The 72089-nt window shown below is 32.6% G+C and overlaps 1 protein-coding gene across 1 annotated transcript; it reads right to left on the bottom strand.

The window, feature by feature from the left end:
* Nucleotides 1-47161: 47161 nt before the first annotated feature.
* LOC133192188 (uncharacterized) lies at nt 47162-70137 on the bottom strand. The gene is made up of 9 exons (XM_061328152.1): nt 70009-70137; nt 57467-57505; nt 57239-57306; nt 56861-56902; nt 56266-56425; nt 48846-49078; nt 48166-48471; nt 47654-47716; nt 47162-47506 (listed from the first exon to the last, which is right to left on the bottom strand). Exons 3-9 carry the CDS (start codon nt 57279-57281, stop codon nt 47202-47204), a joined length of 1152 nt encoding a protein of 383 aa, XP_061184136.1. The 5' UTR covers nt 57282-57306; nt 57467-57505; nt 70009-70137; the 3' UTR covers nt 47162-47201.
* Between the last annotated feature and the right edge of the window lie 1952 nt (nt 70138-72089).

Genomic DNA, 72089 nt, shown 5'->3' with positions numbered 1-72089 from the left:
ACATTTTATGAACGTTGAACTATCAGAAAATGAAGCAAGGTCCTCCATTTTAACAGTAGTTATGAGTTCATTACATATGTAAGTAGCCTAAATTATTTATTAGTATATGAGATTTATTCTTGTTAACTACATAATCCCTAATATGTCAATTATTTTGTTTTAGAATATCTTAAACTCACATTTAACATGTGTTGTTTCATATAAAATTTACATTTACGTTCTTTTCACTCGTGCTTACGTACATCAATGATGACGTCATAATTTTGACGTCGACTGCATCTCATAGATAATTTGAAGAAGTTTGTCAAAATAATTTCAAAATAGATAATTGAAAAGTGTCGAAATCCAGTTTCCGAATTTTTGCCAGTAATACATGTTGAACGTAATTTTTTCCCCAAATTTATTATATTAATAAAAATGCAAATGCCTAATTCAAAGGTTATTATCTAAAATACATACAATACGCAAAAATTATGCGCGTTTTAGATATACATGAAGCGGAAATAGTTTGACTTGTTCACACACTGATATTTTATATGAAGAAATTATACGGTATTTATGCATTCAACATCGGTTAATTGTGTTCTCGATCCAATTATCAATAATTTTATTTAGCTAACAGCTTACATATCATATACCCGTTTAAAAAATAAAACGACTTAAAATTTTTTGACGTACACAAAAAGGGAAAAAAGAAAAAAAAATTCCAATGCGCGGAATGGGGGGGGGGATGTTTTGACAATAAAAAAATTCCCTGAAAGGGGGTGCGGGTGTAAGACACTTCTCTTGAACAAGCCGCTAAATAGACTCTTCTTACCAATTTACAGGGGTCCGTGTTTCTTGTGTGCATGTGTGGAGGAGTGTTTTCAAGGACATCTATCGGTCATTTTATTATATAGATCTAATAACTCTGAAATTGAATATCTCCGGAACACCCCCCTCCTCTCCCCTATAGATCCGCGCATACGTATATGCATCATTTTATATCTAATGTCAAATGTGTCCGAAATTCTATTACATCTGAATGCATTTTGAGGTACAATACCGAGGTGATCCAAATAAACTGAAAAAAAAGGTGTCCGACTTACGATTTGCACACATATGATATATAAAATAGTAATGCCTTTCCAATACATATTTTGGACCCTCATTTACTATTAGATGGTTTGCCTACATGTACCGGCTTTTCAAATCACATCTAGGGTGATCAGACATAGCATGGATCGGACAGCTTTAACAAATTAGATCATTAGGGTAAAAAATTAGATTCAAAGGATTATTAGTTTAGAGGGAAATTCCTGCGGAAGTGATGTAAAAATGTTATTTAAGGGGGTGACAATTAAACAGAAAGAAAAAAGCTTTTGAAATATGAATAGTCCAGGATATACTTTATTTGTCAATCTATATTATATACTACCTATTTTAATACTACAATAAACCTGAAATTGGGACAATTATTTTGTTAGAAAAGGCCCTTCACTAAAGACTGGTAGTTTAGCTGGTTTAGCTTCAATTATTAAAATAAAATGTGGCAAGGTGGTAATTTATCGAGGAGTAGGAGGAGAAGAGCAGCGATGAAAAAGTTTATATTATCTAATAAAAAAGTAGAGGAAGGTCTTCAGACATAATCTGACCCTGCCCCTTTCCCGGGTACTACTCTTCTGAATGTGCATCTTTTCTTTGTGCGATTTTAAATGATGATATTTTTATAAACACATTAAACACATATTGGAGACAAGATACAATCATTTACTGATGTAAATACTTGAACTGTTTCACAATATAACAAAGAATGAACATACGCACTGTTTCTTATGCAGTACATTCTCATGTATTCGTTTCGAAATTAAAATGCATGTGTTACGTTGTTCCGTTACGATAGCACCCCCCCGACCAAAAAACAAACAAACACACAAATGGAAGCGATAGTACATAATAAATAAAAAAATAAACATGATTCTGCTTTTAGGGCAAGATACATGTCTGATAGGAAAAAAACTACATTCAAATACGTGTATCTAGGGGAGGGGGTCAAGAATTTTTTGTTGTCTAACATCGATAATTATTGTACATGAAACTTTATGTAAATGTTTATATGAATCAACAATTATAAGACATACCATTTATTTACAGTTTATGAATAATAGTACGCTATAATTAAATTTCATTCAACATTCATCATATTTACTTTTTTTGAAAGGGAGGTCATGTTGAAAACTATGTAAATTGGGTTTTATGTTATAAACACAGGCACTTGTTTCGGTAATAAATTTTTGACCTATAGTATAATATAATAGCACTTGTTTCGGTAATAATAACTTGTTTTGGCATGTGCTAATCCCGGGCAGAGATTTTGGTTGGCTAAAAATCTGCTTCTAAAATTACATCGGATAAACATCGTAATGTTTTTAGGGAAAATCAGACTTAAACAAATTCTTTTTATTCACTGCAATATTTAAACACTGGAATTGAATTATTAAACCCACTCATTTTTTAATTTTGTTCTCTGTCCGGGATTAGCACATACCATTTCATGGGCTAAATCGACTCTTTTCCACTCGGCGAGCAGAGATTTGACGCTGTTTACAGAGATAAAAAAAGTAAAGACAAGCATGTTATATATGGTTGTGTAGATAAATAATCGTAGAAGACATAGGTATAAACAGTTTGCCAGTGCGTTTCCTCTGAAAGTGTAAATGAGTGCGATTCTGGGGGAGGGGGGTACTCCATGTAATTCGGAGTTGGATACCTTGCGTTATTATTATACTATGGGTCAAAAATTTATTACCGAAACATGCCTGTGTTGTTATTATACTATGGGTCAAAAATTTATTACCGAAACATGCCTGTGTTATTATTATACTATGGGTCAAAAATTTATTACCGAAACAAGTGCCTGTAATTAGAAATTAAACTTTTGATCTCGTCACATATTTTGAATAACATAAAAAAAATATCGATATTATAATATCTAGCGGATTATAATATATTATTACTCTAGAAAACTCATATTTAGAGATAGAAAGTTTCTGAACCTTTTTTTTTTTTAATATATTGGTTAAATGATCATGATGCTGATTAGATACTTCTCTATTCCAATTTTAAGTTTTTAAATGTGTTCATATAATTGCAATCATGGATATTTTATGACGTTACGATGTGACATAATGACGTTACGTTACAAATAATGACGTTCCTCACGCAAATTTCAATGAAAACAATACCATAATGTAAAATCTCTTCTTGAAAAAGTATAATAGATATCTAAAAAGGAAAAACAGTAATGAAAAGCTAAAAGTCTCTACTATCTATATTGAAATCCTCATTCATTTTTGAGTTAAGGCACATTTTGATGGTTCGTGGCTCTAGCTCTTTTAGCATACCCATATTACATTATACCCTTTTCTAACAATTATGATTATTTACATTTGTGGCTGATCTTTTTTGTTTTTAATAATTCTGTTGTAAGATGAATAGAGTGAAAATGAAAAAATAAAAAATGAAAGTTTAACTTTGTTTCCAAAATCGAATACATGTGTATCTTTCCTTATAATGCTGATTTTTGATTTATTTATGAATACATGTATATCTTTTAAACCTAAGTGTTTCTACAAACACACCATTTTATTATATATTGGGTCGGTTAAAATGATTATATAAAAAAAATATTTTTCTGTATTAATTTTTTTCCTTAAAGAATATGGTTCTTATGGACGAGGAAGCCTTCCACATGGCAAAAGTTCCGCAACAATATATGAGTTTTAAATTTGTTTGATTTCTTTGATTTAATATTCATTACCAGTAATTATGATAGAAATTTGACCCCTGGTCAATATTCTACGTAGAAAAATGACCCCCTTTTTCGTAGAAATTCTGGCCTGGAGGTCATTTTTCTCCGTGTGGGTTGTAGAAAAATGACCCCGTAGAATAATGAACCCGTGTCTTTTTTTTTTATACAAAGAACTGGTTTTGGTAGAAATATTCTTGCTAGGCAAATACGTAGAGGTAAAATCAGCCTAAAAGCTTTAAAGTTTAAGTAACAAAAGGTTACACTATACCTTACATGTACATCAATAATACAAGATGTTTTATCCCATTAAAGGAAAACAAATAAGTATAGGCTATTATGCTGTTCGATGACTATAAGAGCAAAAATACACGTGTTCTTAGATTTGTTTTATCAAAGAGCTAGAGCCACGAACCATCAAAATGTGCCTTAGATTTTAGAAAAATTGAAGTTTGATATCACAAAGCCTGTCATGTGTTATATTATAGTACACAATGTCATGCTACTCTACATACAATTTTTTTCCACACAGGCCACCGTCTTTAGCACATGCGCAGCATCAAATGTACAAATGAAGTTAAAAAACTACTAAAAACGTTGATTTTACGGTACTTATTTCAAAATTTGAATGTGGCCACACTCAAGTACCAATTCCAAACTTTGCAGACAGAAAAGTATTACATAGATGCATCTTTACGCAAAATATCTTAGAGGTACTCGAGTGTGGCCAATATGAATTTTACATTTTATGAACGTTGAACTATCAGAAAATGAAGCAAGGTCCTCCATTTTAACAGTAATTATGAGTTCATTACATATGTAAGTAGCCTAAATTAGTTATTAGTATATCACATTTATTCTTGTTAACTACATAATCCCTAATATGTCAATTATTTTGTTTTAGAATATCTTAAACTCACATTTAACATGTGTTGTTTCATGTAAAATTTAAAATTACGTTCTTTTCATTCATGCTTACGTACATCAATGATGATGTCATAATTTGACGTCGACTACATCTGAGCACAGATAATTTGAGGAAGTTTGTTAAAATAATTTTATAATAATTGAAAAGTGTCGAGATCCACTTTCCGATTTATTGCCAGAACCAGATGTTGAATATAATATATTCCCCCAGATTCTTCTATTCCAAAATCTAAAATATAATACGCAAAAATTATGTGCGTTTTAGATATACGTTAACCAGAAAAGTTTGATTTGATCACGCACTGATATTTTAAATGTAGAAATATATGGTATTTATGTCTTCAAGATCGAATAATTGTGTTCTCAATTATTTAGTTAGCTACACTAAAACAGTAACTACTAAAACACTAAGCCCCCCCTCTCTCTCTCCACCTTTCCTAAGCTTTTTTTTTCCTTATTTATTAGCCTTTCACAATTCTTAGACTTCCTCTTAGAACTTTTTAAGGCTTCCTATTCTACGTAATCAGCTTACATTTTTTACGATGTCCTTTTTTACAAGTGTAAAAAGCAATACATTAATACTAAAAGTATTAAACATTTATGAAAAGAGGTTATTAAAGACAGTTTTACGTTTGTACAGATGGGGGGACCACGCCCGTTTAAAAAAGACTCATAATTTTATTTTATTTTTTTTGACGAACACAAAAAAGGGGGGGGGGGAGTCTCCAATTCGGGTGTGGGGATGGGGTGGGGGATGGGGGAACTACATGGAAATGTTTTGACAAGAAAAAAAAATCCTGAAAGAGGGTGCAGGTGTAAGACATTTCGATTCTCGTGAACAAACCGCTAAATTGACTCTTCTTACCATCTTAAGAGGTCCGTGTTTCTTGTGTGTGTGGAGGGGGCTTTCCAATGACATCTGTTGGTTATTTTATTATATAAATCTAATAACACTGCGTACCCACCCCCTCTATAGATTCGTGCGTACGTATGTGCATCATTTTTTTAGATGTAGAAAAGTTTCCGACCCAATGTCAAATGTGTCCGAAATTCTATTACAACTGAATGCATTTTGAGGTAAAATACCGAGGTGATTCAATTAAAATGAAAAAAAAGGTGTCCGACTCACGATTTGCACATATAGGATATATAAAATAAAGTATTATATATAAGACAGCGCACTGTGATGTCGGTCGTGCCTTTCCAATACTTGTATTTTGGACCCTCGTTTACTATTAGGTGGTTTGCCTATACTGGCTTTCTCAATCACATCTAGGATGATCAGACATAGCATAGATCGGACAGCTTTAACAAATTAAATCCGCAGTTTCACTTAATCGCAACAAGCTTAAACTATTTGCTTTTTCCGCGACTTATTTTAACATGTACCTCTTCCATCACCCATGTAAAACATGTTGACAATTGCCTACTTAGCAGTGGATAAAAACAAAGATTAAAAACAAGCACTGGTCTAGATATTAAAAGATGTACAGAACAAATATATATACATGATTTTACAGTTAGGCGTGAGGTCCATATGTAATACCTGTATATTTGTTACCACGATTTGTTTCTGTATGAAAAATTTCACTGACATGTAAAACATCATCACGGAAAAGCAGACAGGTTGTGAAAATAAAATCGCGGAAAAGCAGGTCGGCCATTAGATCATTAAGTGAAAAAAATATATATTCAAATGGTGAATAAGTGATGTAAAAAATGTTACTTGGAGATGACAATCAAAAAATAACGCTTTTGTAATATGAATATTCCAGGACATACTTTATTTGTCACTTCATATGATATACCCTATTTTAGTACGCGACATAACTTCGACATTGGGACATTTTGAGGTGGGTTGGGTTAGAAAAGGCTCTTCACTAAGACTGGTAGTTTAGATGTCTTCGCTTCAATTTTTAAAAAAAAATATGGCAAGGTGGTAATTTTAACGCGATCAAAAAGTTTATTTAATCGAATAAAAAAATGGAAGAAGGGGGTCCAAACATAGTTGACCCCGCCCCTTTCCCGGGTACTACTTTTCTGACACTGCATAACGATTTTAAGTGATTTTTTTAATAAACACATGAATGTAATATTGGAGACAAGCAACAATCATTCACTGATTTGAATACTTGAACTGTTCAACAATATATCAAAGAATAAACAAAGGCGCAGTTTCTTATGCAGTACACTCTAATGTATGTGTTTCGAAATTAAAACGCATGTGTTACGTTTTTCCGCTACGACCCCCCCCCCCCCCAAAAAAAAATAAATATAAATAAAAAATATATAAAATAAAACAAAAACATGAAAACTTGGAAGCGACAGTACATAATAAATTTTAAAAAAATAATTCTGCTTTAAGGCGAGATATATATCTGATTGGAAAAAAAAACTAAATTCATCTATAAGTTACAAAAATTTTTTTTTCTAGAGTTTTTGTTTAAAACTAAACGAAAATCGGCGAGACATTCAATTGTTTGAATATATTTAAATGTCAAAATGCACATATGAATCGGAAACAAGTCCTTTACACTCACAAAGTACTGTAAAGCCTTTTTAGTGAAGAACTAAGGTGCTTTTCATCTTTTATTGTTGACAATAACTAGTATATGTAGTAAGAAACTGAAAAATAAACAACACAGTCATAAGTACAATGTTACAAAAAACAAACAAGTAGAACAGCACAATAAATGCAATTCAGACAGACTAGTACATATCACTATGTGTATTTCACTCTATAGATGACTATAAAAATATCTCTTTTTACATACTTGATTACATGTGTATGATATTTTGTAAATAAAACGATATGCTAACTTTACATGTAATGAGACTTAATGTTTTGACTAGATAATTCAAGTTGATAGTAATGATAATGAGTCGTACATGTATTATTCGACTGAGTACGTGACATACGCAGACAATGCGAGTCCTGACCTTGACATAAACTACCGTTACTAAATTTAGACATAAGTACAAAATCATGTTACATAAAATTCTACACATTCTACAAATGCATACATCTTTATGTTGCACAAGGTTCATAATAAATCACAAAGAAATGTAACAAGCATGAAAAACTTACTCTATGCGGGACTAAAACAGCCAAATATGCCATAAGGCTTGCAGGTTTGATGAGGGCGCCATGCCGTACACAATACACAAAAGGAAAAGGTGTGTAAAAAACAAACAGATAACGGATTCAATCCGGAGTGAAATAACAAGGGGGACAACTCAAAGTCACGTAACAATACAAAGTACTCTCCTATGATAATTCAATTTCAATTTAATTTAGAATAAGATCTTTAATAGGCTCGGATTCTCGCTACGAAAAGGATTTGACAATCACCGCACTAGACGTCACTTTCTATTTAAAATATGTTTGCAATTATATTTATATCCAGTCAGATAAAGCTTTCCAGAATTTATTATATCAGAAAATAATATCGTATATTGCAGTAAGTCATACGTCTAAAGTATTAGATACTTAAATACATAACACTATACATAAGACTATTGCAACGCTCATATGTACAAAGATAAGCAGATACTGTAGAATCCCTTTGTTTGAAGCCTTGGGGACATAGATTATTCTTATATGTACTTAGGATATAATGCAATCTGTTATACTCGCACGCATGCAGTTATCGCATAAACTGCAATATGAAATCAACAACTATCTTCTTTTTATAATATATTGGTAAACTGATCATGATGCTGGTAGATACTTCTCTATTCCAGTTTCGTTTTTTAAATGTGTTCATAGTTCATACAATTGAAATACAAATGTACAATGTTTTACAATGTAACGTAATGACGTTACGTTACAAATATAATGACGTTCCTCACGCAAATTTCAATCAAAACAATGCCATACTGTAAAATCTCTTCTTGAAAAAGTATAATAGATATCTAAAAAAGAAAAACCGTAATAAAAAATAAAAGTCTACAGTATCTTTATTGAAATCCTCGTTAATTTTTGAGTTGAGGCACATTTCGATGGTTCGTGGCTCTAGCTCTTTTATATTTAAAAAAACGTTTCCACAGTCGTCATTTAAAAAAAAAAACAGGATTTTTTACTAAGCTGGTGTCAGAGAGAGAAACTTTTATATGAATAAAAATGCATGGTTTCTGTGTATAATTGTAATGATCCTCTTAAAATTTTACTCTGGATAAATAATGTAAAAAAAAAAAAAAAAGAAGAATGAAAATAAAGTCTCAAGCGTTTTTTTTCTTCTTCAGAAGTTACAAGAAAGATTAATGTTTTCGAATCCTACCCAAATAAATCTGCGTGAAAAAAATGGACTATTGTTAAAAAAAATTAGATCTCATATATATCTTTGATTTTCTGTAAAAAAAAAAAAGAAAAAGAAAAAAAAAGAAAGAAAGAAAAAACTTCTCATCAAAATATAAGGAAGTTTAAATTTTAAGTAAAAATAACAGACAGGACTAAATCAAAATTCCTCTGATATTCGATCTCAGGGACACAAAAAAAATTGTTAGCTCAAAATCTTTACCAATGTCTTTTGTCGTTTGCTAGTGTCAACAAAGCCTAAACAAAATGAGGGTTTTTACATAAAAAAGATTAATTAATAAAAGAGGTGTTTGATATACAAAGAATTGACACAAGTTTATACACAGTAGTACGTATTTCCCCTTTCTAGTTACATGCAATACTTTTTACCAATGGAAAAAACCGAATGTTGCCTTATGAAAAAGCTTCTCTGCGTAATTTACATATTATTTTTCCCTAAGTATGATTGGCAATATTAGCACAATTGAAGTTGCGTTTGCAAGACTACATAGAACTGTGCCAAAAATTATTGTAACACATATTTGTAAAAGGGGTATGGAATGACACAAAACTCTTGTCAGGGTTCTTGAATATATTTATTCCACAGTGGAGTGACATGTAACTATTTATAGCCCTGTAAATATCATAAAACAACAATAAATATAATGTAAATAATTCTCATGCACAATGTTCATTATTTTACATGAAGATAATAATTGCATTATCATCGTTTACATTTTGCACTTTATCATCAAAGGGAGATAACTCTCGAATATATAAATCTTCACATATTTCTCCCATAATAGTCATAAAAAATATTCAAGATTAAAAACATATAAATCTCAATCTCACCATTCTATGGGAATATATTTCATATTAATCTTGTAATCAATAATAAATATACATCATAGAAAAAACTTTCTCTCAAATTCATTCATTCACTTTAGTAAGTGCAAATGGAAATGTCTTTTGTACGGAAGCCGGTTGGTGCCAGGTAGAAAAAATATTTTATCTGGCGGCCGCCAGATAACTTTCTGGCGGCCTCCAAATAATTATCTTGCGGCCGCCACATAAATAACTGGCGGCCGCCAGAAACTTATCTGGCGGCCGCCAAATAATTTTCTGGCGGCCGCCAGATAAAAAGATCTGGCGGCCGCCAGATAACTTATCTGGCGGCCGCCAGAAAGTTATTTGGCGGCCGCCAGATAATTATTTGGCGGTCGCCAGAAAGTTATCTGGCGGCCGCCAGATAAAATATTTTTCTACCTGGCACCTACCGGCTTCCGTACTTTTGCATACTATAGGATAAACATTTAAAATATGAAATTAATATTAGTAACTTACCAGAGATGGAAACCTGTTTCAAGTCAAAATGTCTCTTGTGAATATAAAGTCTGGCCTGATCAACCACTGAACAAAGAATGGTCATAATAAAGCGGGAAAACTCCAACCCAGTCAATAAAACCAATCGAATCAGACCTTTCAAATCAATAACCAATAAAAACCAAAATAACAATGTCCACTTCAAAACACCTGACCAATGCCCTTAGGTATATATATATATATATATATATATATATATATATATATATATATATATATATATATATATATATATATATATATATATATATATATATATATATAAGTATGTACAGGTAAGGGAGAACTAAGGGGTGTATCTAGGTTTTGAACAACAAATGTACATAAAAGTTAAAATATATATTCTAAATTCTGTAACTTTATTTTGCACAAATCCAACACTACCGGTATTACATATTGTGTTCGAATCAAGTACGTGATTCGTGTCAGCGTATCTATAGTGGTAAGTTTTGAGGGAGTGGATAACGAGGATGTAACCCACTCTTTAAATTTTTCTAGCCTATGGAAAAAAAACCTGGCCATGTCTTTCCTATACACAAATTAAGCGATCTTGCTGTGTGATACGAGGTTTTAAAAATATAAGAGTTTTTCGGATAAAAGTAAACAAAAATCTTTTTTCTTACATCAAAAATCCTACTTATAAGGAGTTACATAATGCGTATGTGCATAATTTACTTTACTTTAGTAAACTATAGTTGACTATATAGTTTACTATTAATATTAACTACGAGGGTTGTCCAGAAAGTTCGTGGACAATGGCGTTTTTGTCAAAACGAATGGTTCAAGATATACTTATTGTATACCAAAATATTAGTTATGAAAATCCAAGTCGGAAAAGTTTGATTTTTATTGTTTGAACTTAATATTTTTGTAAAAATCGCGGTCATTAAAGGTCGCCGATAGTGCGCACGGACTAGGGTTAAAATGCCATAAACTTTTAAATAAAGTTTTCTGATTAAAATGATTATTTTCTTTATAAAACGAGTCAAAGCTTAACAAAAATTAAATGTGTCGCAAATAAAGCGGCTGTCGTCATTTTCTGATATCTTTAGTATCGCTTACTAAATAGACAATGAGAATATTATCAATCATAAAATTATGTTTTAATATGGTTGAAACGACGTCAGAGACAAAATATTTATTCAAACAACTTGAAATTATTGGAATATATTTAGTTCATTAATTTGTAATTGGTGTATACGATTTTTCAACTGTGTGTAAAATTTCGGGGACACTACAAGAAGAGGAAAACCACTGGTATTTGATGAAAATAGGATATCCCTCTTCATGACGTTGTAATAAATCTAGCGCCGTTGGACTTGGGCTGTGCAGCCTGTGTATACGAAGTGTTTATATTGATGACGCTCGTAAATTATCGTGTATTGTTTTGAATTTTAAAATTAAATCAATTATGGTCTATAAATAAATATCATTGCACACACTTGGCAGTGTGGTATAATAAAGAAAATTAGCATGTGTCCATGAACATGTGATAACAATTCAAAGTCCATCTTTTTGACGTTATCATGAAGTTAGCGTTACGTCAGACTGGTCCGTGCGGCATGCATATTCAAAGTATTTATACCTATAATGTTCATACAATAGTGTGCATTGTTTTAATTTTTTTAATACATTTACTAAATCATGGTCTATATTAAGATATTATCGTACACGTTTGCGATTGCGGACTTTATTAAGAAAATTAAGCATTTGTCCACGAACTTTTTGGACAACACTCGTATAGTAAATACTTTGATACTTTGATTAACTATGAAACTTTGTTTGGAACTTTTTTGAGATTTCAAAGCTGAACATTTCTTAAATTGAAATCAGTAATGTAAAATTTTGGGATGATATGTAAATGAACAAGAAATTCGAGGGGTAATCAAAAAGTCCGCGAACTAATTGAATTACTTCCATAAAAGAAATAAAATCAGATTTCGATGTTTATTATTTTTTAAAGTGGTCCTCTCCGATTTGAATGCACATCTGCCATCGTTCTGCCCATGCTACGAATCACGTGATCCAGGCGGTCACGTGACATGCTCCGTAGCGTTCTGTTCACAGAAAGAGCTGGGTACGTTAAGACCGATTTACAGCCCTGTAAAATCGGCAAAAATTAAACGCACGATTACATTCTATCAATTGTATCAATTAACTGTTAAGGTTTCCCTGTGTGTAAAATAGGAGTAAATTTTTCTCAACTCACGTGCCCTTTCATTTATATAACGTTCAAAACCGGTCTAATATTCCGGAATTCCCCCCATTTTGGACGTTTTCCCCCTCTTCAAGTCTTTATTTCGATATGGCCGCATCCGAGTATGTATGCGAAACTTTGTAGAAAGAACAAATACACTATGATTTTTAATATTACAGAGAAAAAATAACCTTACAAACCTGCGGCCACATCCGTTTTTACAAAAAATTGAAGTAAAAAATGCTGCATTTTTGGATAGACGTCACCTTTTCTCCACAATAAAATCTATATTCTTAAAGAAATTGTTTAATTCTATATCTGAAGGCTTAATTATTTTTATTGTCTTTTAAATTCAACTTTAAAAAAAAATTAATTTAATACAATTATTTATGCAAATTAAAACCATATAAACCTTTCTCAGTGAAATTTACTATGGGACATTACATTTAAATTAGTGACGCAATGCATTGAAAAAAATGACGTCATAAAGAGCAATCATGTTGAATATATGAACTTGAAAGAAATTCTTTAGTCTTCGCAACTATGATAAATATTCAATCAATATTTACAGCGTGAAAAAGTAATTTAACGACAGTAAGTTGGGATGATTCAGACAATCAATTTACATTTAACACTACATGTACCTCCAATTAAAACGCGCGTCTCCTTCATAGTGGACATTGACTTTATTTGACTTCAAGAAAAGATTATTTTTAACATAACATTTTTATTGAAAATCATCAGCTTTCTTAAGTATGTTTTATTCGTTTTCAATTTATATATGTCTGGGATTCATGAATGTCAAAAGACAATAGCTAATGATTGGGGCGGGGAAAGGGCGAGGTAGATGGGAAGTTCGGCGTATAGCAGTCACCATTTGAACATTTCTTTTCAAAACTTGTTCTCCTTGTCACTGTATTGTTGCAGATTTTTATTTGACAAAATTAATTATGTCAGAAAGGATTCTAGTATTTTATCGCAGAATCAGGAAGTGTTTTATATATTACTAAACACTTCTAAATCTGCCACTGCCGACCTACATCTAGTTATTGAAGGTCAGCAGCTGGGAATGGAAAAGTTCTTACATGTATTTACACTTATTAATTATATATACATTTATCATGCAGATCGGAATATTGACATCAGTGTTTTCAAGTAAAATCGAGTTTAATTTATAATTTACATGGAATTTTAGATAATTATGTTGACCAAGTTTATAAGGCTTAAAAAAGGTATACAGTGGTGTACTCTTTCGGCATTTTCTACGAAAATTTAAGTGAAACATGATACAATTAACCTTTTTTATCGTCTGTAAATAAAGATTATCTGTTCCCAGTTCTGTAAGAAAAACAAACACGATCCTGCATTGCTTGTGGACAAGACACCCCCCTTTCCGCTCCATAATCGATGATATAACTCGTTAAATTTTTTTTTTTTCATAAATTGTTTTCCTAATACATTTTTAACGCATTCCAAGTCTTGAAATGAAAAAAAGAAAAAAAATTACTCTGTATAGATATTTATCTGTATAAAAAACGAACGTACATATTCACTACATGTACACTATTGTTAATCTTGAAGTAAGCGAGTATTTTTAAAAGGATTTTATCCAGATTATCCATGAAATAATAGTAATTTATTTCAAATAGGAAAGATGTTTAGTATTCCAATAGTTGTTCATCGGGGCTGGAGGAGCGTCCTGTCCAATATCACCTCTGTGAAAACGGCCGTGCACATTGTCGCTAAATTTTAAAGATTCAAAGTCTGTCTATGATGATAATCCTTTCCAGAAAAAATCAAATTAAAAGTATTTTATCGTTACTACAAGAACAAATGCACAAAATTTTGAAGGAAATGCCCCAGAGAGTTAATGTATCTAAAGGAAGTGATAAAATTATCATTGTCACCGAAATATATCAAATATCTTTCCTACGGTTGTGTAACATGTAAACATAAGGAGGAGTTCTAAAGATGAAATATATGGAGATAACGAGCAGTATTCAAGCTCAAAAGTCCATTAAACAATACAAAATAGGAGCAGAGCAAACACGGACCTAGAAAATCTGTATCTATTTTAATGCAGTGTTTGTCTTAGTAGATGACTAGATGTATCGTCTCGCAATTCATGTCAGCAGTTTGTTAGGTATATTTTTAAAGATTTTTTTTATCAGACACTAACATGTAAATGAAACATAATCAAGCTAGTATTATAATCCGGGTATGGCAAGGATAACTCTATAAAGAAGCAATGTGACGTGTTTTGCGTATTGTTCCCACAAGTAACAAAATAACATCAGATTTCGTATAGGCTAATTTGATAACTGAACTAGAAATAAAATCTCTATGTAGCTTATAAAAAGGGACGTAAAAGTGAATTTTGATTCTTTTGTGTGAGTGTTCTGTTATTCTGCATTTGGATTATTTGTATTTTGTCTCTATGTAAATAGAAGTGTGTGTGTGGGGGGGGGGGGTTATTGATAATCAAGTTATACATGTACTGTAATGAGTACCAATAAAAAAAAATTATATCAAGAATTTGATTTAAAACTAAATACATCCCTTTCAAATTTCCTTTGGCTCCTCACTCGACGTTGACCGTTGATCGATCTTTTACTGATCGATATCAATGCAAGTGTCTGCCTTTTCATGCTGCATTGCTTTGAAGACGACATTCGCATATTTTCATAGCTGACGTGGATAAACTCTATATGTAAATCATACACATAATATTATATCCTTATTTTTATAACTTTTAGTTTTAGGGAATTATGCCCGTTAGAGTGTACAACAACCTTCTGAATTCCTTCCCGAGAATTCGTGTGCATTTCTTGTCACACAGATTTAGGCATATAATTTTCGATTTTATTAATCAAATAATGAGTATGTACATGCAAAGTACTGTGTTTGTTTCTAAAATTAAATTATTAGCATTGGCTATATAAAATATTTTGTTCATCGAAAAGTGGATCTAAACAAGTCGCACACCCCTTTTCTTAAGCCTTCGGAGATTCACGGTTTTTAACGCAAGTTATGATAAGGCCATTCCAAGTTGTTTTTTTTCTATGTGCAGTGTACGCGGACGAATTGGTTTTGGGGTTATGAAATTAAAAACAAACACAAATTAAAATTGATAAATACAAAGATTTGAAACACAAAGTTAACTCAAATTAAAATCAACACATACGAATCTCTGAAATGCATTTTACTCATTTGGGATTGACATCTCTCTTTTTTAAGTGGTGTTTTTTTTTTTTTTTTAATTTTTTGGTGTATTTTATTTCAATAAACTAGTAGTTTAACCAAGTTTTATGGCGAGGAGAGGTCTCAAATGATAATAAGAAATTCTAGGACTGTTCTGAAAATGCTGCGTTTTTCCCTCTTGGTTTGTGTGTTTTCTCGGATAGAAAGATAGGTTTTAGAATTTTGGATGGACGCTAAACACAGTTTAAGACACCTCGTAACCCCGTAATAGTGAGTAATTTATACGTTTATTCCCCCCTCCCCCTAAAAATAGAAAATAAGAAATTAATAGCGCTGCCATTTGTTGTTAAAAAGGGGAGTGGTGTCGATGGCTTTTTCATTGCCAAAAATCCAATTTTGAGTACTTTATATGGGACGTTCCAATTTTCTTTTTAATATTGATTCATGTATCTTTAAAAATTTTAATGTGACTTCATAGACAATGCGGAAAATGATTGAAGAAATCATTTTTACATAAAGAAATGATAAATTTGATACGAGCACAATTTTAAAAGAAGTAGTACTATGGCATGTCAAACGTTGCAATATTCGATCTTTTGCATTTGCATTGTATAATTTTCCATTTGCATTGTATAATTTTTATTTGTATTGTATAATTTTCTATTTGTATTGTAAAATTTTTCATTTGTATTGTATAATTTTTATTTGTATTCTATAATTTTCTATTTGTATTGTATAATTTTCATTTGTATTGTATAATTTTTATTTGTATTGTATAATTTTCCATTTGCATTGTATAATTTCTTATTTATATTGTAAAATTTCTTATTTGTATGCGATAATTTTTCATTTGTATTGTATCCGCGGACTGTTTATTTGTTTCGTTACGAAGGATTTCATTGGTCAAGTTTCAGCCTGTATCGGGTTGAAGATGTTCCGGATGCTCAAAGCAAACTGGGCTCATATGTATTTGCTTGCTTGCTTGATTGATTATTGTTTAACGCCGAGTCGGCAATATTTCAGCCATATTTCGTGCATGTAAGACGGTCATTGGATTCTAAAAAGGGAGCGCTGGTAGATGGCAAATAAATAATCTGTCCTTAGGAATGCTGACTGAGAAAATAAATAAATTGACCTTGAGTGGTGGTAACTACCCCCATCCCCAAAAAACTGAGTTTTCGGGTTTGGGCGGATTTTCTTCTTTTTGTTTTTCTCCTTGTCTCTGGTCATATTGGAAATAAATATTCTCTCCTGCGAGAGAATGAAAATAAATAATCGGATTCGACACCCCCCCCCACCCCCCCACCCCGAGAATCAAATGGTCGTCCCTTAGCATGCACCGCAAATAGAGGAGCCGAGTTTGTGTTTGTAGAGAGTGCGCGATCGGAATTGTGGGAAGGGTACCAGACTAAGTTTGTGATGGGCACCTGAGACCTTTATACAGACTAAATTTTATGACCAATGACATCCTTCGTAACGAAATAAATAAACAATCCTCGGATACAATACAAATGAAAAATTATCGCATACAAATAAGAAATTATACAATACAAATAAGAAATTATACAATGCAAATGGAAAATATAGAATACAAATGAAAAATTATACAATACAAATGATTTTTTTTACAACACAAATGGAAAATATAGAATACAAATAAACATTATACAATCCAAATGGAAAATTATAAAATCCAAATGGAAAATTATAGAATACAAATAAAAATTATACAATACAAATTGAAAATTATACAATACAAATGAAAAATTATACAATACAAATGAAAAATTATACAATACAAATAAAAATTATACAATACAAATGGAAAGTTATACAATACAAATGGAAAAGATCGAATATTGCAACGTTTGACATGCCATAGTAGTACCTTGTCTCGTCTGTATGGATGAATCAAGCTTCATTACTTGTCTCATGAAATCGTTTGTAATAAAATTATATTTTCCTTTAAATTATTATACTCCTTCCAGCTATGAAAGATACATTACGATGAATTGAAATAAAAGTTCAAAATTGTTTTCTGGAACATAAGACAGGTTAAAGTAAATAGTTTCCGGTTCAGAGAATTTACAGATTTCTTTTAACGTAACGTTAAAATCAGTAACGCCGTGATGACGTTATCACGTCAAAATTTGTAATTTCTAAAGAAAACTCCCCATTTTTCGAGACGTCTGACGGAAAAACGGTTTGTGATAATTAAAAAAAATAAAATGATTTTGAAAAGACACATCGTAGGCATGTTTGTAAAAAACTGAAATCAAATTTGGAGACAGGGCCGCCCTGTTATACGTAACGTACCCAGTTCTTAAAAGATTTTTCCGAGTCTTATATTTCTTACCATACAAGTTATTTTTTATAACAAGAATAGTCCATTTGTCACAAATAGGATTGGTGGATTAGGATATCTTTTCCCAGAATGAGCATAGAGACCATCACACCCGACTCTTAAGATATTCAACTATTTGTCTAACTGTAATTTGGTGATCTTTCGTTACAGGTTGCTCCACTAAGGACACATCTGTTCCCAAACTTGCTTTCACTCGGCACCAGAACAAACATCATTTTAACCACCTCCCTTCCTTCACTAAAACAATCAATCCAATTAATGATTGAACTTCTGCCATGTCTTTTTGTTTTCATAAATCACGTACAAAATATTATATGCTACTGAAAAGGAATTTCTAAGATAAACGTTAAACTTTAAAGCCGTTCGTTGCTCAAGTACGACTGAGTCAACCATTTTTTGTCACATCATCTACATATTGAGTCATTTTTATATTGTGACGTCCAAACGTTGAGCAAATAACTGCTATTTATAGAACATGTTTATGACTAAATGTGTGTGCCCTATTTCATTTTGATCTGAACTGTGGTTCTGTTAATAACGAGATAGTTCACGAACTTTTTGATCACCCCTCTTAGTTCCCTAAAATATAAAAAATGTGCACATATAAATTTAAGAACATAAAATATCACAATCATATATCCAAAACAATACTTTGATTTACTATAGTAAAAACTTTGATACTGCATTAAAATATAGTCAACTGAGGGATGAGCTTTGATGGAAGAAGAAAGGTCTTGTCACAAGGAATACACACGTGAAATTTGAAAGCCCTGCACAAACTGTTCAAAAGTTTTGGCCAAGGTAAAAGTTTTTCAAAAGTAGGTCAAACTCCAAGGTCAAAGTGAAAGGGTCACATTTGTTGGTTCCCAAGGTAATGTCTTGTCACAAGGAATACAGCTGTGAAATAAAAGCCCTAGCACCAATCGTTCAAAACTTCTGGCCACTAACCAAGGTTAATTTTTTTTTAAAAGTGGGTTCAACTCCAAGGTCAAGTCAAAGGCCAAAAAATATTTGTACCTAAGGAAATATTTTAGAAATATCACAAGGGATACACTTGTGAAGTATAAAAGCCCTAGCACAACCATTCAAAAGATATGGCCAAGATTAAAATTTGGTAAAATTTTGCAAAATCCAAGGTCAACGTCAAGAGGTCAGATATGGTAACCAAAGAAAGAAAGGTCTTGTCACAAGGAATACACATGTGAAATATGAAAGCCATAGCTCCAACCATAAAAATTTATGGGCAAAGTTAAAGTTTTTGTGGATAAACAGACAGACAGACGGACGGACGGACATAGCAAACACTATATGTCACCGAATCTTCGTTCATGGGGGCATAAAAATGGAATTAATTATACATTACGTTTATGCGTGTATTTTTCTATGAAACATTAAGTTATCCATGGTAGGGTTGAAAATACCTGCAATGAATACAATGTCCACAGATTATTTTAACACGTGTATTTATTGCCGTTATTTACGGTTTTAAAGTAGCAAACAGAAATCCATATAATGCTGAACTTCGAATATATTTCTGTATCATCGATATTCGAAAATAAACATTATTGTTTCATTCAAATTTTGTCCTCTTTTTTTTCGAAGCACAGATAGAAAAATCCAGAATCATGGAAAATATTTTATTAAGTAATTCATTTAGTTTGATGACAGCCATTGGATTCTGTTTTTCGCAGCCTCGCGAATTTTATGCGTATCTTCACAGTCAAGCACTTTAAGGAATGATTGAAGTGCCGCTTCGAATTCACCACATATTTCCTGGCAAATTCCCAAAATTTCGAATGATATGTCTCTAAGATGTTGAGGGAGGTTTTGTCTTTCAGAGGTAACAAATAAATAAAGTTGGTGTAAAGCTTTTTGTCTTCTCGCATGGTTAATCATATTGAAACAAAAAACTTCAAGCGCGTGTAACATTACAAGCGGTGGAATTCTTAAACACACTATACCATTTTGCAATGAAATGCTTTGTTCAATTCCAAGTTCTTCGATGACATAAACATTGTATATCAAAATATCCATGGCAACAACTTTTTTAAATTTTTGTTCTAAAGACATTCCCGCTAAAGTTTCATGGTACCTTGTTACATCAACATTATTATTATAAACGACAATGGGTTGATTCAATCGGAATTTCGCGATATCTACTGCTTTTAAGGCATCTTCATATTTGTTGCATAAGTACAAATAGAGTCCCACATAAAGAGTCACTGTTAACTCACTGAGACTAGTGACCTGCAACAATAACTTACAGGCCCGTCGGAATTTGAAGTAGTCTCGATTTCTGCAAGTTCTTGTTACAAGATGATGTGTAAAAACACGAAAAAGTAAAATTGCACTAACATACTTTCCTAATATTATTTTTTCTTTTGATGAACAAATCTCTTTCTTATTTTTCACCACAATTTTTCTAAAACGTAAATTTTCTCGAAGGAGTACTTCAATAAAAAAAAATGGAAAGAAGTCCAAATTTGAAAAGAAATCTAATTCAGAATACACTTCTGGCATTTCAGTATTTTGCATTCGCCTGTGCAAATGATCTGGTATGGTCTTGCTAAGATCTGATTGTAGAGTAATAGAACGAAAAACTGAAGAAATTCCTTCTTCATACAAGTCGTAGAGTCTTGTAAATAATTTTCCCTGGGACATGACAGTCATTTTTCCTTGTAACATATTATTCTCAGGAATAAAAAAGTTTGGAATTCTCCCATTGTATATCCACTGGATTATCTGCTTAAAACATGCCCAGAAACATGAAAGTATGTTGCATTGTGACCAGGTCAAATTCCCTTCTTGTATTTTCCAAAATATGACAGTTTTCATAAAATATGAGCAAAGTAAGGGATCTTCATCTCCATGATTTATCACTTCTTTTAAAAAAATTTTTAGTAGTCCATACGTTAGAAACTGAACATGATTTATCGATTCAATGATTCTATGTTCCGCTCCTGAAAACGAAATCCTCCATTCTTCATTTTGTTGAGATGATGTTCTGCTTCCAATGGGCATAAGATGACAACCTTCGTTGATTATTTCTTGAACAATCTCTGAGTTAGGCCATTTACACTGATTACATCTGGATATCCAAGAGAAGGCTGCAGGTGGCCAAAAATTGCATTTCAAACAAAATGCATAGTCTACATTAATATTCTTCAATATTGGAAGTAGTATACAGGGACCATGCATAGTCAAACTACTATCTAGAAAACATTTTACAACACTATTTTGTAGAAAAACAGACTGATCTTCCATGGTGACACCTTGATTTATATAAAATCTATTCAATATATGATCAGGAAAACAAGTTAGTATTCTTTGTAGAGCAAACGCGTATAAGATTTTTACCTTTACATATCCTGGTCTAGTCGAAATATACTTTAGAAATAAAGGAAATATTTCGTTAATTGGAGAATATGCACTATCGCATTCTTCTGCGAGTACTATAAACTCATCGCACCATAACATAATATCATAATCTGAAAATGGGAAATTAAAGGCTTCCCTTCTACTTCCACTTAGTCCAACATAACAACTGAGGTTAAATGATTGATCCGTGTCTGTAGAAAAGACATTTGTACTTTCCTCTATTTTCAAAGCCACCCGCTTTATTTTTATTATATTTTCTGTACCTATTATCCTTGATAATGCAGCAAAGGCAGCTTCCGAAAGATGAGCAAGGTATGCCATTTTATCTACAAATAGTAAACCAGAAATCATGGCTTTTATGATTATAAGCAAATAATGGTACTATATTCATAATTTATCTTTTTTCTATCATCAACCATTATATACATGGTCCGTCGTGTGGCTCAGTGGATATAGCAATCACCTCTTGTGTTGAAAGTCATCAGATCGACTTCAGTTGGTCCAACTAAGACTTGGCAGTCCGATTCATCAACGATCAGCTCTAGCAAGTAAAACAGTTACGATTTATTTAAACAATAATATACTTCGTTTGTTAGTACGGGAATTAACGTTTCAACTGTTGCAGAAAAAATACATGAAGGATATTCAATGTTTTGTAGTTGGAGATGGAATTTATTTCACGAATGGGACAGGATTTTTTAACCTTTTCACGAGTGCGAAGCACGAGTGAAAGTTGTTTTTTTTTTTTTGTTTTTTGTTTTTTTTTTTATTTAGAAAATCCTGTCTCACGAAAATTATTTTTTTACTTTTATATCCTTTCACACTGTGACAGAATATCACTCTGGTATCCTTTCACGCTGTGAGAGAATATCACTTTTATTCAATAAATAAAAATCACAGTACATGTATTTCCCTGTTGGAAATGAAATAAAAATTATTTCGCAATAGCTGCAACCGTTTGATATCCTTTTACACTGTGACAGAATATCACTTTGGTATCCTTTCACACTGTGAGAGAATATTTCTTTTATTCAATAAATAAATCACAGTACATGTATTTCATTGTTGAAAATGTAATAAAAATTATTATGCAATAGCTGCTACCGTTAATTCCAGTACTAACAAACAACGAAAGACATTTTATTGTTTATATTTATGTTTGTACAACTAATCATATAAAGTTGTTTAAGTATGTTAAATTTTGCAGTATTCATTTAATGTGTACGTCACTGAATGATTCATTGATTGAAAAGCACACTGCATACGAAATATATACATGTGGCTTGAAAAACAGGACCTCATTAGTTTATCGGCGTTTACTGATTGAAGAAAGAAGTGGTTTTCATAAAAGTAAAGGAGAAAATCCTCAGCGGATGTAAAAATTTTGACGTGACTAAAATTAGTCCGCTTATAACGGTAGATTTGGAGTAAAGTTCTTTGTCTTGTTCACATTGCCGTAGTACATAGAATACACTGCACTGCGTTACATGTAGATTTGCGACTTCATCGATAGCTAATGATGTCTTCATATAAGTAAAAAAAAAATAGCGATAATTGTAACAGATGTTCCCTAAACGCTCCCTTTTGCCCTATTGGTTTTCGAAAAACAGCGCCTGTATAGTCCTTTGAGTATAATCCAATCAGATTTCAGCGAACGTGCATACCCTAGATATTTCACATATCATCCGTGTAAAAAGACTCACAATAATACCTATGTGTAAAATATCTCAGATTTTCATTGATATCTATGAAAGATATAATAACCATGTCCCAATCAGATCTAGAATTCAGCCCACGGGCATGCATGTTCTTGCATTCAATTTTGATAGTAGCAAAAGGTAGGAACCCATTATATTTATCTTTATTGATTTCTAAATTTCATTCTGTTTTGTTGAAAACTAAGAAAGTCACAGCCATTTAAAGTTGAAGCCAATCAAATTGCAGTACACATGCGTGCGCGCGTTTTCACGATATCTTAAATATCATAATGTAGAACCTCCTCTTGTATGACTATGTTTAAAACTCAAAGTATTTCGTAAAAAAAAGAGGTTATTGAGATTTTTTTATTCAGCCAATCAGAGCAAAGCACACGTGCATGCGCGTGCTTTCTTGCTAATTCAACAACCTCATCTTGTCTATACAACTAATATATGTTTATATAATCAGGTTCAAAGCATATCATCAAAAAATAGAAAGGTTAAAGCAGTTTCAATTATTTCAGTCATTTCACTCCTCGCACGCACGTGCATGCAAGTGTGCGCGAAATGACCTTCGTTCCGCACATCTACACAGCATGCTTGTTAATCCTAAAAAGGTTTCAGCTCAAATAAATGGAAGAGTGGTTTCCGAGAACACTCGCGAAAACAAGAAAGTAACAAGAGGCCCAGGGGCCACATCACTCACCTGAGCACTTTGGCTAGGAAAAAGTAGAAATCAGTTCAGTATTGAAAAGTTTAAATATAAAAGTGGTTCGAAGGAGGGTGGGGGGTATGATTGGAACACTAGAATCTACAGTTCCTAAGGGTGCTTTTGAATTAATATGAAACATAATGGCTTTGCTGTTCTTAAAATGAAAAAGTTTATTGATATATCCTGTTCTCGAGAGGAAGATTTTTAAAGATTTTTCCTATGTATTCCTATGTAAAGCTTTCTTCGCCTATTGTGGCCCCATCCTACCCCCGGGGGTCATGATTTGAACAAAACTGAATCTACACTACCTGAGGATGCTTCTATATATACTTTACCAATCATGGCTTTGCTGTTCTTGAGAAGAAGATATTTAAAGAATTTTCTTATGTATTCCTACGTAAAAATTTGATCTCCCCATTTGTGGCCCCGCCCTACCCCCGGGGATCATGATTTGAACAAAACTGAATCTACACAACCTGAGTATGCTTCCATATAAATATGACCACTCAAAGCTTTGCTGTTATCGAGAAGATTTTTAAAGATTTTTCCTACGTATTCCTATGTAAAGCTTTATTCGCCTATTGTGGCCCCACCCTACCCCCGGGGGTCATGATTTGAACAAAACTGAATCTACACTACCTGAGGATGCTTCTCTGTAAACTTGACCAATCATGGCTTTGCTGTTCTTGAGAAGAAGATTTTTCTTATGTATTCCTACGTAAAACTTTGATCACCCATTGTGGCCCCGCCCTACCCCCGGCGTCATGATTTGAACATTTTGAATCTATACTACTTAACAATGACTCCACATAAGTTTCGTACTTTTAAGCACACTGGTTCTTGAGAAGAAGATTTTTAAATGATGCCATTAATTTTTCACGAAATCATAACTATCTCCCCTTGGAAGAAGGCATGGCCATTTATTTGTAAAAAAAACTAGATGAAATCCCGCGCAAGCGCGGGAAATAAAATTATACCACTACCGACATAAAATATTTGTAGTTTCTACTGACAGCCTACAGAATTATATCAGGAAAAAATCCCGCATAAGGTAGATGTACGTCTCCCCCCCCCCCCCTTTTTTTTGTAAAAACTCGAAAAATAACAATTTCATTAATTGACGTTTATTGTGAAACCTGTTATACTATGTTATTGATATTGTACTTCTGATGCTCTTATTTCATTTCCGTCAAGGATAAAGCAGCGAATATGTACTTTTTACTGATAAATTGATTTGGGGGGGGGGGGTTAATAATGAACCGGTACTTGGGTCTTGGTTGATAAATATGTATGTACTTTATTGGTAAGTGAATAATGTACTTTACTTTTACATATGAATAAGGTACATACATTTTTATAACCCAAGACCCAAGTACCTGTGTAAAAATTAGCTTTTAACACCCTATGAATAGGCCGTGTATTTTATACTAAAGACTGTATTCAGAAAAAAAACTGAAATATATTGATTAAAGCACAACATTTTACAGCTTTAATTGTATTTGAACAATACCTTATTCATTAATTTTCTCTTTTCATGTAAGCAAGTTTATTACGAAGTACAAATAGTACTTCGGGTTCGTTGTCACAATGCTCTCTGAGAATATACACAAATTTTACCGATAGATTTATTAGGAAAACCTACTACATACATGTATATGTAATAGTCTTTCGAATATATATATATATATATATATATATATATATATATATATATATATATATATATATATATATATATATTCACAACTTATAGTGTTATCAATGATTTACCATTATTTCAATGACCATTCACACAAAAGCTTTTTTAATGTTCACGCAGCGTTTTTCTTTATAACATCGGGCTCGATGCTTTATGATGTTCTAGAAGCTTCCCTCAATATCAAGATCGGTGAATGATGAAAATGATTTGCACATTTCCCTTTTAAATCAATTATCACAACTTATTTCTTTTATATCATTTAAATCAAGTTTTGATTGAATAATGCAGTGATGACTTTTTATGAAATAAATAAACGATTGCTTGTTGTTAGTTTCATTAAACATTGCCAGTAACTTAGATCCGCCAACCGGAAACGCCACCGTACTCACGTTTTTGCTATTTCATGGCTGTTTATAGAAAATGAAAGTAGACTTTTAATTTAATGTACGATACTTACTATGCGAGTGAAATCTAAATATAGTTTACGGACATCATCTCTTATCTAGTTTATTGTTAGAGGAGTAAGTAAGAACTCTGGTGCAGCCGTTTCGGAGTTTATTTGCAAAATTTATCAATTTATAAGTATAGATTTGAATCCCCTTTACCCAAGGATACTTTGTGGCAAGTTTGGTTGAAATTGGCCTAGTGGGTCTTGAGAAGAAGATGAAAATATGAAAAGTTTACGACGACAGACAACGGACAAATTTCGATCAGAAAAGCTCATTTGAGCCGTTCTCTCAGGTGAGCTAAAAACAGTATGTTCCCAAACTTCTTTTGGGGAACATAGATATCCAGGGATGTTTTCAAGTAAATGTACTATTTTTTGGCAATCAGAAGTTAGAAGGTTATTCCCTATTCACTATTGACTACTCGAATGGCGAACCGCATGCTGCGACCGGTTCCCTATTCAAATCAGCGTAAGTGTCCTAATAATTTTTTTTTCAAAAAAACTTGAATAACTCATTATAATACATGTTAAAGAAACAAATCAAGGACATCACTTAAAAAAGAAGAGTGAGGTGCCCAAACCAATGTAGCTAGCCTGATCAAAATGATGACAATGGATAGAAAAGGTAAACCTTGAACTAGGAGCTGATAAACACCATGGATCCAAAATTTAGACCTTCATCATTTTACAGAGGAAGGGTCTGGGAGGGACCCCTCGACCATCAAAACGAATTTAGTTTACAAGACTGGAAACCTTTTTAGCTAGCCCGGTCAAAATTGGAAAAATCCCGTATATGAATGTTGTAGGAGTACATAGTTCTAGAGGCTGGCTAACATCCTGGATCCCATATTTTGACCTTAATCTTTTTACAAGAGAGGGGTCTGGGAGAGACCCTTTGACTGTCAAAAGGAATTGAGGTTACAAGACCGGTAATCTTTTTAGCTAGCCCGGTCAAAATTGGAAAAAAAAACTATAATACAGCTATAAGAGTACATAGTTCTAGGGGCTGGCTAACATCCTGGATCCCATATTTCGACCTTAATCGTTTTACAGGAGAGGGGTCTGGGAGAGACCCTTTGACTGTCAAAAGGAATTGAGGTTACAAGAGCGGTAAGCTATTTAAATAGCCCGGTCAAAATTGGGGAAAAAACCCTATAATACAGTTATAAGTTTACATAGTTCTAGGGGCTGGCTAACATCCTGGATGGGGGTCTGGGAGAGACCCTTTGACTGTCAAAAGAAATTGAGGTTACAAGAGTGGTAACCTATTTAGCTAGCCCGGTCAAAATAAAGGAAAAAAATATATAATACAATTATAAGAGTACATAGTTCTAGGGGCTGGCTAACATCCTGGATCCCATTATTTGACCTTCATCTTTTTAATGAGAGAGGGGTCTGGGAGAGACCCTTTGACTTTCAAAAGGAATTGAGGTTACAAGAGCCGTAACCTATTTAGATAGCCCGGTCAAAATTGGGGAAAAAACCCTATAATACAGTTATAAGTTTACATAGTTCTAGTGTCTGGCTAACATCCTGAATAGGGGTCTGGGAGAGACCCTTTGACTGTCAATAGGTATTGAGGTTACAAGAGCGGTAACCTATTTAGCTAGCCCGGTCAAAATTGGGGAAAAACATATAATACAATTATAAGAGTACATAGGTTTAGGGGCTGGTTAACATCCTGGATCCCATTTTCTGATCTTCATCTTTTTACAGGAGAGGGGTCTGGGAGAGACCCTTTGGCTGTCAAAAGGAATTGAGGTTACAAGAGCGGTAACCTATTTAGCTAGCCCGGTCAAATTGGGAAAAACCCCTATAAATACAGTTATAAGTTTACATAGTTATAGGGGCTGGCTAACATCCTGGATCCCATCTATTTACAGGAGAGGGGTCTGGGAGAGACCCTTTGTCTGTCAAAAGAATTGAGGTTACAAGAGCGGTAACCTATTTAGCTAGCTCGGTCAAAATTGGGAAAAACCCTATAATGCGTTCTTTGTTTTAGTTATTGAATAAACATCGGGTTCGGAAAGACTGAAATCAATATACACATGGACATTTATAAACAGAAGCTTCTTTACATCCTTCTAATTACGCTTCATGAATTTTGAATTTGCGATAAATATGCAACCTGTAAATTGTTACAGACACATTTTCTTTCGTCTATGTTTTTAAAGAAACACTGCACAAACAAAGGCAATGATAGAAAACAGAAACTTCATTTTTGCGTAGCACTAACTGCAATGAATGAACTCCTGTGACCCCGTCTCAACCGAAAGAACTACGCACGCTAACCCTCGATTTTCGCCTATACTTTACATCCATTTAAAATAATATTAATGACAATTATGTCCTTATAAATATTTTTCAATGCCAAAAAAAAAAAATTCAATAGTAATTGATCAATAGATTTAATACCAGTGTCAAATAGTGTTAATCACTCTTAATGAGGGGGCTTTTTAGTTTTTTTTTCGGGGGGGGGGGAGGATAAACAATGATATGATATACATTGAGGCTCTAAAGCATCACCGGGCTTTTAAATACTCATGGATATGGATAAAAGTCATTTTAAATCTTTCCGTGTGTTATGTTTAACTCATGTAAAATTAAACATATAAGGTTGATAAAACACCATTTTTAGTTGTAAACTTTTTTGAAATTGGTGATAACATGAACAAATTTGCTGTAAACATATGTTCCCCCGTGAAACAATAAAGAATTTCGTACTTTTTTTAAAGGGAAAGGGGGAATATCCTTTCAAAATATTTTCCTTTTAATTTCCATTGATTTCTATTGTGAAAAAGTTTTACTAATATTATAGACTTCTTTCTCTATCAATTGCCGAAATAAATTATGAATTGTAAAAATTCATATAAATATTTACGTAAGTATGAAAAATCATTCACATATGTTTACTTCTGTAAATTGACTTGGAGGTAGGCGGTAGAACAATATTTTTGTTCGCAGTTCTTTGAATATTTCTGCAACTTTCCATTTTAAAATAAATTCAGAAGAAAAAAATCAGCATTGCCTTGAGGATCTATTTGATGTCAATTAAATGTACGTAATTGAAAATTTGGGTTGTATGGGTTTTTTAAAGTGAAGATTACCAATTCTGAGGCAAATCCTGCGATTTCGAAAAAAGGGAGGAGGGGGGCAAAAATATTTTTGAACCGTAGTAGATCATATCCAATATTTTTTATTAAAATCGACACGTGTATTATTCAATACTGTGTATTATTCAATACAAGATGTTCCTTTAATATCTAATATTTTAACTCGATAAAGCTTATAGAATTTTATAAATGCACGTTTTTTCTTATACGTGATGACAGGTATTTAACATGATCATATTCGAAAAAATGTACAGATGTCCAACTTCTGGGCCATTCCTTCCTAGAATTTTCTTACGTCATGCTCTCAGATCGTTGTGAAATATAATCAAAACATTAAACAAGCCTAATTATTTTCCAATTTATTTCCACTTATATTAAACAACAATGCCTTACTTTAGCTCATCATGTGCAGTTTTATTAATTGGGTGGTAAAAGTTATCATCATTTCTTTAAAAAATATTTATGATATACATGTATATCTATTTGTATCATTCAATCAAATAGTGTGTAACAAGTAATTAATTTCAATACTTTTATCAATCATTAGATTTCAGATAAAGAAAATCATTATCAATAAGTGAAGTCAGTGCATTTTGTTCAAAACCAAAAATCCCATTCCAGAAATGCACATTTCAAAAATTACTACAATAATTCACATAATTACCAAGTCTTGAGGATGGGATGGGGTAGCTTGAGGGGTGTGTGGTGATTTACTTTACAACGCAAAGTGTAAAATATGAATAAGGACATATTATACTTATTACTTACTTATATGTACTTAAGAACATATTATACTGATGAATGAAGTGTTAATTCTATAATCAATAACGTAGGACGTTATAGGTTGTAAAGGTAAAGAAGGCGTTGAGTTTTACGTGTTTGTGTTGGGGGGGGGGGGTCATAAATCTAGTTGACTTCATTTTGTAATAACTTCATCTTTTTCCAGAAATCGTTCTCTGTACGTTTTTTAATTGACTGATGTAATCTGATGGCTAGAATCTAACTTTACGTGAAAATTGTAGTCCCCGGGGTAGAGGACCTCAATATTTCTGAACCCGTTGTTAAAATATTCTCAAGTTTGAGTGGTGGATCTCACAAATCCAAATTCCAAATCATCAAGAATGTTGAGCCCGAAGTTTATTGACGCAATATACAAACAAGAGGCCCGTGGGCGAAATCGCTCACCTGAGTACTTTGGTTACTGAAAAACAGAAATCGGTTTAGCATTGAAAAGTTTAAATCTAAAAGCTGCCTCACCCTACCCCAAAGTGGAGAGTGGGATATGATCTGAACAAATCTACACTAACTGAAGATACTTCCATATTTATATGAATAATCATGGCTTTAAAAGATTTCTCTTATATTTTCCATCTAAAACATTCATCTTTTATTGTGGCCCCGTCCTACCCCTGTTGGTCAACATTTGAAGAAGCTTGAATCTAAACTACCTGAAGATGCTTAAATATTAATATGACCAATCATTCCTTTATTTGTTGTTCTTGAGGAGAAGATATTTAAAGATTTTTCCTGTATATTCCTATGTAAAACTTATATCGCCTAACATGGCCCCATCCTATAGCCCAAGGGCCATGATTTGAACAATCTTGAATCTACACTACGTGAGGATGCTTCCTTATCAATATTACTAATCATGGCTTTGCTTTTCTTGACAAAAGAATTTTAAAAGATTTTTCCTATATATTCCTTCATGTATGTTAAACTTTGATGACGCATTGTGGCCCCACCCTAGCCCCAGGTGTCATGATTTGAACAACCTTGAATCTACACTATGTAATGAGGCTTTCACATTATGTTTTTTTATTGGCCCAGTGGTTATTGAAAAAAACAATTTTTTCAATGATGCCATTAAATTTTCAATTTTTCTTAATTATCTCCCCTTGAAAGTGAATGTGACATTTCCTGTGAACAAAATTAAATCCCCTTTCAACAAAGGATGCTTTGTAGAAAGTTTGGTTGAAAATAGCTTGAGATGAATTCAAAAATGTGAAAAGTTTATAGCGACACATTAAGTCGGATGACGGACACTCTTCGATCAGAAAAACTCACTTGAGTCCTCGGCTCAGGTGAGCTTAAAAGTAAGGGGCAAATCTAAAAAAAGCTGCAAATGGTACACTAAACTTATTTCCACAGAGTTAGAAGTTGACCACAATCCTATATATTAGGAATGACAATTTGTATCAGGTTAACCGGTTACTCGGTCGGAACGATGGTTATCGGCTAGAAAATCAGTTAGTCAAAAAAGGGGAAATTTAAGCATAATTTCCTATATTCAATTAAAATTATTTAAATTTCTGAAATGTTAGCATGTTCACACATCTATTTAAGCTAATTCGGAGATAATTAAGGTTCTCCGAATTGACGTCGAGGTGTAATCGGCCAGTTTGTGAGATGCTAACTGTGAACTGATTACAATGTGTATCTTACCACTTCTTTCATTTGCAGTAACCTATCAAATTATATTGTATATTAAACATTTAGCACCGACTCAGTTCTGATTATGGTGAAAATAAATGCTGAATGAACTTGATTTACATTTAATTTTTTTCAATGTACATGTATCTGATTTTTTAAGTATGTTTCATTGTTTTCCTTTTTTGTCTGTTAAAATTGAAAAAAAATATATACTAACACCTTTTTAGTTTATTTGTTTATTTCAATGGATTCTACTTGATATAATAGAATTTTTTATACGATTAACCGATTAATCGGTCGGGAGTCCAACGGTTAACCGATTCATAGTTCTGTATTCCATTGTATGGTGTACAATGGAATATTGTACACCATACAATGGTGTACAATTGTCGACTTGTCAGATGTTATTGTTGTCTTGTCAGATTATTATGTCGACTTGTCAGATTTTTTTTTTGTGTACTTGTCACTTATTCACGAGTTCAAAAATTTAACAAAAAAATGTGTCTATGCACAGATTAGGCCATCAGTTGACAACATATTTTTCTGACAAGTCGACATAAGTCTCTCACAAGTCAACATAAAGATCTGACGAGTCAATATGAAGATCTGACAAGTCGATATATTATTGACAAGTCAACATAATTTTCTTACAAGTCGACATAATATTGTATGTCAACATCATTATCTGACAAGTCTACATAGCATCTGACAAGCCGACCTGTCAGAAAATTATGTCGACTTGTAGACTTATCAGATATTAGGTAGACTTGTCAGATGTTATGATGAAAAGAAGCATACTCCATACAGTGTCAATTCTCCGGGACCACTTTCCCTACGAATAATGCATATGGAGTTGTAGCGTAACGTAATACTGAGCTGTCTGGAGCTTGGAAAAGTATATGTCAGTTAGTGGCTTTAACATGCTGTAATAACAAGATACCGAGTTCCTGGTCGTGATGATTTTTCCCCTGCCCCCCTGGGGCTTGAGGGGTGGATCTAAAACCATCAACAATCTTTAAAGATCTTCTTCTTTACTCCTGGACATTAAGAAGTCAAACTGTTAGCATGATTGTAATAAGCATTGAGCCCTCTACCTAAATTGAGAAATTCATGGCCACAGATTAGGAGGTCTGGTGCTAGGGTGGAGCTATGTTGAATATAAATGTATTGTAAAAATGCTTTTAAAATCTTCTCCTCTGCTCCTTGGGTATTGAGCAAATAAACCAAATGCATATTTATGATGAGCAAAGGTGACTCTCCCAAAATTGTGAATTCCGTTGCCCCTGGGTCAGGGGTATTGGTGTTAGGGTGGGGCTCTATTGATTACAAAGTGAAAACGTATTACTTATTTGAAAATCTTTTCCTATGGTCCTGGGTATTAAACCAATGATTTACGTACATAGTTATGATGAGGAAGGGTTCCTGTTTCAAAATTGTGAATTTCATGGCCCTGGGTCAGGGGTTCTGGTGTTAGGGTGGGACTCTATTGGTTATATAGTGAAAAAGCATTAATTAATTCTTTGAAAATCTTCTCCTGTGCTCCTGGGTATTATGTCGATGTATGCCGATGATCTAAGTACATAATTATGATGAACAAGGGTGCTTCTTCCAGAATTGTGAATTTCAAAGGGCTCAGGGGTACCCGGGGGGGGGGGGGGTAATGATTATACATGTATACTGAAAATGAATTATTGCTTTGAAATCTGCTCCTTGGTATTAATCAAATATTTACGATGAGCAAGAGTGTCTTTTTCAAAATTGTGAAATGTGTGGCCCCAGGGTCAGGGGTTCCTGTGGGGCGGGGCACTACTGATTATACAAGAGGCCCAAGGGCCTTAACGGTCACCTGAGTATAATGTAATGATCCATAGATTAAAACAAAATAAGCTGATAAATAAAGTTTTGTTGCCCAAAAGCAAGATAAATAGGATGATAGGGATCAGCAAAATATTAATTTAGTATCAATAACACATCTTAAAGTTGATCTATTTATTTGCCAGTACTTTCCCCATTTGTCACTATTTGTTAACACAATTCATCCCTCCTCGCGTTGGCCTCTCTTGATATTTAAAGATTATTTATTGTACAAAGATATGGTAATTTTGCCCCATTTTCATTTATCTATTATTTAAAATTTACCTGACCATTAAAAACTATGAAAGTACTTTTGTAATAAATATTATAAAATTTCTTGTATAATTCTGTTATTCAATTGACCTTTTATGTTACAGTGATTAACTATTATAGGTGAATAGCAAAGGGGAGTAACTTCTTTCAGTAGAAATAATTAAATAGACAAAAGGGTACAGAATTACAAAATTTGATAAAAATTTCCTTGCTTATTACAATTTTATATACTCTATTTGCTTCGTACATGCCCAGGAGCAGAGAAGATTTTCAAGGAAATAATCAATTTTCACAGTAGATTCAATATAGCCCCACCTAAATACAATGCTCCTGACCCAGGGGCCAAGATATTCACAATTTTTGAAGAGGCATTCTTGCTCATCATAACCATGCACTTAGTATGTTTCCTTAATAACAATGGGCAAAGAAGAAGATTTTCAAAGAAATAATGCATTTCTACTATATATTCAAAAGAGCCTCACCCTAACACCAAAATCCCTGACCCCGGGTTTATGAATTTTAACTTTTTTGAAAAGATTTCCTTGCTTGTCATAACCATGCAATTAGTTTTTCTGTTAAATACCCCGGGGCAGAGAAGATTTTCAACAAAAAATGCATTACACTATACATTTAATAGACCCCCCCCCCCAACATGAACCCCTGAGGCCACAGATTTCACAATCTTGGAAGAGTGGAAGAAGCATCCTTAATCATCATAACCTGCACCTAGTTTATGTGCTATATACCCAGGAGCAATGAAGATTTTCAAAGAATTATTACCATTTCACTATATATTCAATACAGCCCCGCTGACCCAGGGACCAAGATATACATAATTTTGATAGTTGCCCTTGCTCATCATAACTATATACTTTGTTTGTCTGCTAAATACCTAGGAATAGAGAAGAAAATTTTTAAAGAAATAATGCTCTTTCACTATATAATCAATATAACCCCCCCCCCTCGCAGAACCCTTCACCCTGGGGCCACACATTTCAAAATTTTGGAAGAGGCACCCTTGATCATCATAACTATATATTTGGTTTATCTGCTTAATACCTAGGAGCACAAAAGACGATTTTTAAAAAAATAATGCAATATCACTATATAATCAATAGAGACCCCCCTCCCCCGCAGAACCCCTCACCCTGGGGTCACAAATTTCACAATTTTGGAAGAGACACTCTTGATCATCATAAGCATTCACTTAGTTTATCTGTTTTATAAACAGGGGCAGAAAATAAGATTTTTAAAGAATTAAGCATTTTCGCTATATGATCAATAGAGCCCCCACCCTACCACTAGAACCCCTGATCCAGGGGCCAAGATATTCACAATTTTGGGAGAGGTGACCTTGCCCATCATAACTATGTACTTAGTTTATCTGCTAAATACCTAGGAGCACAGAAGAAGATTTTCAAAGAAATAATGCACTTTCACTATATAATCAATAGAACCCCTCACCCTGGGGCCACAAATGTCACAATTTTGGAAGAGGAATCCTTGATCATCATAACCGTGCATCTTGTTTATCTTCTTTATATACAGTGGGAGAGAAAAAGACTTAACAAATTGATGCATTTTCACTTTATGATCAATAGAGCCCCGCCTTAACACCAGAACCCCTGACCCAAGGGCCATGAAATTCATAATTTTAGAAGAGGCACCCTTCTTTATTATAACTATCTACTTAATACATCGACTTAATACCCAGGAGAAGAGGAGAAAATTTTCAAAGAATTAATGCATTTTCACCATATTATTATTAGAGCACCGCCCTAACACCAGAACCCCTAACCCAGGGGCCATGAAATTCACAATTTTAGAAGAGGCTCCCCTCCTCATTATAACTATGTATTTAGTTCATCGGCTTAAAACCCAGGACCAGAGGAGAAGATTTTCAAAGAATTAATGCATTTTCACTATATAATCATTTGAGCCCAGTCCAAGCACCAGAACCCCTGACACTAGGGCAATGAATTTCACAATTTTGGTAGAGGGCTCAATGATTATTACAATCATGCCATTAGTTTGACTCTTGATGTCCAGGAGTAAAGAAAGAATTTAAAAAGATTGTAATAATTTTAGGGGTTTTGGCCCTATCCCTCAGGCCCCAGGGTAGGGCAGGGACCATGAAATTCACAATTTTGTCCCCCTTTCCACATAGATGCTACATGTATAACTGTATTATACGGGTTTTCCCAATTTGACCGGGCTAGCTAAATAGGTTAGCGCTCTTGTAACCTCAATTCCTTTTGACAGTCTAGGGGTCTCTTCCAGACCCCTCCCCCATAAAAGATAAAGGATCAAAAATATGGGATCCTGGGTGTTAGCCAGCCCCTTGAACTATGTGCTCTTAAAACAGTCATGTACGGGATTTTTCCAATTTTGATTGGGCTAACTAAGTAGGTTCCCGGCCTTGTAGCCTCAATTCCTTTTGACAGTCAAGGAGTCTCTCCCAGACCCCACCCCGATAAAAAGATGAAGGTCTAAATATGTGATCCCGGCTGTTAGCCAGCCCCGCGAACTATGTACTCTTATAAAAGCCATATACGGGATTTTCCCAATTTTGACCGGACTAACTAAATAGGTTCCCAGTCTTGTAACCTTAATACCTACTGACAGTCGAGGGGTCTCTTCAAGACCCCTCCCCATAAAAAATGAAGGTCTAAGTATTGGATCCAGGATGTTAGCCAGCCCCTCGAACTATGTACTCTTATAACAGTCATACACGAGATTTCCCTATTTTGACCGGGCTAGCTAAATAGGTTCCCGGTCTTGTAACCTTAATTCCTTTTGAAAGTCGAGGGGTCTCTCCCAGACCCTTCCTTCATAAAAAGATGAAGGTCTAAATATGGGGTCCCGGGTGTTAGCTAGCCCCTCGAACTATATACTCTTAAAACAGTCATATACGGGATTTTTCCAATTTTTAACGGGCAAGCTAAATAGGTTACCGCTCCTGTAACCTCAATTCCTTTTGACTTTCAAGGGATCTCTCCCAGACCCCTCCCCGATAAAACGATGAAGGTCTAAATATGGGATCCCGGGTGTTAGTCAGCCCCTCGAACTATTCCTTTTATAACAGTCATATACGGGATTTTCCCAATTTTGACCGGACTAAATAAATAGGTCCCCGGTCTTGTAATCTCAATTCCTTTTGACAGTCACAAGGTCTCTCCCAGACAGACCCCTCCCCCTAAAAAGAAAAAGATCTAAATATAGGATCCAGGGTTAAAGCCAGTCCCTCGAACTGTGTACTCTAATAATAGTCATATACGGAATTTTCCCAATTTTGACCGGGCTAGCTAAATAGGTTCCCGGTCTTGTAACCTCAATTCCTTTTGACAGTCGAGGGATAATGGCAATGTGTAATGGTAATTGACAGTAATTAATTACATATTTTGAAGTAATTGAAAGTAACGTGTAATTGGCCAAATTTTCAATTACAAGTAATTGTAATTTAATTAATTACTTTAGAGAAAATGCATGTAATTCACAATTACTTTTCAATTACATTCGATTACACTGATGTATAATGGATGAAAAATCAATACCCTTCCCCCTCCCCAACCCACTATACTCTATTCAAGAAAGCTTAACTGGGGGTTTTTGGGGGAAAATATTTTGATGGTTAATTTCTTACAGAAATATTCATATTTCCTCCTTTTAGCGAATTGCTGTTTTATCTCACGCATTTTTTAAAGGAACTTTCAAAATATTCTCTCTGTGTCAAATATACAAATAAACTTTAATAGTCTTGACTAAGTTGTTTATGAATTAATTATAACAGTTATAATACCTAGTCCAATGGCCTCTAATCCTTTGTTTGCCATAACTGCTTATGTTAGAGTGATTATCAGGTGCTAATTAGTGCCCTAAAGTTATGTTCATATATACTGACAGTGAATTTATAAGATATATTTTACACATTTTGAATTTTCATTTATGGTAGTTCGATACACAATATGTCAAATACATGAACCAATATTTTGAGATAGCTTATAATGCTAGAAAGGAAACATCAGTGCAAAATCTTTTTTTTTCTTTTTTTTTTTTTTTGCAACAATACATACCAGAAAGCTTAAAATGACGTCAAATTTTGTAACACATTTGAATTAAGATAAAAACGTGGGTAAACATGGTATTCTTGCTAGTCAATATCTATCTATTCCTGTCAAATATGCCCCAGTGGAAAATATCACTGTGGAGAAAAAAACCTTTCAAATATGATAAATGTAGGTTAACTGGGGATACTATATTTAAGAAGTTAGCTGAAGACACTTTGAGAAAATTTCATGCACATCTAAAGAATGTAGAAGTAAAAAAAATGTTCAAAAAATTTAATTTGTAATTTAATTAATTACATTTGCAAAGTAATTGTAATCTAATTAATTACATTTCAAAATCCATGTAATGGTGATTTAATTGAAGGTTTTGGGAAAGTAATTGTAATTTTATTAATTACTTTCCTATGTAATTGACCCTATCCCTGCCCAGGATGTTAGCCAGCCACTAGAACTATGTGCTCTTATAACTGTATTATAGGTTTTTTCCAATTTTGACCGGGCTAGCTAAATAGGTTACCGCTCTTGTAACTTCAATTCCTTTTGACAGCCAAAGGTTCTCTCCCAGACCCCTCTCCTGTAAAAAGATTAAGGTCAAAATATGGGATCCAGGATGTTAGCAAGCCCCTAGAACTATGTACTCTTATAGCTGTATTATAGGGTTTTTTCCCAATTTTGACCGGGTTTGCTAAATAGGTTACCGGTCTTGTAACCTCAATTCCTTTTGACAGTCAAAGAGTCTCTCCCAGACCCCTCTCCTGTAAAAAGATTAAGGTCAAAATATGGGATCCAGGATGTTAGCCAGCCCCTAGAACTATGTACTCTTAAAGCTGTATTATAGGGTTTTTTCCCAATTTTGACCGGGCTAGCTAAATAGGTTACCGCTCTTGTAACCTCAAATTCCTTTTGACAGTCAAAGGGTCCCTCCTAGACCCCTCTCCTGTAAAAAGATTAAGGTCAAAAAATGGGTCTAGGACGTAAGGCAGCCCCTAGAACTATGTGCTCTTATAACTGTATTATAGGTTTTTCCCAATTTTCACCGGGCTAGCTAAATAAGTTACCGCTCTTGTAACCCCAATTCTTTTTGACAGTCAAAGGGTCTCTTCCAGACCCCTCTCTTGTAAATAGGTAAATAGATTAAGGTCAAAATATGGGATCCAGGATGTTAGCCAGCCCCTAGAACTATGTACTCTTACGACATTCATATACCGGATTTTTCCAATTTTGACCAGGCTAGCTAAATAGGTTCCTGGTCTTGTAAACTCAATTCCTTTTGATAGTTTACTGGTCCCTCTCAGACCCCTCCTCTGTAAAAAAGATGAAGGTCTAAATATTGGATCCAGGGTGTAAACCAGCTCCTGGTTCAAGGTTTACCTTTTCTATCCATCGTCATCATTTTGGTCAGGTTAGCTACGTTGTTTTGGGGTCCTCACTCTTCTTTTTTAAGTGATGTCTTTGATTTGCTTCTTTAACATGTATTATTATGAGTTATTCAAGTTTTTTTTAATTATTAGGACACTTACGGCGATTTAAGGACGACGGACCTAATTCAAAATTTCGCGCCACTGCGCAGAAAACCGCTCATATGCCTTGAATCAAATTGACTTAATTATGTATTGCAAAAGATAAAAATATACATTTTTAATTCTTTTAAAGATATTCAAACTCAAAAATATTGTAAATATTTCGATTTATACATTTGTTGATTTTATAAATAAATGATTTAATTGGTCAAGGTATTTTCATTGAAAATTTCCCCCAAAATGTGCCCTACAACTGAGTTTGACATGCCCCCCTGAAAAATCTAAGCCGAACCCATTTATTTTTTGGCATAATTTCCTGGTAAATTGTTTTGTTAACATTTCCTTTAATATGAATAAAAATTCTATTGCAGATTTTTTTTAATGATCACTCTTAAACCCTACACTGGCAATTCCCCATTACTTCCTATAGTAATTATCGATTTCCATCGCCAACTTTTGAAACGCTCCCCATTAAAAATCTACATCGACGACCATATGATTTTTTTTTTTTGATTTTAACTCACCAAAAGTCATTTTACCTCATATTAAAATTTGAATAAAGAATATATTGCAGAAATGAATTAGGTCCGTCGTCGTTAAATAGGGAACCGGTCGCAGCATGCGGTTCGCCATTCGAATAGTCAATAGTGAATAGAGAATAACCTTGTAACTTCTGATTGCCTTTTTTTTCTTTACTTGTGTTTAGGAAAAGAGTTGTGATTCGTATACAATATATTCAAACGATCAGTACTTTAAATTCTTTCACCAATCCGAGATATTACGTGAAGAAAAATATGCTCCAGAAGGATTCAGACATAATACTTTATATAAGAATGTCATTATCGAATATTAGTTGATAAATGCTTTTCTTCTATATACTTACAATTAATGTTAAAATGTCCCCTAAAACATATGAATAGATTTGGCTTAATAATGTCTTCTTATAAATATTGAATGGTAAGTCACTGTGTACGACATGCCAGGTAAGAGATTTATCTCTACTTCAGTCATGGGGCAAGGTATTTTTAGTTTGGAATTTGTTCACTAAAGCACTGGTATTTAACAGTTCAGTTACAATCTGTAAAATACATTTGCAATGCATATCATTCGTCATTTCATACCCAGATAAGAAAAATCAATAATGCAATGTTGTATCAATGACGTGTATTTGTGCCGCATACTATAAAACCTGGCCTGGCCTGGTCTCTATTTTGACTCCAAACTAATTTTTGGCCTGACCTTGAAAGTTGGCCTGAAATTTGTCCTCTAAAAAATTTTTGGGCTCAAGTAAAAAGAAATTCCAAATTGTGATTGATTTCATTGATTTTTTTATTGGTTTTTCGATGTTATTGGACTTTAATGATACATGTAATATTGTTTTGTAAATATCACATAAAAAATCATTCATCTGATCGACTTATTAATTATCTATTGACAAGCTGACTGTTACACTAATTTCTTTCCAAATGATTTAAGTTTCCTATCAAAAACATAAACCAGTAAGTATTTATTAAAAAGTTTACATTTCTGATTAACTTACTGGTTTTTCTCCCAATTTTTTGCATTTATATTCAAACAGATGCAAATGGCATGTGAGTTTGTCAATTTCAGAGATTATCAAAGTGTTCCACATTCAAATAAATCTGTCCTTGTAATCTTTTTTATATTTTAATTTCAGAGCTACATTTATTAAAAACCGGGCATATGGTCTTGATTTTTTTTTATTCTTATGCATTACCCAACCTTTTTGCAATTAATTTCAAATCCCCGTAGAAAAAGTTCCCATGTTGTGAAGACCTGCCCTATTAGTCAAAAACTAAATAAGTTATCACTACGAGGGTTGTCTCCGATAAACACGAATATTTTCAATATTTTCTTTTCACTAATATTATAAAGTTAACAAATGGTATGCACTATAATCAACATTATCTGCATAATTCACAGAAATTTCAATAAAATATCTCTTGATTTTCTTTTACCGGTAGTTATCTAGTTATCCATTTCACACATGCTACAGTTAAGAATCAATCAAGGAATTAATTCTTTTAAGAGACAATATCCAGTCATAAATCTAACTGCTCGCATAGTTAACGGCGATCTCCACATATGAAGTCCAGCTCTAGACTTTTCAGTTGTCAAGGTCATCGCTACATACCGAATCGGCCAGCAATGGCACGGGATATGAGTTCCGTTCAATATAATTCACTCACCATGTAGTGAAGTACAACGTAGATCTGAATTCTAATCAAAATGAGTATATGTAAGTCTGTAGTCGATTTAGCGTCAGATGAATGTGTAAAGACTTTGTGTTTTATCTATGGACAGTGCTTGATTTTAAACTTTGCAAAATGTTTTATGAAATAAAGCAGATTTTAAATAAAAAATAAAAAAAACCCGTCCTGCTCAAAGTCCTACTTTCACCTCCTGTGGAGAGCAGGGGAAACAGATCTCATGCATGTATATATATATATATATATATATATATATATATATATATATATATATATATATATATATATATATATATATATATATATATATATATATATATATATATATTGTACTGTACACGCATAAGCCGCTGAAGAGGCAATGTAGCGGTAATGTATACTTTTAAATGTAGCTGTAATGTTTCCTTTTTTGTAGCGGTAATGTGCATGTAGCGGTAATGAAAATTATGAAAATGTAGCGGCAATGATACGCACCCCAATAAACATACCGAAAACATTTGTGTCGTGTGCTAACAAGAAACAAATCAATTGAAGAATTTTAATTTTCATCATGTATCTTTCATTTCTCTGCGGATCCATTTTTCGTTACTGAAATGTTTAAATTGTGAGCACATAGTAACAGTACATCATGTTTATTACACATAATTGTAAAACAATTGACAAAGAGAAGAAGGGGTACCCCCTAATGAACTTTAACCTTTCACTTCTTCAAATGAACACTAATTACTTTTGCAAAAAATGGGAATGTCATGTTAAAGATAAGTAGTTTTACAAGCATGTTGAATCCATAGGGGCTTGTCTTCTGGATTGTCAAATGTAAAATAAATTAATAAAATTTTAAATCTACTTTAAATACACTTAAAAGTTGTTTAAATAAAGATTTTGACACTTTCAATCCAGAAAAACCACGTTTAAAAAAGACCTACCACACCTATATACATAAACTCTACAAGGAACTCTAAAGCATTAATTTATTTCGTTGTCATGGTTCTGTCCCCTACAGTGATGTTTTCTGTTGATTGAACGCGTGTTGACGACTGACAAACGCATCAACATTTAGGAAAATCATCACTGTAAGGGACAGAACCACGACAACGGAATAAAATAATGTTTTAGAGTCCAGAAATAGGCGCTGAAGTTGGTGGCGGTATCTTTTCCAAGATGAGAGCTTTCGTCCCTTGTAGAGTTTACTGATGTATATACATGTAGGTGTGGTGCGTCTTTTTTAAACGTGGTTTTTCTGGACTGAAAGTGTTAAAATCTTTATTTTAACAACCTTTAAGTGTATTTAAAGTAGATTCAAAAATGTATTAATTTATTTTCCATTTGACAATCCGGAAGACAAACCCCTATAGTCTAATCTCTTTACCTTGAAGACGACAGGAAAAGAATTCATGTAAAGCCTTGAAAATATTTTTAAAAATATAATGAATTAGAGAAATGGAAGCATGCAGTTCTTGATTGCAAAGATCTGCCTAAACTCCAAGAATGCATGTTTAGATACGTCAGTAAAGCAAAGAACGAGGTATCATATACGATATTAATATTTTCATAAATTTTAATTTGATAACGCAACTTACCTCATATTCAATATATATTTAAGTATCTTTAAAACTTCCTTGTTGGTAAAACTTTTTTAGACACTTGCTGTCACATACGGAAACAAACCAGTGTTTTCTATTGTTGATGCAAACTCTTAATTTTTTGTGTAAGAAATTTTTAAATGAAAATAGCAATGGCCCGTCATTTGAACAAAACTTGAATCCCCCTCTCTGCTTAGTTTGGTTTTATTGTAAATGCTCACATTTATAGCAGTTTAGCGCCCATAAAATGTTCTCTTTACACCATTACATCATTTCCCAAGGAACAATACGATGATGCAAAAAAAAAAAACAAACAAGATGCGTTTGTGAAACACTAATGCCCCCGTATGACAACTTATAGCGAAGGTTAAACTTTCTCAAATGCAAATCAAATATGTTGATACCCAAAGTAAGGTCTTGTACCGAGAAATATACCTGTGAAATATGAAAGCCCTAGCAGCAACCATTGAAAAGATATGGAAAAGGTTAACGTTTTTCAAAAGTAAGTCAAACACCAAGGTCAGGGTCATAATAAATGGAACCCAAGGAAAGGCCTTCTCACAAGAAATATACATGTGAAATATGAAAGCCCTAGCACCAATCGTTCTAAAGAAATGGCCAAGGTTAAAGTTTTCCAAATGTAGGTCAAACTCCAAGGTCAAAAGGTATAAGTTGTTGGTATCCAGAGAAGGTCTTGCCACAAGGATTACACATGTAAAGTATGAAAGCCCTAGCATCAACCGTTCAAAAGTTATAGCCAATGTTAAAGTTTTTCAAAATAGGTCAAACTCCGAGGTCAAGGTCAAAGGGTCAAAGGTGTTGGTATCCAAACGAAGGTCTTGTCACAAGGATTGCACATGTGAAGTATGAAAGCCCTAGCGCCAACCGTTCAAACTGTTTATGGCCAACGTTAAAGTTGGAAAAAAATTGTGAAACTGAATCAAACTCCAAGGTCAAAGTCAAATACGATGGTACCCAAAGAAAGGTCTTGTTACAAGTAATACACATGTGAAATATGAAAGCCAAAGCTCCAACCAATCAAAAATTATGAGTGATGTTAAAGTTTTTGCGGACAAACAGACGAACAGACAGCTAGACAAACAGACAGACGGACGGACGGGCAAAGCCTATATACCCCTCGAATCTTCGATACGGGAGCATAAAAACAGCAGTATGCTAGCAATAAACATCAACACAACTTTTCATATCCAACCGTAAACAATAGGCCCAGGGGCCACAACGCTTACCTGAATAACTCTAGCCTTTCCGTTCTTCATCAGCAGATTATTTCCCCTATAACTTCCCATGTAAAACTTAAACCTGTTTTCCAGTAGTGCTGTCATAAGTGGGGAGCAAATAGACGGTGGTATGTATTGAAGCTCCCTCTATTGACAGCTACTTAAAGCTATGACCCATACCTTAATTCATGATGTATATTATATTAATATATTTTGTTGAAAATACATTTAAAAAAAGAAAAAGACAGAAAGAGAGAAAACTTAGATCACATATGTTGTTGCCCAACACTACCCAAGGAGGTCATGATTTAAGGAAAATTCATGAATCTACAATGTCAGGCGATGCCTCTGTATTGGATATATGCCAAACATAGTTCTGTATGAAAAAAATATCAGACAGTTTTTGGCCAGTAAGGGCCCAAAACTGTCTGGTATTTTTTCATACAAATTTGTAGAAACAGTTCTGTATGAAACAAAATATCAGACAGTTTAAGGCCCGTTAGGGCCAAAAACTGTCTGATATTTTTTCATACGGAATTGTAGAATTTATGAGGCATATACCGTACTTAAAACGTTGCTTTTTGGTTTACCTGAGACAGTCCGATAGTATGACAAAAGACATAAATGTTAATAAATCACTGAGGCAATTCTTTCAAAAATGCAGGCTTAAATGAAAAGAACTCAGTATTAAGGGAATCAGCTACACTGTAGTAGGTTTTTGAAGTAATTTGATACGGATAGTGGGGACACAATTTTTTTCCTTAAAATATACATGGAGATTAAAGCAATGCATTAGATTATGATAGACAGTTTAGTGAATGAAGTTTTTGGAATGGAAGAAGAAATTGCAGAAACTTTGATTTGAACTAAACAACCACAGAAAGTAAAGCAGATGCTGAAGGAAAATTAGGCCATTCCAGGTTTTTTATGTTTAGCGTCCGCATATGACTTGGTTTTTGACACCCAGAAGCAGAAAAAACACACATGATAATCAGCAAAGATTTCTTCCTATAAACTCCCTTGTAAATTTCTGTTCCGCTTTTGTAGCCTCGGTCTATTCCCAAGGGCCCTTATCTGAACACACTTGAATCTAAAATACTTTAAGATGCTCACATATTAATATGACTAATAATTGCTTTGGTGTTCATAAGAGGACGAATTTTACACTTTCAAAGACATTTCATATATATATATAATCATCTGTAAAACTTTGATCTCCATTTGTGGCTCAGACTTGCACCAGGGAGACATAATGTGAACACATTTGAATCTATACTACCTATGAATATGACTAACCATGGCTTTGCTGTTCTTCTGAGAAAGATTTTAAAAGAGTTTTCCCTATTTTTGATATAGTAATGTGATCCCACCCTTCATAAGGGGTCATGATTTGAACAAAATTCTATCTACACTATCCACCGATGCTTAAATATCAATATGACTAATCATGGCTTGGCTATTCTTGATTAAAAAAGATTTTCAAATTTTTTCCCTATGTATTCCTTTGTAAAACTTTAAGATCCTCTCGTGACCCCGCCCTGCCCCCGAAGGTCATAATTTGAACCTAATTGTAGATTCAATAAAATAATCATGCTTGATCTGACGTGACTACCTGACGAGCCTTCCATATTAATATACCTAATAATGGCTTTGCTGTTCTTGAGAGATTTTTAAAGATTATTTTTAAAATTTATTCGTATGTAAATCTTTGTTCCCCTATTTTCGTCCGCCCTACCCCCAGATGCCATGATTTGAACAAACTTTAATCTATCCGAGGATGCTTCCATATAAAAATGACAACATGGTTTTTCTATTCTCGAGAAGACTTTAAAAGATTGAAACTTTAATCTACACTATGTAATGAAGCTTTCTCAGGAATTTCAATTTTTCTCTCTCTGCTCTTTATTTGAACAAACTTGAATCCTCTTTTCCCAAGATTACTTTTAACAAAATTGGCTGAAATTGACCCAGTGGATTCTGGAAAAGAAGTTAAAATTTTGAAAAGTTTACAGACGACAGGCAGCCAGATGGATGGACACACGGACGCGCAACTCTTCAATCAGAAAAATTTATTTGAGCCTTTGTCTGGTTAGCTAAACACTAGGATCAGCACACACACTCCCTTAGTTATGCTTAAGAGAGAGGTTATAAAAATATTGTAAATTTTGATGAAACAAGTACCTCTTTATATGCTCCTGGTCTTTTTTCAATACATGCAAAATTTAAATATATTTAATTAAGGACAACTGATATAAAGAAGTTAAGTTGGGTTTTCTAAATTTTCCATTTTCAACTTTCAAGAAAATTTTAACAGAATCACATGTTTATAAATAATTTTAGTGATTGAAATTTTAAAAAAAATAAATAACCATTCCAAGTAGATATTCCAAACAAAATACATTATTTTTTAGAATATCGTTAAAAAAGTAATGAAAGGTTAGTGTGTTGTCGGGGCGGACCTGAGTATCCTTCAAATATATAGAATAATAATTTCTGTAATATAGCTAAAAAAAAAAATCTAAAAAGCAAAGAAGGAAGTGTTAAGAGAGAAAAAAAATCATTTAAAAATAAAAAAAAGAAAGCCAAATATTTTTTCAAGTAACCAGAAATCCAGAAAGTAAGAATGATTGATTGATAATAGGCGGTATTACGTCCCATTGGAAACTTTTTCAGCTCATATAGGAATGTCCAGAAAGTAAGAAAATAAGCACAAATCATTCTTGGTAATAACCTTTTAAGCTCAAATGGATTCATACCCTGTTTAGAATACTTTGACCCTTTATTCAGAGTCGTACAAGTCATCTCTTCGACAAATATTTGATCTGTTTTAAAATGAGTGGTATATCTGGAATGACAATAATTCCAATGACAGTCACTATCACTATGGCCCCAAAGCTTCCAATAGTCTGAGATGAGGCCCGGGGATCACTTGCCGAAATCTTCTTCCGGGCGTTTGAGGAAAGTTTCTTTTTATTGAGGATCAGCTCGTTTTTCACTTGTTGTATCCAGGCTTGAAGTTCGGCGTCTGTGTAGTTGGTAAAAGAACAGAGACAGCTGCAATTTGGAGCTAATGTCGTCGTTGGAAAATCGTAGTTATATGTGCCTATTGAAAAGAAAGAATGATGTTTTCACTATTTTTTCATATGTCATATGAAAGATGATTTTAAAAAGAATAACGAAGAACACAATGAAACAGTTTTAAAATGTCAATTTTGTCGTATTCTTTAATACATTGCATTCTTCCACTTACATCCTAGGTTATTCTCAGTGAAGTTTATGGAAGTTACAAAGGATGATCCGTTGTTTATAATAACTGTCAGAAAAGAAATATCATTTACTTAAATATATGTTACAACATATCCATTATGCAAAAATATACTATAAAAAAAACTATATAGTTTATCATAGATCTAGCAAAATCAACGTTTTTCTCCAATAATCACTAGTGTAATTTTCGATAGGGAGGTAGCCAGACTTTCAAGAGAAACAATTAACTAGTAAAATCAAATGAAATACTTTAAGAATCACTCATGAAGTGAACATATTTTATTGTTTTTATGTTGTCTACTGTTTTATTCATTGTTTTAACCTATATATCAATGTCGATTTTTTAATATTTTCAGTATCATCCATCTCATAAGATACAAATTTCGTGTATATTCACAGTAGAATCTTGGAAGTGTATATTATGTAATTATTTGATACGAAATGTTATTTATGGAATTTTCAGAAATGCAAAGACTATAAAATAGTCAAGTACACCTTCATCGCTTTGATTTAATCCCTTGACAAACACTGTGTAATTATCAGGCGCTGGAATCAAGTTAACCTGAACACTCATATTAACATGGAAATACTGTTTGAAATTGATCATGGCACCGGTACATTCGAAGTCTGTTTCGTTGATCTGAACAACTTCAACGGCGATACAAACACGTGCTTTCCTGAGGCACTGTTCTTCACAGTCGAGTGGAGTACTCATGTTAGTAAATACGTTAAAACTAACACTTTCATCCGTGATGTTTTTGTCTATTTGCATTCCTATATATGTTTCGTTTCCCGTGCTTTCTGGAAATAAAAAAATAAACAGGAAAAGGTTTATGCACACTGAATAAATATAAATTCACTCTGACTATGAAAAAGATACGAAAAATTAAAAATACAAGCTTCATATGTATAGCATATTTTAAATCAAGAATGTTTTAAATTGTTTAATTGCTTTATCTAAGCGTTACTCATAATAAAAAGCTGGTGCATTTATCCAAAAATGATTTTTAAATATACCTTTATAAAGTATACTAAGTTTAATTACTATGCCACAAAAGTTTATTAAGTAATGAAAGCTATCTTTGAGAAATTCATTTTTGTTTACTTTTTCGTGAAGAAACGACATAAATTCTCGAGAAAGTTTTCTTATTTATTGAATTGTACGTCTCTCTCACCTATATTGTGTCCCTTGTGACAAAGAAATGGAAGCTTCGTTGAACAATTAACAGGCTCCCATATGTATTGACTCAATGGGTCCATGATAATTTTAGCACATCTCTCAGTTGGAGACTCTGTTAATGAGACGCCATCATTTCTTCTGTAAACGGTACATCTACTGACGTCATACCATTTATAGGTGGCGTCATAGGGGTAGTAAAGAGGAAAAACTAAGGGCTTACTCTCAGGCCTGTAGAATATACAATATAGATTATTTATTTCAATATCACCAGTGTGTTATCCCCTCATAAAGAAAGTTGGAGGGGATATAGCAATGCGCTAGTAAGTGTATGAGTGAGCGAATTCGTTAGTTCTTGCGTAAATTTACATCCAGTTTAATGTCATTTGCTGTATTGCGAGAGGATTCTTCGTATTGCGGTGCCCTTGTTTAAATATATTATCTTAATCTTAAGGCGAACTTGGAGGTCCATGTGTTTAGTGTTTTTATCTGTGTGTTCTATTGTAAGATGTCTGTCTACTGTCGTTAGCATTTAAACATTATAAGCTCTTACTATGGAATCCTTGGTGAATTACAACGGAACTAGCTTAACATCGATTTTGGGTTAAATATGAAAACTCCAAAAAAAAATTTTAGAAAATAAGAAAGCATGAAATTTTGCCAAAATCAGTAACATCAAAGCATATTACTTTCAACACTTTGTACAACCATTCCCCAAAATGATCTTTGACATCATGATCATAGACAACTGATTCTTCAATAAAAATGGAACTCACAATTTTTTGTCATTGCTGATCTACTTTGTTTAAAAACATTCTGATTCTACACACTAGCACTCTGACGTTGATATTAAAAATATTCTTGGGCTCCTCATTTACAAAAACTTGGCTGTTTGATATTATGAACAACTGCTTCTTCAATAAAAATGGAACTCATGCACCCGGTGAAACGTAAACGTTAACAATAACAGAGCTCGTGTCCTGTTTACAATGGGAAAAAGGCAAAGCAAGATAAGAATCCTAAAATAGTCTTTAAAAACATCTGAAGAACAAAAGGACTACAGTTTGTCAAATTAATATGGAAGCAGTATATTCACAGTTTAGGCTTTGCGTAGAATAAAACAGTTTCCTGGGTAAAGGGGATTCTAAATTGTTAAAATAAAGGGTCACTCCCCTCTCCCGCTTCAAAGGGGAGATAATCAAGAAACGGCACAAATAGGGTGGGTCATTAAAAAAAATCTTCTTCTTAAGAACTACCAGGCAAGAAAAGTTGAAACTTAGGTCGAAGCTTTTAGAAGTAGTGTAGATTCTAAATTGTTCAAATCATGGCCCCTGGGGGTAGGGAGGGGCCACAATAGGGGATCAAAGTTTTTTTTACATTTAAATATATAGGAAAAAAGCTGAAACCTATATGGAAGTTTCCTAAGGTAGTAGATTCTAAATCGTTGAGGTCATGGCCCCCGGGGGGAGGGTGGGGCCACATTAGAGAATCAAAGTTTGAAATAAATATGAAAAATCTTTAAAATTCTTCTTCTCAAGAACCATTTGGCCAGAAAGGCTGAAACTAATGTGGAAGCTTTCTAAGGTAGTGTAGATCCTAAATTGTTCAAAACATGTCCCCTGGGGATAAGGTGGGGTCACGATAGGGGATTAAAATTTAACATTGAAATATACAGGAAAAATCTTTTAAAATCTTCTTCTCAAGAACCATTGCACCAGAAAAAGTGAAACTTGCATAGAAGCTTCCTAAGGTAGTGTAGATTCTAAATTGTTCAAATCATGTCCTCTGGGAATAGGGTGGGGCCAAGATACGGTATCAAAATTTAACATTGAAATGTATAGGAAAAATCTACTTCTCAAGAACCATTGTGCTAGAAAAACTGAAACTTTGGAAGCTTCATAAGATAGTGTAGATTTGAAATTGTTCTGATCATGGCCCCCGGGGGTAGGGTGGAGCCACAATAGGGATTATATAGGGGAAAATTTTAAAATTCTTTTTCTCAAAAACAGCAAAAGCCATGGTGAATCATATTAATGTGGAAGCATCTTCTGGTGGTGTAGATCTTTGATTCATTTTGTTCAAATTACTGCCTCTGCGTAAATGGTGGGCTACAAAAGGCAATCAAAACTTTACACAGGAATACATGTATATTGATAAAAAAAAAACCTGATGCAGAACAGCAGGGACAAAGTGACTCAAGTGAGCTTTGTGGCCCATGGGCCTTTTGTTTTAACTTTAGTATCATCTTCAAAAAGAAAATACTTAGTACTACTCATGTCGTCCATAGTTTTGTTATTTTACACAATTTTACAATGTTAAAAAATGAGAGAAACATCACTGCATGTAATTTAGTATTACATGAAGTGATGTTTCTCTCAGTTTTTCTAACATTATGAAATTGTGAAACAAATTCTTATCAGTTTCAACATGCATATTTAAAATGTTGAAATCTTGCCGGACTACTAGCAACTTAAGACTACTTAGTTACATGTATACTGACTTAAATAATATTTCTTTTTTAAAATGATTTTATCTCCTCATGCAAAAAAAAAAAATGGAGAAAATCAGGCAAATCACGGGAGGGGCTTTCGGACATACCTTTCCAATCTGTAAACAACCTTTTGAGAAATCTTACAGACGGTCAGAAGTGCAAAGAAACAGTTACAAGAAAACAATCTCCTGTTAACTTCATTGATGGGTTTAAAAATTAAGACATATTTAAGAGTGTAAAGGTTTTTTGAAAGATTGATTGATTGATTGTATGTTGTTTAACGTCCCATTCGACAATTAATTTTTTACTCATATAGAGACGTCACCGTATGCTGGTGAAGGGCTTCAAAGTTAGACCTATACTCGGCACTCAGGGCCATTGAACAGTGAGTGTTCTTTATCCTGCCAACGCCTACCGTGACACGGGACCTCGTTTTTAAGGTCTCATCCGAAAGACCCGTGACTATCACTTTTAGTACCGGGCGCTTGGCGAAGGAACAGTCACTACCTTTGTTTACGTCGTAGTTTTGACGCAGAGAATCGAGCTCACGAAGAGAGCGCCCTAGCACTAGACGTTTTTTGAAAAAAGAATCATTGTAATGCCTGGTTATTGCCTACATTCTAATCATCGATTACTTAACACCACTGTAGACGGTTTTTTTTAAAATGATTGCGCCCATGGGAAAAGGGCCCTTATGGCAATTTTTACACATTTTAAGTTTTTCATGGATATTAATAGAGCAAATTTAGAAGTTGCCAAATCTGAATTTTTATGGCCCTACGTCAACTCTAAGTAGGTTTTTTCTTCATTTATATCAACGATACTTTAACAGGTAAACAATGACGTCATGTTACTTTCGCACCAACGTCAAAAGTTTTCAGAGTGAACATGACTTTCACTTTGCATTGTAATGTTTCTACGGTAATAAATGTATGTTACTGAGCATTTCCAGAAACATTTTTGAGTCATTGTCTCTTTTAATAGTTGTATAATATGATAATAAGTAGTTGTATTAACTACATTTATTATCCATCATGCAGTGGTGTATAGAATTATGAGTGTTCGTTTGTTTGTTTTACATTTCACTATGCTGGAATGTCAGGAAAACCCGAGAAGCAAGCGGCTTCTGTTTAATATCAATTTATTCTCTCAAAACCTAAGTATTTATCTCGTGTAATACATGTAATCGTTTGAGAAACCTGTAGCATTCATTCGAAAATCATCTCATTTTAAGCATGGCTCTCGATAGGACAATATGTCTTTTTTCCCCCTTTTTTTTTGGGGGGGGGGGGGGGGTTGAATCCAGTATAAACGATATCTCTTTCAAAATGTGAAGTTAAAAAATATTTCAAAAAAAATTCTCGGGAACAACAATAAAATAGATGGTGCTGGGTAGTGAATTTTTTTCCCCCTAAATATAATTAGACAGAAAATTTGTGAAATGTAGTGAGTTACCGTATATGCTTACAACAATTTAAGGACATTAAGTTGATACATTGCATGTTATTCAATATTCGTTAAAAAAAAATTTCAAACAAAAAATCAGAAGGACCTCTGCCCGCATGTGGTAACAAAACTTCTTTTTTTTTTAAATTGAAATGATACGCATTTTTTCAGTCACAGCAAGGAAAATTTTTGAATAATTAATTTTAAGTAAGCAGGTTGATAAATTATAAACAAATGGATGAATTATAATTCACATGCATTTAAAATGAAAGGAACAGATCCAGGATGACCAGTGGTTGGATTGTGGGGAGGGGGGGGGGTGTTAAAAGTTAAATGACAGAAACATGCAATACATGTACTTGTAGTTAACATGAGTTTAATAGCATACGAGGGTTGTCGTATTTTTAAAATCTTCATACATTTTAGGTGTGCAGGGGGGATGCCTTCCCACCACCAACCCCATAACCCCCAAATACGTCATTTGGTTAGGTTTGAAATAATATTGAAATAATTCCTCAATTTATTTTTGCACCTTGAACTCTCTCCTTACGTACATGTATATGAGCAGGGTCATTTTCAAAACAAACAGCGATCATAAGCTCCACATGCCTGGAACTGGAAACTTAACTGCTATCAAATCTAGTTAATCATGAGAAAAATTGCGTCCTAGAATAACGATTTTGTTTAATTTTGTAAAATTAAATGGTTTTAGAAGAACATGTATACACTGGGTATTAATAGATATCGGGTATTTTATTGTCATTTAACAAATTTTATCAGAACTTTGAATGAAATCAATATGTCATTTTTTTTATATTAATATCAAATAGATTTTTCTAAGAAATAAATAATAAATAATTTATATATATATTGTCATTATGAATCAATGACATGCAGATTAATTAATAGAATTTTTTCGGCTGGGGGGGGGGGGGTAAAAATTAATTGAAAGTTTTATATATCCAGTCAGTTAAATGCGACTGGTTCATAATATTCCTTGACTGGCTGAGTTTTTAAATGACAAATTTTATACGATGTGGCACACATTTAGGTACATGTAAATATTGTTATGTGATGGTGTATGTAGAATCCCCCCTCCCCATTTCTCGCGGCTTCTTTATCGTTTGAAATTCTAATGTTATTGTTTTCAAATGTTATTGTATATGAAGTTTTACAATATAAAAATTCCATTCTGGCCCCATGCCAGAGACTTGGATATGCTTATCCTTGTAAAGCTTTACAGATACACTGTAAAGTAGTTAGGTCCCGGTAATATAAAATGACCCTGGCCCTCTTCCCCGGTCTCCTGCACTGCCACAAAAATTAAAAACTTGCAAACATAGTCTTTTGTGCAGTGCATGTTTAAATACAATTTGATCTAAACAAGATTTATTTCAATAAATCCAAATAACATAATCAGCCCGTTTACATAATTCAACGGCAAGTTAAGCTATATCATACTAAACTGATAACTGAGATTATTATTTCAATAAGAAAACGGGTTTTAGATTGATAATAGAACTGTAATGACATACAATGCTGAGATTCTATGAAAGACAAGCATTATATATATTTGACTTTTAAGCGACTAAAAACTGCAGATAAAGCTAAAACCTTTGAACTTTTTTATGCACAACACGAGTACCAAAATGTTATATTTTCGAGTTACTGAAAATAAATAGACAGCAAAAGAGAAAAAAAAAGATAGAGATTTCTTTTCATAATACGATATTGTTGTGTTTTTGAAAATTCGCCTTTTCATTAAAGTTTCACATTTCACATTGTATTAATAAACTGGATTTAAGGACATATGCAACGTACTTTACCTACTGATAATTTTTCAAGATATACTTAATTTAAGATCATAGTGCTATCAGATGTTCGTAGACAAAAAATCAGCATGCATTACAAGGGGTTTTGAAAAGATATCAATTTTTTAAAATAGTTGTAAAATTCAAAGAAAAATATACAAAAATTACTAAACATATATTCTAGATGTTTTGTTTATCCAAACTTGTTTTAGAAGTGTAAAACAGCATATATATACATTAAAATGTAGCACACAGTTCCTTTAATTTTTGGAACTCTTCGACTCCAGGGAAAAAGACAATAAAGTACAAACTACGTTGCATATGTCCTTAATGTAACATCTCTCTCTCCTTCTCTCACACACACATCAGGTATACATACATGTAAACTTTTTTTAAGCTAGAACAATTAGAACAATTTTATTTCATTTGGTAATTTTTGTTTGTTTTCAAGTACTTACATCGGAAGTGGCAACAACAAAAATAAGATGAAACAATCTTTTTTTAAATTTCATTTTATTTTATTTAACTTTATGATCATTATTACTGAAAAAAAATTAAAATTCAAGCTATTCTAAAAAATGATTTCATGTTAAAACAAATAGATGCACATGTAACAGATTTAAAAAATAAATGAAAGTCTGGTTCAATGTAGCAATGCATATCTATTTCTTATTCTACATTTTTGTTCTCTTTCACTTTGACAGAAGCTAGTTCCATGAGCTTTCAAAAATACTTTTAAAGAAAATATAAATATAATACTTACAATTAAAACGTTTTTTTAACTGATGATAAGTAGATTTTTAAAAATATTTTTTATACTACGGGAGCAAATTTTTATGAGTATGTTGATTTTGAATGATGTTAAAAAAAAAGAAGAGAAAGTCCCTCTCTGGTACCTCTCTAGTCGCTTGTCAGAGTTACCTCTCTTGTTTTTATTTATAGTTCTTAAAAATAATATCACGTCTGTCATTCGTTCGTACTTTTGCTAGATTTGTGAAAACTTACAAGAATACTTTTCTTTTCTGTTGGAAGAAGTGTGATCAGTTTCAAGTTTTTGGCAATTAAAGCATTTTACAACAAAAATTTACGCACGATGTAGCGGATGTACCAATCCAATGCTTCAATGTTTACATGATCGATGTGTTGAGAATGGTGGGGCGGATCTTATACAGGAAAACGATTTCCTCTGCAATATTTTGATAATATACCCGTGTCTAACAAATAACTTCAGTTTGTCTATATATCAAAATCGCATTCGTTCATCCATATTCAATTATCCTGAAAATCACCTTGTCTGAAGCTTCTATACATGTATAGGAAATACAATGTACGTACATAGCCCAGATCAGAGACGTATAAAGCTACAATAACATGTAGTAAAGAAATGGGTATCGAATAAAATTCTAAATATTTTAATTAATATCAGTAGACTACAAAATCAAGACGTGAATTAAAGATATAAATGAAAATAAATAATTATTTCAATGTTGAGAACAACGACAAAAGTGAGCTAGACGTGTCAAAACGTAAAACACGTGGATAAAAAAATCTGCGTCGACGCTCACCGTCTGCAACGTCATATCTTTATGACGTTATTTCTCTGTTTTAGCAAAATTGCCATAAGGCCCTTTTGTCATGGGCGCAATCAAATATGAATTGATGTTACATACCATCCATATTCCAGTAATTTCGCTCGAACATACATAAAGGTAACTGGACTGGTGCTAGCCTTTCCCATTCCAACAGTTTGACAATGAGCAAGGGACTCAGGTAAATTGGCCTGAGCATCAAAAACTTCATATGTTAACTTTTTGATGTTTCCAAAGTAACCTGAAATACAATATATATTTTTTAGAATTAATCTTGTCTGACCAGTTCTATAATATAAAAATAACTCGTGTTGAAGAAAGAGACTGTAAATTGTGACAAGAAACATTTAGATTAATGATTTTGAAATCTGGAACTACTAGTATGTGTTGATAATTTCTTATTTTGTATTTAATAGTAGATAATATCTGAAGTTCTATTTCAATATAATGCACAAATGTTATTTTGTTACGCTTTTGTGTTCTTTTCTGTTTCAATACTTATTTTTCCCAATTTCTAGTTTTTGTTGGGTTTTTTTAAAATTACATAATATGTATTTAATAAATAACTTAATTTCACAAGTTAATTGGATATTTACAATTTAAACTGGTCTTAAGCAATTATGCTGTAGTACTCCTATTCCTAGATAAAATAAATACTTTACAAGAGATTGTTTACCTTCGACTGTGATTGTCTGCATTAAACACTCCGGGATATAACCTATTATGAGAAAATTTTAAATGATATACATTTATCACATTGTTATGCATAGTCTTATACATATACATGCTCGCAATTTCATCTGGTAACATTCTGTGTTTCATCCCTAAGATGTATATACCTGTATTGTTACAGTAAATTTTGAAGATAAGTATTATATTTCAATTGTTGTTTCATATCCTTTAATGAGAGAGAACATAAAAGCAGTCTCCATTGAATTGATCAGAAAATGCTTTCATCAGACTTCCAGATATTAGCAAAGATAAAATTTACATGAAAATTGTTATTCTTAGAATATGATCATGTGATATTTGAAGAAAAATAGTCAGTACTCACACAGGGTGATGAGGCACAAAATAAAAACTGGAGCTTTAACCATGCCTCTAGTGTATCTACTGGATTATCTGAAATTATTTTATTTCATTAAATTTTAATAAGCTTATACATTTAAATGCGGATCGAAGAATCTTAAACATGCAATTCCACAGAAATATTTTTTCATTTACTTATATTGTGTTTTTTTTTTTAAATCATGTTCAACGAGTCAAAACGTTTCGAGCCTACCTGAGTATTATATTTATCCATATATGGTTTACTGTGAACCTAAAAAAATATAGAGATCACTTCATTTGTATGCTAGTAAATTTCTATCATCTTGGTTTCAGGTTAAAAAAAAAACTAGTGTCAGAAGTGTTTTCTATACTTTAAAAACGTTTTCAGATCTAATTTTGAGGAGATATTAACTGAAAAATGACATGATCCAAGATAAAACACATTATCATGCTTTTGTGCAATTATAAAAAAAAATAACAGTGCATCTTACATATATGGTTGAAGAAAATTATATTAAAATATATTAATTATGATACTATTCAAACCTTTTATATTTACTTTTTTCTTTAAAAAACATAAATAAATAAATTTTATTAGTTTTGTAAAATATGAAAAACACTCTAAAGGTTCTCTCGTTGAAACAGCTTATCTGTGCTCAAGAATAATAAGCAAATCGATTAGACAAATGTAGGGATTGTGTCATAATTTACAATTTAATGTACTGTATTATCTTGCATGTATTGATAAATGAAGCATTAAATTCTTTTTCAAGTACATGTAATTACAGTATATGCTTTTTCCAAGAACTCAGCTGTGATTTTATATTTACGCTCAATTCTTTTTAAAAAAGAAGGAATATTGAAGAACCACATATTCTAATGATTACGAGCATAGTTCTAAAATGGTTCAGAATATCATTTTCTGTGAAAATATGATGTATTGCATTTTGTTTCACGTCCTATTTAAGATTTTTCCCCTCATATAGAGACGCCATCACATACCGATGAAGGGCTTTAAATTTAGACCTTTACTCGGCACTCGGGGCCATTGGGCAGTGAGAGTTCTTTATCGAGCCAACGCCTACCGTGACACAGAACCTCAATTTTTAAGGTCTCATCCGAATGACTCGTGATTTTTACTTCTAATGCCGAGCGCTGGGCGAAGGAACGGTCACCAATTATGTTTATGTCTTAGATCTGACGCAAGAGAAAGAGAATCGAACCCGGGCCTCCCTATCACGAAGCGAACGCCGTACCACTAGGCTACCTTAACCGTGAGCATAATTGGAACAATAACATATAGTCTGAACAAACATTGACAATTCCGTTTTTATTTAATCGTTTAATTTTTTTTTTTCCAAATATTATTTTCAATAAATTCATTCATTAATTTGTTTGTTTATTGAGAGCTTAATTTTGTTAACTTTAATTCAGTGCAAATGGAAACTTTAAGAACGGGATTATTTTGAATAATCCCAAACTAAGGACACGTCATAAAATCAATCTTTCAAAAAACCTTTACACGTCATAAAACTTTCATTTCCGACTTAAAATGCATGTGATGCAAAAGCATAGGTAAAGAAAGTGCCACCACGACCACCCAATCCTTGTCATGATGCTCTTTGTGGCAAATATGCAAATTTTACTGATAAATTTATTAACACACTTACTAATAGTCTTTCGATATGTATATACTAGTATATTCTCTACTTATCATGCTTATAGTGTTATCAATTGCTTCACCATTATTTCCATGCCCATTCAAATCAAATCAATTTTTTTTTCATTATTTTCATGTATATGTTAAAACATTGACGTTCTAGAAATTATCATTTTGTTTTTTTTTTAATCAGTTATTACAACTTATTTCGTTTTTATCACTTAAACCAAGTTTTGATTGTGTAATTCACTAACGACGTTTAATACTACTAATCAAACGATTGTTTGTTGTCAGTTTCATTAAAAATTTCCAGTAAATTTAGATCCGCCAACCGTAACCACCACCTTACTCTCTCTTTTGCTATTTGACGGCTGCTTATCGAAAACGAAAGTAGACTTTTTATTAACTACACGAGTGAAATCTAAATATAGTTTACAGACATTATTTCATTCCTAGCGTAATATAAGAGTAATAAATATGAACGCTAGTGCATGCGTTTCGGGATTTATACGCAAAATTTATTAATTTATATAAGTATAGATTATATCTAAAAAATCTATTTCAAATATTTCATCACCAACACCTATATTTTTATTGTATTAAAGAAAAAGTTATCGCTGTAAATTATATCACTTTAAAAGAATGTCATGATGTTCGAAATATCGACATGATGCATCAATTTTATAGAATTCTTGTTAATTAAATAAAAACGAACTTAGTTAATCTTGTAAGTACAATTCTTATAATTCAATAGATTTGTGAGCAAAAATACGTCTATTTTGAAATATATGTATTGAAATGAATGTTATGTCTTATTCATCAAGCAGACTCTTTTTTCCTTGCACTCTTATTTGCAAGTCGACTACAGAGAAATTGAATAATACAGTAACTTTCATCACGGGCAACTTGTAATTCAGCTTTAGAAATCAATGACATTTTCCTCATTGCAACATATTTAATTGTTATTTTATTCTTCTAAGTATCATGCTTATTTATTCGGATTTATATAATTTGACAGTTTACAACTTTGTTGTTCACAGATCGAGTTTGATCTGCAAAATGAAATTATTAATTATATTTATCTTCTTATCACAAAATGATATTTTCAGTATCAAAAGGATGTGCAATTGTTATTTTCATTATCATTCAGCAAACAACCCGTCGTGCAAAATAGATATTTCGATTACCATCAGGCATTGGAACATCAAGATTTTCTAAAGCCTAGCACTTTAATGTGTTCCTAAATTATTTTCCAGATGAATAACATTGCACGTGGATGGTGACACATATTTGCAATAATATTACTACTTATAAGAGTACAGCAGACTGCGTCACTAGAATGGATTATATTTACTGATAATACTATTTACAAAATTCTGATCAATAAAGAGCAAAATATTGAAATACAAAGCATTATCTATCCTTATTTGCTTGATTATTTGGTCTGTAAGCCAAATTTACCTGAATCAAAGAAAATCAATCTAATCTGACTATAGATTGGCATTCATGTTTCAGAACGGATACACCGACAGAAGGATAAATTGACATTGAGTATAAAACCCAGAGAAACAAAGGGAAGGGTTGTCGGTTATATCATACGTATACCAAATTGTAGTTGGTATCGTTGTATTGTGAATTTCTCTGTTCTTTCTATATTAATATCTTTTCACTTAGGGCAGCTATGTTATTTTTGGAGTTTATTTTAAATGCACTTTAAACAAATAAGAATATCAATGAATATCGGTAACGACCCTCTAATAAAACTTTTGTTCAGATGGCTATATCTCATTTTCAATGACAGTGTAGTGTGAGACGGAATTTAATCGAAAGTTACTTTTTAACTTGCCTAGTTGGCCGATCGGTCTAGCACGCTGTCCCTGCACTGATAGGAAACAAGTTCAGCAGGTCAAGAGTTTAACACCGGATACAACTATTCCCCACGATAAATTAAAGACCAGTCTTTTTGATATCATAGACAACTTCTTCTTCAATAAAAATTGAACACGTAAATTTGCATACCTTGTCACTGGTCATCTGCAAACTTATCTCGTTAAAAAATATTCTGACTCCACACACAAGTACTCCGATGTTGATATTGAAAAGATGCTTGGGTTTCTCGTTGACAATATCTATGTAATCTTTGGAGTCCAGATCTTCCAACAATCTGTTGAAATTCTCATGGGTACTCATTGTGCCCCTTTATTTTGTGTTCTTATATAGCAGAATTTATTCAAAAACTTCGGTCGCCCGCGTGGCGCAGGGGTTAGAGAGTCTGCTCTAGAGTCGCAAAGTAAGGAGTTGATCCTTACGTCTCGGGTTCGAATCCCAGTGTGGGACGTGGAGACCGGTCCTTCGGATGAGACGTATAAACCGAGGTCCCGTGTCGCAGTAGGTGTTGGCACGAAAAAGATCCCTCACTGCTCGATGGCCCTAAGAGCCGAGTATAGGACAAAATTTGCAGCTCTCCATCGGTAAGTGGTGGCGTCTCCATATCATGAGTGAAAAATTCTCGAGAGGTACGTTAAACAACAAAAAAACAAACAAAAACTTAGACATGATCCATGTCGAAATTTGAAACAATTTGAAATTGTTAGGCCATTATTTGGACACTGAATTATATCTACGGATTTTTCCGTGTACCCATTCATGACAAGGGGCACACAGGGGTGTGACTGGTCGACAGGGTATGCTCACGCCTCCATGACACCTGACTCTGACCCAACTCCCTTTGGTTTCAGAGGCCCGTTTTTGCTCTTCTCACAGTATCCATTGTTCAGTTGGACTTTTGAGCATGAATACTGTTCGTTATCTTCATATTTCATTCCATTAGTTACAGAACCTAAATTTTAAATATATAAAATAGAAATGTACATTGCGTATTAAGCATTATTGATACGTTTTTAATGTGTCTCTCAATTTATTTCCTTCTGATATTTGATAAGATAGTCCTGTTAATTTTTTATATTTGCTTGTGAATTTTTTCTTCATTTTTATACAATTTTTAAATGCTCTTCACAAAAAGAAGTTTGCGAAAATAAATAACGACATTAATAAAAGTAAAAGAATTATCAGAAAATAAGGGCTTAATTCAACACTTAATTCAGCATTATAATCTGCATTCGATTATAAAACAAATCTTCAGTATGCTCTACCATTAAACATTCATAAGTATGAAAGAACTCATTTAAAATAGCTAACTACCATATCTTAAGAATACTCACATCTATCTTTCACTTTCTAATTACAAATTGTCAAATCCAGCACAAATAAGAAAGATAGAATGTTAATCTGAGACTATTTCTTCTAAATTAAGGATTACTTTTTCCCGTCACACACTTTTATCATTCATTTTGGTTTGTGAGCATAATATTCAAATTGGGTGCACATTACCCGTGTGATTTTTTTTTATGTATATTTTTGCTCTATGGCACGATTTAAAGGCAATGTTTAATTGTCAGTGTTTATCTTGCTTTCAAAGCTACTTTCGTGACAATGAGAGACTTGCATCAGAGGAAGTTAATGATTGCTCTTTGCTAAAATTAATTTTATCATTAAAAGGTATAGATTTTATTTAGCACCATCATGTAGTTACTATAGCTTTTTAAATGTATTTTTCTGCATTGAATTTTTAATTAATGTTATGGATTCTTTCTTTCAAAAAGCTAGATGAATTAGCAAACAGTATATTGCTTTAAATATGTTAATCCTCAATTAGATAATAGATCTATCTATTTGAAAAAACTCTCTGAAAAACTAAAAAGTCACGTATTGAAGGTCATAATTTAGCACGTTTCTACACATCTGTTGGAAAGTTCAATTTCGACTCGCAAATTCCATGATCCGTGATTTGTAAATCCGTTTTCTTCAGCTCATAAAAGCAAAAAGTAATAAATTGGTCCAAAAATTTAATTTTCAAAACTGTATCTTATAATGTCATCAAGAATGTTATTTCCAGATTATTATTTTTAGATTAATTTATGAAATGTTTCAACATTTCATAATCATTCTGTCAACATCTAAGAATTTTTTCTACATCTAATGGGAGGATCCCCAAATCAACCTGATATCGTTGATTCCAAATCTACTTGATTACAGACCAAAATCAGTAGTGTCATGATGAAGAAACTATCTTTTAAAATTCTCATGGTGCGTTGATTAACACATGCTAGTATTGCTTTAGATTTCCCGTTTTGTATGGCAGGCCTATAAAAACGCAAGCGACAATCAAACCAATGGCTAATTTTCTAAGCATAAATACTTCGCACCACTCTTTTCGGGAACTAAAGAATAATAATAAAAAAAAATAATAGCGATTCGAGAAAGTTCTTTCTCTCTTTATGTTTCCATCTATCCTGTTACATTTTTTGTGATGTCTGTTGTGAACGATAATTACCACTATTTAATAACAGAAAAAAACGGGTGTTAAAAATGTTTTATAATTTTTTCAAGACAAGACGTTGAGAAAAACCAAACAAAAGGCTACATTTAGTAGATATTCACATTTTGTCTTTTTTCAATAGTTATATATGAAATAGATTTTTTGGGGTAGATAATACTTTGGATTCTTGAATAAATTTCTCTTTATATTATTCTTTTTTCTTTATCTATAGCAACATCCAAAGTTCCGATGAATGAAGAGTCTCCTATTCATATGCTAAAATTAATACAGAGCATTTTCTAAAAATTCATATTTTTGTGCCTGCTCAGAACTTCATTCCAAAATGCGTGGTTATTCAAATGAAAAAAACAGGGATAACAGCAAAAATATTTTATTACTTATATTACTTAACTCTATACAGCTTTTTATAATATGACATTCAAGATACGTATTTTGTTGGATTTTTCCATCGCAGAAATACAGATGAAAAATTACCGGCGTTCAACAAAAACAATCAATCAACATAAAGTATCAACATATCTATACTTTGTGTTCTAAAAAGGGCAACAACACTACACACAGAATATGAAAGGAATAAAACTTTGTGAAAAAAGAAGTTACTGAAAAATGCGGAGGATTACAAAATGTTTTGTAGATATTATCTTAACACTCTGGATTATACAAGGGACAGGTAAGTACCTTTATTTTCCTTTCCATCATATGCTATAAGAATTTCATTTTTTTTTTCAAATGGAATAAATAAAGATATTAGACTTAATTCTTCCCGATTAAATTGACCAAAACAATGAGAGAGTCAAGAGAGAATTTAGGAGTTGTTAAAAATGGGGAAATACCAATACCCTTAACATTAGACTGTGGAAAGGATGCTAGTAATTTGCTATCCATGAAAATAGAATAAAACTGACAAGTTTGATAAAACTTCATTGGTGAATTATTCAATCAAAACTTGATTTCAGTGATGTAAAAGAAATCAGTTATAATTTTAAAAAAAAATGTCAATCGTTTATTCAGTGACCGTCATATGGCATCGAACCCGATATTTTAACATATACAACATATACATGAATATTTTTTTAAATTGATGTGAATGGGAATGGAAATAATGGTGAAGCAATTGATAACACTATAAGTACTAAATATATTTATATATCGAAAGACTATAAGCAAGTTGTGCTGCTAAGGTCATCAGTAAAATGTACATATTCGCTACTGAGAGCGTCATGGCAACAAACTCGAAATATATATATCGTAATTAATAAACTTGCTTACATGTAAAGAGAAAATATCAATTGATGAAATATTGTTAAAATATATGAATTAAAAGTTTGCATTCAAAGTTTTCACATTTTACTGAAACTGTTAAAGATTTGTGCTTTAATCAATACAATGTCATTTCAGTGGGTTTTTTTTTTTCTGAATTCAGTATTTTGAACTAAATACTAGGCCTTAACATTATTCTGTGAAAAGCTAATTCTTACAAAAATATGCTGATAAATTTGTCAGTAGCATCATCTTCGTAGCCAAGGTTTGTGAACCGCACCGCTATTAATTTTTTTTTTTTTTTTTTTCTTTTTTTGAGAAGCGGTGCGGATCACAACCCCTTGGATAGCAAGATGCAGTAAAATGTGCATTTTAAAAATTCGCTTCTTTTATCCTCTATGGAATTGGAAACAGAGCATCCGAAGTACAATATGCATTTACAACAGGTATCAAAATAAAATAAAATAAAGTTGCTTACATGTAAAGATAAAATGTCTATAGCCAAAACTATTATTTCTACAAGTTTTTACAAAAAAGAAGAAGGGGTTTGGGGTGAATATATTGACTTCTGAGTTTTGCTCCTTAAGAAACTGTGGGATTTTGAACAAAGTATTTCTTCCTGCTATAAGACTGTAATTCACTGTCAGAAGCTATAAGATATATTATTGGAATTGTTCTGTTAGCAAGTGGTAAAATTTAATTCTCCGCACTTGCACAGTGAAATATATGTGAGCTGAGTCTGTGTTAACAATACCTGGTTTATTAACTACAAAATGTGGCACCATATACCATTTTCTTCTATAAGAATAACCTAACTTGAACTTATTTTTCTAATAAAGAATTGGAATATTGTGTTGTGTTGTCAATGAGGGAGGGGTGATACTCGGAAAAATTGTTTGATATGATGAGGATGAGCCTCAAAACGAAAAAAGGCATTCGTAAGATTGCGTAACAATTCTTCCTATAGTTTCACGGTCTTTTTTTTTTTGTTTGATATTACTCAGGTTGCAAACAGATTTGTGCAAACGTGTCTTTTTGTATATGCATCTCATTATTAATGAGCATATGGCACAAAAGATTGAAAATTTTTTACGTCATCTTAACCCATATTTTTGTTCTCATCATTCAAACCATATACATTAATGCATTTTCGATTCGTAAATTAAAATTTAAATGATTATAACGGATGTATAAGTTACCAAATTCTTGTGTGTTTGTTCACCTGAATACAAATTGATGATTTCCTGACAAATGGACAATATGTTCTGGAACATAATATCGATATATATTGACAAAATATTGTTTGTCATCTATACTTTTTAACCTTTTAGTTCCTGTACAAAATAATAAAACTGAAAAAATTGATTTGGCAAATGTCAATAACAACGAAAACTACAAGCACTGACGGAAATTTACAAATATCTGATGAAGTTTCCCTTTATCTCAAAAACTTGTTAACGATTCATAGCAGAGAGGTATAGGATAAAATTATTTTTGATCAAAATGTGTTATGAGGTTGAACTATCTATAGTGTATAGCTCTGCAAAAACACAGTCATGCGTGATGTAATGTCGTTTTAACATTATTTTAATGAAGACAACAGCCATCTCACAATTCCAAAAGAAAAGAAATCAATCTTTTCTTTTCTTTTTTTTTTGTTTTAGGTTTACATCTCACATTCATTTTTCTTTCTCCTTGTAAATTTTCAATACGATGAATTATCTCCATTCGGCTAGTAAGAACTTAATGACTTCTTTTTTTTTTCTTTTTATTAAGTAAATGCACACTTATTGTCATTTCTATCATTGAAAATACCGGTATGTGTAAAATAAAACGCATTTGATCTATAAACAATCTTTACACAAGATTTTAAACTTTTAATGTTCTAAGTAAGTTTATACAATATACTTTACCCAAACTTTTGATTCATTTTAGTAAGAGCTCTTTTGCAATCACCGTTATCAAAGTAACTGTCTTGCTGCAATGGGACAACAATCTTAGTCCAGGAGACAATGCCATGTGATAATCAGATGAAAATTTTTAACTTTTTGAAAAGAATCCGTTGATTCTTTTAAAATTAAGATTATCAAAATAAATCATGATAATTGTTTCAATGTCACTCGTCAGGGGGCTTGAAATTTACTCTTATTTGTGAGAATCTTTTTTTTTAATCTAATGTTACAAAAGAAATCGTGTCTCTCATTTGTTGAAATATTTTATCGACACATAGATTGATTACCTCTCATGTTCAGACAGGTAGTTTTCTAACATCTTTTTTTTTTAATTTCCATTCAGAGCTAAAACCGAGAGAACATTAGTAAGAGACAGATTAGGAAATAGGGTATTGTCACGAACTATTGCAAACATGCAGATATTATTTCATTTTTTATTTCCATTGGCTTTTTTCACATTTTTGATTGATTCATATTCATCACTCACTTTTTTTTTTTAGGAATCTTTAATCAAATATGTGTATTTTATAGACTGCATTTGTGGGTGTATATGATATGAGTGCATTTACCAGTCAATATTATAGCTTAAAAGATAATTAATTAAAACAAGAAATCAATTCCAACAACCACTTATGATGTTTAAAGTGACAAAGCTTTATTGACATTCTTAACAAGCAAAAAAGCTTTTGCAATTACATATTTACACATCATATCTGTTTATCTTATAAAAGCTTCCAAACGTAATTTCGTTTTCAGTACTAATGCAATTGATACAAGTAACGCAAGGGCACGGCACAATGATAAAATTCAGAATGGAATACAAAAAATATAGGCAAATCCAACTAAATATATTTTATAAATCTCAGGAACAGTTTGATCATCATACATCTATACTTGTATATTTTGGATGGGTGGTTTTATTCGATTCAAATTATTGAAAAGGGTTTTTTCAATTGTTTTTTTTTCAATTTTCTAATTATTTTAATTTTTAAATAATTTTCTAGGACGGGGGAATAATGGTACAATTCCTGACTTCATAATATAAATAAGGCTCTTTAAGGACCCTTATCTTCGGAAGGGAAAATTACTCAATTCTGAGAAAGATTTTTGTTGTCAATAACTATCGTCAGAAATACATTGTAAAAGATATATAGATATGCATTAAAAAATAATTTCGAATAACTTAAATTTTGCTGTTTCTTTTCTTTTCAGTAAGTTTTTTCGTTGATTTAAAACTTTAATCGAAAGAATGAAAACGTCAAGCAAATAGGTAATACAGGTTATTGCCAATATTGAATAGCAAATTCAACCGAAAGTAAAATATCTAGTAACTTTATGTATACTTTGATAGAGGAAAAAAATGGCCGGAAATTCCAAAAATAAAAAAATTGTAAGAAGTTGACAAACAGACAGACAGTACGAAGGACAGTTGAACAGAGAAGCAAAAAAACCAAATTTTTACCAGAAAGCTTTATTTAACGTGACCATCAAATAAGTAACTATGACTTTTAAATTTTACACTCAAAGACACAGTCCATTGTACTGTGTATAAATATATGTATACGTGAATGTCTTTATTAAATGCGATCAAACTTAATAACCCGTGGAACTTATTCAAAGAGAAGAGGCAAAAAGGATGTTTTAACGTGCTAAATATGTCATGTTCTTAAGAAGTACCTGTAATTAATAAAATTCCATTATACGCTGCATTTAGCATCATATTCACGATTCATTGTTTTCCTTCAGTTTGATGAAGTTAAAAGCTCTTACGCCATCATTCTGTCTGATCAGTGAAAAGGAAATTGAGTATATATACGTTCTGAAACAGTGCAACAGGAAGAAACATCTTTGTTTCAGCAACTGAGCCTGTAATTTAGTTCCATTAACAACCGTTAATTGCCCAGCACTAAATGCCGTCTCATCACGACACTTTTACGTGACTTCCTCAGTGATGTTTCCAGTCGGAACACATTGGCAGGTATTTCGGTTATCCAGGATGTATGCAAATCCACAATGACATACAATTAAGTATGTAAAGCATGAAAATTTCTCGAGTCATGGTATTGACGTAAAGGCATTTTATCGGAATCTCGGGTCTAATATTCAAAGACAATTTCCTTTTGCCTGAGGCTATCGCATGGGCTTCATAACTACAAAATCTTTTTTGTACTGAAGGCGTTCATTTTTTTTTTCACAAAAAGAAGAAACCTAGGCAAAGTTCAAGGATGTTTGCAAACAAAAACTCAATACACAATAAACACGAAGAAATATTTAAAATTATGTTAAATTGATGCGGAAAACTGTAGTCGTCCTGTATTTTTCAATTATTTGGGGGGGGGGGGGGGGTGTCGGTATGATGAGTTGTCAATCCAGTTTTTTGGTCATAAATATTCATGAAATCATTCTTTACTAACTTGGTCATTTTATGTATTTATGGATATAATTGTGAAAATGGGTAGGTAGTTTTCTTTGTAAAATCATCTTTTAACTTACACATCCTTCATTTTTAATAAAAGAAATTGGAAAATTAAACTATTTTACTAATTTGAATGTTAGTAAACTTCATTATCATTGCTTCGATGAAATTGAATTCATGTTTCCTAGATTAATTTCAATTAAAATTAGTTGGTAACATTATGTCCTTTTTAAAATCAAACGTTTTAAGCACTTCTAAGTACTATTAAATAGAATGCGTTTGCTACAAAGTATTCATTTAAATAATATTACATGAAGAGTGTTTCAACCCATGTTAAAACCTCTGTAGTCATTTTTTTCCCTTTGAACTTATTGTTAGCTATATGAAGCTATACATGTCTGTTAAATATCTCTGGATTTGGATTGCTTACGACTTCAGTCTTCAAATACATATGTAAACTTTTATTTCTATTAGAAACCATTGAAACAAAAAAGAGCTCAATCCTTTGCATTAAAATATTTCTTTTTCGATTGCTAGATTTATTTTTATTTTTTTTATTTTATTTTATTTAATTATTTTTATTTTTATTTATTTATTTATTTTTTGATATTGAAATTTTGAAAATGAGCATCCACACAACTTTTTCTTATATTAGTATACATTGTTTTCAGCAAAATAACATTTTTAAAAATATTTCTAAGTTGCATCTTTGTGAACAGTTTAACACTTTAAAACTCAATCAGATTCAATATCTGTAACTTATATATTTGTCTTATGCACTACATCTGGGAATGCATCATATTTCAAAAAAGCATGTCTGTATTTTTTTTAGTGAAATCACTTATTTTCGTGGGGGTCATTTCCATAAAAAAAATTGACTCCTCGAAAATAAGTAACTTAATTTACAATATAACCTTAAGCGTTCAGATGTACATAAAATCCATCTACTGATTCATATACAGGTGAAAAGACCAGGCTAATGTTCTATAAACATTTCTAAAATAATGAGACTAATAAAATATTGAAATATTTTAAAAATATTAATGACATATAAATTTTCAATATTGTCCATAACATTTATACAAACCTTACTGGATATTTCAGTCCCTAAGTCATAGCATAGTGCTGCTCCTAGACATTTCAATGTCCTCAATCACTGCATACCTTTAAGTGCCTTGAAACACAGCAAGTATTATGTCTGATCGAAAGCATCCAATGTCTGCAAATTATCTACAATCAATATGAACTAATTAGTAGGTCACTGGCCGTGGCCGTGTGCCTTACATTTGTCGTTTTAATTAAAAACAGAGTTTGCATGCAATTAAGCTAGTTTTAATGATATTTATTTTGGGATTTTTCAAACATAATAATATGTAAAAAGTAATTTAAATAACAAATAGTGATCAATCTCATAAATCGAGAAAAGAATACGAATCGTGAAAAACAGAGGTGGAATCAGGTGCCAAGTAGGAGTAAGAATCCCCTGTCGACCGGTCACACCCACCGTAAGGCCTCTGCACTAAACACGTAGACGGAGCAAAATTTGTATTTAAAAATAACAATGACCTATAATTTGGTTTGAAACATGTTATATAAAATACAACACAACGATAGGTTATATGCTGATTTTAAACGAGGTTCTGTATGCTTTGTCAAATACCTGTACTTTCCGCCAAACTGCAATTTCGTCCTATCTGTACAGTAGGACACAGTAAATCAGTTATATTTGCATGTTATTGAAGATATATAAAAATAATCTCTTACATATGATCAGATTTTTTCAAACAAATAATGATAAAAAGTGATTAATTTTAATCAAGTTTCCAGTTCAGTAGCATGTTTAAAATAACTTCTTAAGGAAGGTTTTTTTCATTGAAACTAGAAAATCATTCCTTTGTACTGATCATGGAAATTTCCTATACAGTAATCATTTGAATAAAAAAAATTCCATCCGAACACTGACCTGAATTACCAGTCCCTTACAGAAAAATGCATGCAGTGGGTATGTGTCGTGATGAATTAAATCCAGCAGTTGAGAGACTTCGATCCGTCCTGTCTCATTATTCAAAAAAATATGTTTAATTCAGATCGACGACTATTCTGGATCTACAATACTTAGTAATGTTTAAAATCTTTTTTCCTTTATTTACTCATAATGTTCTTTCATTTTCTTATATTCAAATGATTTATATTTAATAGAAACAAGTTTAATCAAAAAAGAGACATGATGATGCCTTTATTTTGATTTGAAAATTTAAATTCCTTGAGCACTTTCACTTTAAGAAAAGAAATTCTACACATTTCACTTTTAAAATGTAGACTTCATTCCTTCAAAATTTGAGAAAGTTAAAATTACTATTTCAAGAGGATAATTTTAATTTGACAAATTTTGGTTCTTAAAATACTTCCGCCTCAATATCTGAGTGTAAAAAATTTAATTTATTTTATTGTCTTGTCGTTAGACAGTAGTTTTTACTCTAATAAATCGTATTTGCATTAAACACAGGTAATTCTGAATTTAAGTTTAATAAAACCAAATTACATCATAAGCAAAGTTAATTCTAATAATTCATTGATGATTTGTAATTTTATCTTTTTATCGGTCACTTACAAAATTAATTTTATTGTGAAAAATCATTCTTATTCTACATAAAAGTACTCTGATTAAGGTGATATTAAAAGGGTACTGGAGTTGCTAATTGATATTATTTTCATTCGTATGTTGCAATTGACTTAATATGTCAAAGTGAACTCAAAATAAAAGACACAACAGAATCGAGTACACTTGTTTCATACTTGGCTGATTTACTGACCACAGACCTAAATGGCCAACTAAAACTTAACTACTTGTATACGACAAGCGAGACGACTTGAACTTTTGGTATATTCCCTTATTTACTTTGAAATATTCCACCTGCATATTGTGTTATGTCTCCCAGCTGATTCGGTATGTAAGAGCATCTGATTACGATCATATTTCAAGCCGATACAGGCTACTGACAAATAAGTTGATGTAACCGGACTTTCAACAATCTCGCATGAAATCAGCATTTTGCAAATTCTGTGGTCGTTATAATGACCTCGTTTGCAAATACAACCTGTCTTTGGGTCGTATTTTAACTGGCATGTTCCATGCCAATTGTTAGGCCATTGTTTGTATTCTAACTA

The sequence above is a fragment of the Saccostrea echinata genome, unplaced genomic scaffold (genome assembly GCF_033153115.1).
Source record: "Saccostrea echinata isolate AGI-Se365-2 ecotype Australia unplaced genomic scaffold, CSIRO_AGI_Sech_v1 ptg000025l, whole genome shotgun sequence".
In the NCBI taxonomy this organism is placed as follows: Eukaryota; Metazoa; Mollusca; class Bivalvia; order Ostreida; family Ostreidae; genus Saccostrea; species Saccostrea echinata.
Note: the sequence above shows the minus strand (reverse complement) of the source record. Positions and strands in the feature narration are given on the sequence as shown.

Excerpts from the sequence above, each read along its gene's own strand:
- LOC133192188 (XM_061328152.1), bottom strand. The coding sequence starts at position 57,281 with ATGGTTAAAGCTCCAGTTTTTATTTTGTGCCTCATCACCCTGT. Across the intron at positions 56,903-57,238 it reads TTTGTGCCTCATCACCCTGT|GTTATATCCCGGAGTGTTTA; the intron begins GTGAGTACTGAC and ends TTCTCATAATAG. Across the intron at positions 47,717-48,165 it reads ATTAAATCAAAGCGATGAAG|TTATTATAAACAACGGATCA; the intron begins GTGTACTTGACT and ends CTTTTCTGACAG.